Below are 72,089 nucleotides of genomic sequence, written 5' to 3' on the forward strand. Positions count from 1 at the left end.
AACTGGCCCCAATACTGAGCCCTGGGGAACACCACTCGTGAGTGGCTGTCAACTGGATTTGGCTCTGTTCACCACAACTCTTTGGGCCCAGCCCTCCAGACAGTTCTTTACTCAGAAAGAGTACGCCCATCCAAGCCATGAACTGGCAGTTTCTCAAGGAGAATGCTGTTGGAAACAGTGTCAAAGGCTTTACTAAAGTCTAGGTACAGAACATCCACAGCCTTTCCCTCATCCACTAAGCAGATCACCTGGTCAAAAAAGAAGATCGGGTTGATCAAGCAAGATCTGCCTTTCATAAACCTGTTTTGACTGGGCCTGATCATATGGTTCTCTTGTAAGTGCCGTGTGATGTTACTCAAGATCATCTGCTCCATGACCTCGCCCAGCACCGAGGTTAGACTGACAGGTCTGTAGTTCCCTGGATTGTCCTTCCGGCCCTTCTTGTAGATGGGTGTCACATTTGTCAACTTCCAGTCAACTGGGACCTCCCCGGTTAGCCAGGACTTCAGATAAATAATTGAAAGTGGCACGATGAGCATTTCTGCCAACTCCCTCAGTACCCTTGGATGGATTCCATCTGGCCCCATAGACTTGAGTGTGTCTAAGTGGTGTAGCAGGTTGCTAACCATTTCCCCTTGGATCCAAGGGAGCTTCATTCTTCTCCCGCTTACTGTCTTCTGGCTCAGGGTGCTTTGCACCTGGACCACAACTGGTTGTACTATTAAAGACCGAGGCAAAGAAGGCATTAAGTACCTCAGCCTTTCCCTCATCCTCTGTCACTATGTTTCCCGATGCGTCCACTACAGGGCGCAGATTCTCTTTAGCCCTCCTTTTGTTGCCAATGTATTTATAGAAACATTTTTTGTTCCCTTTTACAGCAGAAGCCAGGCCCAGCTCTAGTTGGGCTTTGGCCCTTCTAATGTTCCCCCTGCATAAATTCACAGCGTCCTTGTTACCTGTCCCTTCTTCCGAAGGTCAGAAATTCTCCTTTTATTCCTGAGTTCTAGATGAAGCTCTCTGTTCAGCAGGGCTGGTCTTCATCCCCATCGGCTCATCTTTCAGCACATGGGGACAGCCTGCTCTCATGCCTTTAAGACTTCCTACTTGAAGAGCTACCAGCTTTCCTGGACTCCTTTACCTTTAAGAACAACCCCCCAAGGGGCTCCTAAACAGGTCAAAGTCTGCCCTTCAGAACTCCAGGGTAGTAGTTCTGCTGATCCCCCTCCTTACTTCTCCAAGAATAGAAAACTCAATCATTTCATGGTGACTATGCCCAAGATGACCTCTGACCATCACATCACCCACAAATCCTTCTCTGTTTGCAAACAGGTGGGGTGCCTTCCCCAGTTGGCTCACTGACCAGCTGTATCAGGAATTTGGACACTCCAGGAGTCTCCTAGACTGTTTCTTCTCTGCTGTGTATTTCCATCAGACATCTGGTAAGTTGAAGTCCCCAGTGAGAACAAGGGGTAGTGATCACGAGACTTCCCCCAGCTGCCTGCAGAATATTTTGTCTGCTTCTTAATCCTGGTTCGGTGGTCTGTAAGAGACTCCCACCAGGATATCTGCCTTGTTGGTCTTCCCCCTGATTCTTACCCATAAATGCTCAACCCTATTGTCACCATCATTAAGCTCTAGACAATCAAAACACTCCCTAACATACATGGCTACCCCACCTCCTCTCCTTCCTTGCCTATCCCTTCTGAAGAGTTTATAGCCATCCAATGTAGCACTACAACTGTGGGAGTCATCCCACCATGTTTCTGTGATGGCAACTACATTGTAGTTTTTCTGCCGCATGATGACTTCCAGCTCCTCCTGTTTGTTGCCCATGCTGTGTGCATTCATATAGATGCAGTTCAGCTAGGCTACTGATCCCACCAACTTTTTGCACTGAGAAGCCCTAATTCCTTTTTGATCCTTCTCAGGCTCTTCTGTGGTTTCTAACATCAATAACCCTTGTGCCTTTGCTACCACATGGCCCTCCATCCCCTGCCTCCAATGAGAGGGCAGACAAAAGGGCCTTGCTAGCACCCCATCCCTCACACTTTGGTATGGTACCCTTGGGTTTGTCTCTGTTGTGCCCAGTTTTCTCCTTTTCCCCTGTTACGATCCATTTGGTGATGGACTTGTGATGGTTCGTTTACCTTGATCTCGAAGCACAAAATTGAGGTAACCAAAATGCCAAGGGGTTATAATTGAATCAAACAGTGTTACTTTATTATTTTGCCCGTAAAGTAGCATGCAATAGAGAGAGAGTAGAGAAAAAGGGAAAGAAAAAAAGAAAAAAAAGGGAAAAAGAGGATTTTAATTACCACCACCGAGTCCCAAAGGTGTCCCTCTGGTCTTCGGTCCCGTAGAGTCCTGCCGGTCCTGCGTCGTGATCCGGGATCCTCTGGTGGGAAGATCTTAACCATGTCCAGTCGGGAGTCATCTTTTATGCTTCTTCACCCCCCCTCATTCCCATTGTTTGAGGCCAATCTCCACCTTTGTTTCACAATCCAGGCTTAATTGCGCAGGCCCAAAAAGTCCCCGCTTTGCTTGCCAGGACCCATCTGCGCCTGCGTTGCCTCGCATTCAGGGTGACCTCAGGATCCTTGGCGAGCTTCTGGGCATGCTCTTCTTCGTTGTCCTTAGTAACAGGGAGGCGGTGGGGGGCAAGTTTGGCTGAAGCAGCAGGTGAAAATCCATCTTCTGGACAACGGCTATTGTCCCCGGGTCGGAGAGACCTGTATAACACAGTTCCTTTTAGGAGGTGGGGACAAGCTTGGCTGAGGCAGCAGGTGAAGTCCACACAGCAGCTATTGTTACCAGTAGCCCCCGAGTTGGAGAGACCTGTGCAACACAATTATTCTCCTCGGGCCTCTCTCCAAGTCATTGTCCATCTGTTCTTGATGGTGATGTTCAGACAAATCTTCAGATCGACTCTTACACCACCCCGTGACTGAACATTGTTATCAGGAGCTCGTGGCAGCAACATGATCCTCAAAGAGAGACAGAAAGTATAGAGGAAGAAAAAGGAAAGGAAAAGTGGTTTATATGCACGCAATCCGCTTTGTATGAATGGTTTTATGGATGTCTCCATTGGAGGGCACACTAAACAAATTGTGTGCATTAAGTATAGATGTCAAATGTGTCAAACGCTTTAGCATTTTGCAATTCAAAACATACAATACCGCAGAGAGAACAAAACCTATCAAAACTAATACCAAGAGAACAACAATGGGGTGACACAACTTGTTCAGGATGCCTGTAGCAGTAGGTGACCACCTGAAAAGTATGTCCCACCACTTATATTCTGTGTCTTTTTCTACTCTTCTCAACACACTGTGAATTTCTTCAGCATTGTGGTGAACAGTTATCAAGGTTTTCTGTCCATTTACTCAAACTTCTTCAAAGATCTTGATCAAGTCTTGGTGTTGCAACAATTGCTTTACCAATGTGAGATTCATCCTGATAGATGTAGGCAGTAATTCATAAATCAGTGTGTAATTAGATTGCATAAGTTGATGAGATATGACTGGTGTTAAATAAGAAAAATCACATCCAGTAATTTTAACAAAATTACAAACACAAAAATTTGAATTATTTCTAATATTTACCATCACTCTATCTACTAATATAGAGTTACAAGTAGTCCTCAAGCACACACAACCTTTGCCAATATACACTAATACTTTGAGAGGCGGAGGAACACGCAGGTCGACTCAATATGAGTGATAAAGCATAGTTTGATTTATTAGCCCAAATAGCATATACTTATACAGTTCACGATAATTATGCATACCTGTGACCTACTAATTGGCTTAAGCTCTAACAGTCACATTTGCATGGTCCTCCTACTTGCAGCTGCTAGCTATGCTTATTCTACATTCTTGTGCTGTTGAAAGCTGTTTGTGAAACTCTGCGAAGGTCTCAGTGACCTTGCTGATTTTACTGAAACAGTCAGCGGTTCTCACTGCGGCCTAGTCTTGCTACTTATGCTAAGACCTTCAGAATAGGCTCTGCTCGCACAACTGCTTCGTAGACCCACATCCCCCATTTCCAAGCCATTCTCCAACATTTCCCCCTTTTTCTTTTTGTACAAGCAGAGCCTGATTCACTATTTGCTCAAACATTCTTTTAAAGCAAGAGAGAGCACAGCTTAAACACAATAACCCTATAGCTACTATAACTAAGATAAGCAACACACTTTGTAAAAAGCTCTTAAACCACCCTTCTAACCCTAGCCAGTTTGTTAACCCCTCCAAGCCGAAAAGCCCTATATCTTCTTGAATCTTCTGGGTGTAGTCCATAAGCTGTTGAATTTCCTTATGGATTGACTTCGATTTATCTTCCAGGTCTGTGAGCATTTATAACACTGAATTAGGATCCATGGTTTACATCTGAAACAGTCCTCACAGCTTATCTCCCTCCTGTCCATCTGCATCCATTGAATCTTTGTTGTCTTTATTTAGTCATGGCTTGACCCACTTCGCGGGAATCCACTTCGATCCTTGGCCTGTAATGACACAAACATAACGTTTCCCCAGGTTATCAATTGATGTGACCTTTTCCATTGACTAGTGATTTGACCATAACTAATGTAGGTTCTTTCTGATTTAGCATGGTTTTGGGTCATACTTGCAAAGTATTTCATCACATACAATGATTTTGACAATTGGTTTTGTGGTGTTTCCCGTACTTCCCCCCACCTTTTTAAAAAAAAAAAAAAACAAGAAACAAACAAACAAAAGTTCAGAATCAGATACGTGCGTTGGACCTTGACTATGTACTCAAAATCACAAATCAAATTTAGAGGTTCCTCCTTAAAAAGCTCTAAGTAATTTAAAGCTGTACTAAGTTCTGCTAATTGGGTTGAACCTTCAATAGTTTTTACAGAATGATGCCAATCGTTATCTTCACACCAAACTACTACAGCTTTATGAGACTTTCCTGAACCATAAACAAAAACTGTGCAAGTATGTAGGATCAGACCAGATACAAGTATGGTCTGTGACCTGATGTTAGAGACTTGCAGGTTCTGCAGCAATTTACATTTATGCATGCTAAAAGTTGTGCTGTTAAGAAAACCAGCTAGTGCAATTTACAAAGACATAGATTACAAATGAAAAAAAAATCAGAATTAAATTTCACAACTGGTACATATATGACAAAAGGATCATGGCCTATTAAGACTTAAATTCATTCCCTACATTTTCTTGATCAGAGTGACAATTGGTATACAACAGTCGGTATATCAATCTGCTAGCAATCTCATCATACTGTCCCACAATAGACACAGGTTATTTCGTAGACAAATCTGCAAATCTAACTGAATGCAGTCAGCCTGTAAGGTTGTCATAAATTTATTCTTCAAAGTTTCTAACTCCATTTTGTCTGTCATATTTATTGGATATTGATGTCCCTTACTGGATCGAAGTTCTGTTTCAGAAGTGTAGTATTTGCTTTATCGAAACATTGGCTGCTAATACTAGTGGAAATACAGCATTCGAAATTTCCTTGTAGATTTCTCACTTGCACAAGCAGATCTGCACCATCCAAGCAGCTTCTTGTAGGACATGCAACTAAACAGAATTCTCAGAAAACGTTATTTGAGCTTACAATTTGCTTAACAAATCTTAACCCAAGAGAGGTATAGGAATGTGACAAAATCTAGACTCTACTCACACAACTGCTCCGTAGACCCACGTCCCCCATTTCCAAACCATTCTCCAACATAATACCATTTCTCGATTGTCAGGACGAACCTCAAAATGACAAACATTCTGCTCAGAGTCCAGACAAATGTCTTGAGAACTAATTGTATTACTTTCACAGATGAATCCTTGCTGTTCCCGCACAATACAAGATTCTAAATTGACAGTTTGCCATTTTTCATCCACTTTTCAGGCCCATACTCTGTGCTCGAAAGGATAGAGTACAGCTCTGTTGTGGTTCAATCCTAATGCAATGATAGCGTAAATTACGTATATTGAAGTATTGTGTATGGTTAACACAAAGGTCGTGGCAGTGTTTGTGATGGGGTTATAAGTGAAGTTTACCAAAGTCCACCAGGACTGCAGTTCTTTCTCAAATTCATTGGCACTGTCCCAAACAATTTTCCGAATTTCAGTAGGGAAAGCACCTTCTTCACCTTCTCTTATGATCAAGGTGTGATTGCATCCACAGTTGTGCCTGAATACAACTGATTGCCAAAGAAAGGTTATTTTGGACCACACCAAGTGCATCTATTATCAATTCATGGTCTTTTACATTTACTTTTTCCCATTTTGGTAACACTTTTTATAACAGTCACTGGTTAGTTCCCAAAGCCAATAGGGAAGACCTCAAGGGCAGTTGCAATTTTGCCAAATCACTAGTTGTAGTAGTCAATTTATTCATTAATATCTCTGAATCAATACCAGTTAGAACTTCCAATCCTGTCACCAACACACCAGTTAGGTCTCTCGGTGTTCTATTAGGAATTTGTTTCCTCAGTCAGGTTGTTCACCCTTTGAAAGAGGTCCTTAAGAAAGGAGAGTAGGCTGGCTGAATCTCAGAAACCTTATTTTGCATTAACACCTCAACACGCTTAAGAGACCATTCTGGATTGAACAACATTTGTTATTGGCCTATATTTTTGATCACATATGGTCCAATTTCAAAAATTTTCGGATCGGGTACAGCTATTGGTTGGGTGGTAGGTGTCACGACCTCTATCCTGAGTTCCCTCCAATGTTTGGTATTATTTTTACCACACATTACTTTATGAGTATATTGTATTGCAGTCAAGTTTTGTTGGAACGATAAAGGACTCAGCACTCCGATGTGAATCACGCAAAGCCGTTTATTACAGAAACAAGCCTCCTTATATATGCAACTATTTTCTGATCACGCATCCACGCTCCAATCATGCATTCGCTAATTGGATATTGTCTATGTTCACGAGCTGGAATCTCACTGCTGATAGGTCCATTGATTTACATCTTGTTGAGTCCCTGTTATTGTAGAAATGCCTCACTCCCACAGCAGGTCCTGTTTTCAGCTTTTCGAAGTGGCCTTGAGATTCCTTTGGGTCTGACTAATTCAACAATAAATCTCCATCTAACAGAAACCCCTCCACAAAGTTTAGCCAACAATTTTGGCTTTGTTTTTCACATGATAGAGTAGAGCCATGTAGTCCAATTCTATAGCTGTTTACTGGTTCAGTGAGGGATTCAGTAATCAGTCTACATTGCATGGAGAAGTTGACACCCTGGACCACCATAAAAGAGCGTGAAGCTTTATTTTTGTCATTGTGTGAAAACGCTGTCTTTGTTGTGATAGGTGACTATTGCAACAAATGTCACTGGAGGTTTGGCGACAGCATTTATTTTAAATTTGAATTTTAGGCCTAGTAGTTCTGATCGGTTGGCGTGATTGTTTCGCCAATTACACACCACCCGGATGGTCCTTGTTAAAGTGAAGTTGCACCAACAATCAGTTTCTGCATCCTTGCAGGATTTAGTAATCTCCACATTGTTGGTACTTGGGTCCAAGGTGGTATAGTTGCCGATGTACTTTTGGCGACAACACGAGATGAGAGAATTTTGTTTATTACATTTCCACTCTGCAGTGGCACAGAGTTTCGCTGAGATGTTAGGGTGAATTTTGGTTGTCGAATTTAGATCTAAAAGGTTTCCAGTAACTGTAATTGAAGAGGCTTTCTCATGGTTAGATCCTTCCACCTTTCTGCATCCTATTTTAATTTTTTCTCCATTTGTACCATTCAGGACTCTAACCCAATCCTTCCTATCCCACTTCCATTCATATGGGCAATACACTTTATCATCAGGTATTACTATAGTAGCTAAACTTGGAAAGTGGTCTTCAGGATACAGTCCTAGAGAACTAGTGTATATAACAGTAGCTTTGGACCAAGGCCATTTAGTGTATTTTTGGTTATGGGTAGGTGAGAAGATGCAGAAAAGTATTAGTAGTCTAATTATACTATTGGTCATTTTGACAAATTAAGCCTTCAGATTTGATTCTTGAATGATTCGTGATATTCTCTGTGTCCCTCGGAGTTCTCCTGCAAAAGGAAAACAAACAGGGCTTGCCTCCTCGAGGCAAAAATAATTAAAATTATGGAATTATCCAGTGGGTATTTATCTGGTGTTCCTTACCCGGGGCATGAGAGGCTACCCATGCATTTGCATTTAAAGGGGTTTTCAATGCTAGTGATACGCTTTCCACAGTAGGGAGTTCCACCAGGACTCGTTGTCCTGGGAAATGGGCTGGATCTTTGGAATCATTCGGTCCCTTTAAAGAGGGAATCAAGGAAGGGGCTTTTGGGCAGAAAGCAGTGATTTTGGGGCATCCATTTACCCCCCACCTGTCATTTACGCTTGTGATAACTTGCCACAGACGAGTATCCCAGTTACCCTCATGAGGTTTCAAAAGCCGTTTCAAGAGGCTGTCAGTTCTTTCTACAGTTCCATTAGCTGGTGGGTAATATGGGGTGTGAAAAGTCCATTTAATCCCTTCACTTTGTGCCCAATCTTGTACAACTTTGGCGATGAAATGGGAACCGTTGTCAGACTGTATTTCTTGTGACTTTGGAAAAGTTCCAAACCATTCTCACAATGCTTTCACAGTGTTTTCACCTGTAGCTTTGCCAAAAGCTTCAGCTTGGACTAATCCTGATGTTATTTCCACCCCCACCAGTACAAAATGTTTACCTCCTGATTTCTTAAAGGGGCCAATATAATACACCTGCCAGGCATCCCAGAAACCTTTACCCTCCCTTAAATGTAGAGGGTTATCTTCTAAAGGGTGCCTTTCAAGCTGTCTCCAACATTGTTCACAGACCGATATGCAGGTTTTACACATTTCTTTGGTGACGGGCCAACCTCGGGCCAGAGCTTCACCATACAAGTCCTTAGCTCTGGTGTGTTTGCATTTTACATGTAACCATTCTAACAAGCATTCCCAGTCTTCTGAAATTTGGTCCTTTTGTACAGGGGCCAGTCTTGGTAATTCATCAGCTTGGTTATTCCATTCTCCTGCAGATCCCCCATCTACCTGATGAGAAGCTACCCAGTCCACAGCAAAGTTTCCCTTTCTAGCAATAAAGATTTCTTGCCATTTTTCTTTTTGCCACACTGGAATCCTATTAATTTCCCATCCGTTCTGTTCCCAGAAAGGAAGCCACTTGGTACACCCCTTAAACACAGCATAAGAGTCAGTATAAATGTGGACAGGAGAAGTAGTTTATGCTTCATGTTGGAAAACACTCCATACTGCAATTAATTCACCTACTTGTGCACTACCCTCTCCCTCTGTTATAATGTGTTCATCGGAAGAGGTATGGAGTGCTACTGCCCTGTATTTCCACACCTTTCCTTCTCTTTTAGCAGAAGCATCAGTAAACCAAGCACTAGCTGACCAATCATGCGAAAAGGGAGGTGCGACTTGGATTACTGAGGCAGGTTTATCTTGGTCATCGTCCAAGCTCTCCATTTCTTGTATAGCCAGATTTTTTAAAGCTCCTTCAGATACCGAGAAAATGTTACAATAGTGTTCAATCTGAGCATACCACTTTCATACTGAGGCCTTCTGGGCCACCCTGTCGGGGGGAGGGGTCCCAGAAGTGACTTCTTTTATGACTTTAAATGGGCCTCTTAATACGATTGGCTGCTGTCATGCAATCTTCTCTACTTCTACCAGAGCCAGACTAACAACAAACAAACCTTTCTCCCAAGCAGTGTCTCTCTTTTTGGCATCCCTAAAACCACCGGAGAAAAATCCCACAGGTCGGGTTGGACCTTCAGGACCTCTCTGCCATATATGAACTGATAAGCCTGATAAAGCAAACCCCCATTCAACCTGAAAAGGGTCTGTAGGGTGAATAGGACCAAGGACTTGATGAGCTGTTGCTTCAAAAATTAGTAATCACATAGCTTCTTCCTGAGAAGCTGTCCATTCCCATTTGACCTCCTTTCTTAGAAAATCATAAAGAGGTCTAGCAATGATGGAAAAATTTGAGATGTGTTTCCTCCGAAAGATCAACAGCCCTAAAACATGCTGCAAACCCTTTTTTGACTCAGGCATTTTGATCTGAACTAAGGAAGCAAGGGTGTCCGGCGGGATGCAGGTCATCCTTCCTTTCCACCAGATTCCCAGAAATTTTACTTCTTGTGAGGGCTTTTGGACCTTTTCAGGGGGAATTTGCAAACCCAGATTTTCTAAATGTGAAATTATATCCTGTTGGGTTGCCCCCACTTTCATTATTTCATTTCCTCCTACAAGAATATCATCAATGTACTGATAAACAGTTATGCCTTTGGGTTTGGGTATTTTTTCTAGCTCTTGGGCTAAAGCATGATGAGCTAATGTGGGAGAATGTTTGTACCCCTGGGGAAGTTGGGTGAAAGTGTATTGTTTTCTTTCCCAGGTGAACGCAAAATAATCTCTGTCTTCTGGTCACAATGGTATCATAAAAAACATGTCTTTAACATCTGTTGTTGCCATGATTGGATGAGCTTTTTCTTGTATCATGGTTATTAGTTCAGCCAGATCGGAGACTGCGGCGATTAAAGGATCGGTGTTGGCATTCAGCCGCTGAAAATCTATTGTAAGTCGCCACGTCCCATTGGGTTTTCTAACTGGCCACACTGGAGAGTTAAAAGGAGAATGGGTATTTATTACCACTCCTTGTTCTTGCATTTCTTGTATAACCAGTTTGATACCTTCTTTGGCACCCAGGGGAAGGGGGTATTGCTTAACGTTTGTGACCTGGCTATATGGGCGTGCAGGTGCAGTTTGCAGTAGTCTGACATGTAGCTGCAGCATTCCGAAAGTCCACAACAATCCTTCTGAATCTTCCCACTGTCTGCCTTTGAGGGTATCCATACCTAGCAAACTGTTTGGAATGTCTCCAATCACCATCTCAATAATGACTGTGCTCTCATTCCCCAGCAATAACAATTTTACTCAAACAACTTTCATAACTTCTGTCGACCCTAAAGCGTTAAGGACGCAAAAACGTCACCTCAAGGGAGAAACTCCACACCTTCCAGCATCTACTTCGCTTAGAGCAGAAATCTGTGCACTGGTGTCAATCAAAAAGGTTACAGGTGCACGCTTAGGACCCACTATAGCCGTGATCAATAAATCTCCCCCTCTAGTATGTGTGAGCTGTCAGATATAAATCCATCCTCCATTCCTCCGCTCACTACTAGGGAATGGAGGTTCTAGTTTTCCTGTTTCTGGGAGAGACTTTCATCCTCGGTGGGGGAGGGAGCTGAAGGTATAACAGGTAGGACTTCTTTCACGGTCTGTGAATGTTCTTTTGGATTTTGCCACCTTGATACTAGTTTACTAAGTTTATCAAGGGGTAAGCCCTCCATTATATCTCTGGGAACTCCCTTTTTAATTCCCAAAAATCACCATTGTTGTCAGTTCTTTGGTTGTTCTCCCTTTCCTGTTTTAATGTACGGATGCTCCTTTCTTGGGGCACCGATAGCAGCAGCAGTACTGGTAGAGAGGGGCAGATTCTTGACTTCAGTATGACGGATTCCTCTCAACGGTTCTTCTAGGATTTTTACTGGGCCATATTTCCCACTATAATCTATCAGTTCTTGTGCTACTTCCCCTCATGTCCACACCTTTTGAGTATTTGGTTGGTTGGGGGAAGTCGGGGCAGGGGTGAAGGGGGAATCTATGCTAGTATTAGCTCCATCTCTCTGGTTCCCATTTCTGTTACCCTGGCTTCTAATCACACCTTCCAACCTTTCTACTGGGCTCATTAATGTGATTGTCATTTGAAGGTTAATCCCAGTAGATTTAAGTGACTCTGGAAGTCCCCTTATCAAGGGAGTCATCAGTCATCATGTCTGGATTCACTGGCAACATCATTGGGAATTCACATTTGGGAATTAATTTCTTTTTATGTATCATTTGTAAGCAGGCTGATTTGTGTACACTTTCTAACAATTGATCAGGTGTGCCAGTGATTGCCAAGGGCTTTCCCCCGTCTAAAGGGTTTAGCCCTCCAGCCCAATAAGCAGCTTGATGGGTTAGGGACCATGGGGCATGTCACCACTTGTTAAGAAAACTCCGTGCCCCCAGTAACCATTAGCTTCTTGTTCACTTAACTGAATTTGGTCTCCCCCAGTTAGGGATACATGCCACATGTATTCAGTTTCAGATTATTTAGGAAGGTGGCTGTACTCTTTCTTTAGTTTGGCCAGCTCAGTGGCAGTGTAAGGTGTTTGCTTAGTTGTAATGTGAGGGTCAGCATCCCCCTCATTTGCATGAAAATATTCTGTTTTCACTAAGGGACTCACGTGTGGATATTCGTCATAACGTTTTCCCATCTCCTCCAATTCTTTCTGAGGGTAAATTTGATTTATTTGTTGGATACTTTTCTCCTCTAACTCCTGCTGCCTCAGCACTCCTGTGTTTTTTAAACATTCTTCCTTTAGAGTAGCTTTTAATGAGTGGTTTTCTTTCCTCTCTTTTTCTAAATGTTGAAAACAATTTTCTACTTGTTGTCCTAAACTGGAGGTTGTTTTTTGCAAAACCTGCACTAGATTTTCAAGGGATTCTATAATTTTGCTTTCATTACTACATCACCTGAGGCGATCTTCAATCGCTGCTACTAGGCTAGCTCCTAGGACAGCACAGACTACAGCTTTATCTTTATTTGATCTAAACTTAGACTTAGTCTGTAAAGAAATCACTCGGTCTACTACACTCTGTAAATCAGCCCAATTACCACGAGCCCAGTCTTCTCCAGGTACGGAGGGTCGAGTCCTATACTTTGCTAAAAGTGTGTAGAACGAGTCTTGATCTTTCACTAACCAAAAATCTTGATTATCAGCTTTTTCGATCATTCTTATTATGAAGGGGCGGAACCTACTTCAGGAAGGCACAACTTAGTTACAAAAACCGCAGCAACTGGTGTGTCACCCTTCTCTTACCCAAGTGGTTGAAGGGGCCAAAAAATCTGCTATGGGAAGGTTCAACTTAGTTACACAAGATTGACCCTTCACTCTCCCTAGCAGACAATTCTCATCAACATGAGAGCAACACCCCTTTTGCACTTTGAGATCTTTTGGTTTGATTCCAAGAGACAGAGCCCTCTACACTACCTGCACTCCTCTATTTCCCAGAATCCTATCCGTGATGCCAATTTAATGGCACGGTCCATTCGGTGATGGACTCGTGATGGTTCGTTTACTTTGATCTCGAAGCGCAAAATTAAGGCAATCAAAATGCCAAGGGGTTATAATTGAATCAAACAGTGTTACTTTATCATTTTGCCTGTAAAGCAGCACGCAATAGAGTAGAGAAAAAGGGAAAGAAAAAAAAGGGAAAAGAGGATTTTAATTACCACCAATGACTCCCAAAGGCGTCCCTCTGGTCTCCGGTCCCGTAGAATCCTGCCAGTCCTGTGTTGTGATCCGGGATCCTCTGGTGGGAAGATCTTAACAATGTCCAGTCGGGAGTCATCTTTTATGCTTCTTCACTGCCCCTCATTCCCATTGTTTGAGGTCAATCTCCACCTTTGTTTCACAATCCAGGCTTAACTGCACAGGCCCAAAAAGTCCCTGCTTTACTTGCCAGGACCCATCTGTGCCTGCGTCACCTTGCGTTCAGGGGTCTCTTTCTGGTCCATTGGGTGACCTCAGGACCCTTGGCGAGCTTCTGGGCATGCTCTTCTTCATTGTCCTTAGTAACAGGGAGGAGGTGGGGGGCAAGTTTGGCTGAAGCAGCAGGTGAAAATCCATCTTCTGGACAGCAGCTATTGTCCCCGGGTTGGAGAGACCCGTATAACACAATTCCTTTTAGGAGATGGGGGCAAGTTTGGTTGAGGCAGCAGGTGAAGTCCACACAGCAGCTATTGTTACCGATAGCCCCTGGGTCAGAGACACCTGTGCAACACAATTATTGGCTCTGGAGCAATTCCCCTTGGCTTTTTTAGGGGTTCCTTGCCTGTGTAGAGACAGCGACTGCAGTCAGTCCAACCTGTTTGAGTTATACAGATTATGTTTATGTGTATGATGTGCATGACTGTTATTCTAGTGGTGGCTATTTATGTATTGTCACCGTTTACTGCAGGGTGACAATAAACCATGGCAGATGCTCTCTGTTACCCCACCACCACCACCCTCCCCACTAAGGAAAGGGAAGAGGAGGAAAAGGGAGAGACTTGCCAGTTGGAAAAAGTTAAAAATGCTTTACTAATGCTACTAATAAACAGATAAAATGATACAAAATATACAAAACCAATCTTGAATTTCCCGGGGCAGTATAGCATTGCCCGCAGCGGAGCCAGCACGGCTCCAGCAGCTGCAGGGCAGGCACCTGGAAGTCCTGGGCTAGACTCCGCAGCAAACCGGAACTGGATTCAGGGATGCAGGGTCTGGAACCAGGCCTCGGATCGCAGGCACGACAGGCAGGGTGCTCCTCAGATGCCAACCATGGTCAAAGAAGAGCGAGACCCTTGTGATCTCTCATTTTTATAGGGTGTATGACGTATATGGGATGGAATACTCGGTCAGTTTTAGTCATCTGTTCTGTTTGCCCCTCCTTGCAAATATGACCCTTTCACTTATGGAATGTGCAAAATTTATCAGTAACCTTGGCTACCATAGCAATAAGTCTAAACCTGGGACTCTTCTGCATACCATTGCTACTGTTATCAGCTCCAGAGTGGACATTGTCTGAAAAAACATGCAGCTAAATTCAGAAAAGTGCAGTTACTTAGAAAAACTTAGTTGAAAGGAAAATACACTAAAAGAGAAACTGGTCTTGTTTTTAACAAAACCAGGGCATGTATATAAAGTCAGTTGACCTTATAACTGAGATTTAAGTGTAAATAATTCAATAAAACCTTGTCTACAGAAGAATCTTGCTGAGAAGTAAATGCTGCTTGTGACCTGAATAAGGCAACCAACATATATTTTCTTCCTCTTGGCTACAAACCTAATAACTTGAACAATATGCTTAGGCTTCCTCAATTCAGAAAGACCCAGGATTTCCTTGTTCAAGATTCTGGCATCAGTTCTTTCCTATTTCATGGGTTTTTAACTGTTACAAGTGATCTTTTATCAATAACACATGATGTTGAAGTATCCACAAAAGGTCTCATCCCTTTTGTGTTAAAAATGGTAAACAAACATAGCATATCATCTGCATTTTAAATACAAGGCTGAGACTCTACATAAATCTAATGTCACTCTGTTTCCAAACGGCTGTAAATCCTCTCGATGTGACTTTCAGAGGCGGCCATGGAAAAAATTTAGACCCTCGCTATCCCTTGGCATGCACCAGACCAGTAATGTAGTTGCAAGTGCCATCAGGGATCCCTCTTGTCCTTGCCCACATACTCCTGAATTTTCCTGCCATAAGGATGTGGAGAGTTTTTGGAAGAAAGAGGACATGGGCTGTGTGCTGTGAACAAGCCAGAGTTTGATGTGGCTGTGGTGCAGGCTAGGACCTACACGGAAGGTTTTTCTGGAGACACCAAAGACAGAATGGAAGTAAACAGAAGCTGGTCTATCCTCGACCCAGGCTGCAGGAGGGGCGCTGTCATCACTGCGCATGAACAGTTCATGGACAGTGCCCTGCAGCTAATCACCATAGCGGGAGGGGAAGAGTGACTGCAGAGAGTAACCAATCGTAGCCTGCACTTGCCACATGGCCACTGGGTAAAAACTATATAAGGGTTTCAAAAACGTGCACTGGCAGACATTGATATTCAGTGTTGTTAAAGGTTCATTAAAGGGCATTGATGTTAAACTCATATTGAGCCCGATTCTTTGTCTTCGCCAGTCCGCCCGTTGCACTCAAAGAGTTCTACAAGTTTTTCATTCTCCAGCATCTGGTAGCAGAGGATGGTTGTTAGCAAAAGTAGGATCTCCGGAGTGCCATTTACTGCGGCAAGCAGCATTCATTAAACGACGGAGCCAAACCGGGTTGTAGGAGAGTGTGCTTTGTCCGGTAACAAAAGACAAGCACCAGACAAGCTGGTCACTCGCCTCGTACTTAAGACCACACTGATTTGATAATGGAACTTGAGACAGCTGTGGCACTGTTGATGCATATTCTCTCTAAGAGAGGTATCGAATCGTCACAGGAAAACTTAATCACATTGATTACATTAGTCCAGAAATTGGGACACTTTGGAGAAATTCCACTTTTGTTTTCCCCAATGGAATGGAGATTATTGGGGGACACTATGTGGGATAAGACTCTCAGAGGGGAAGAAGAGAAAGAAATTAAAGCTCTGAGAGATTTGTGGAGAACCGTGTTAGAATCATTGGAAGTAATGAAGTCAGAACAACGCACTGCCCTGGGAGCTGCGAAGGCGCTTGCCCCAGAACAAACCTGGACTGATAAAAGTTGTCAGCCAAAAGAGAAGAGGGACCTGTGGGCTACTCTGTGGGGTCTGCCTGCTGTTCGGGGTGGTCGAGGGGTCCCGGCTCAGCCAATACTCTCGCAATCCGATCTGCGGCGGGAGTTGGAAACTTTACCCTCCTCAAACAAAGAACCGGAAGTTTCCCCGTCTGAGTCTCTGGGGCAATGTGAGAAGAAAGCGGAAGTGCAACTAGGGGACTGTCCGGATGTGGGAGGCCCTGAGTGCCGCCCTCCTCCTACAGCTCCGCCTCTGCCCTATCCCGAGTCAGACACGCCCCCCTCTGAGACTATCGCGTCAGCCAGGCTGGGCCCGACCGGGCCACGGCACCAGGGGCCACCCCCCAAAAGAACCTCCAAAAATACATGTGGAGGGATCCTGTGAGCCTCCTTCTACATCATTGGGCTCATCACAAGGAGTAGAGCAGTTACTGCAAGTCATTACCAGTAAGCTTGAACAACTTGACTTGCGAATGTCAGATGTAGAGAAAAATAAGAGACAAATCGAGTATCAAAAACCAGGTTGCCTTCCGCAAACAATGCAACCAAAGGTACCCATAGAACCTACTGACCGGCCACCACCCCGATCTGGCAGATGGTCAGGGGTCATCAAAGATGCCATTCTAGAAGGTGATTGGTCTCCAGCAAAATTAGCCCTACCGGTAATTCAAAATATGAACACCCAGACAGCGGTATGGGAACCACATGAATGGAAAATTTTACAGCAAGCCAAACAAACAATCACGAACTATGGGATACATTCAGAAGCTACCAGACAAATACTGCATTGGATTTTTACTGCTGACTTATTGTGTCCCATGGACTGCCAAAATTTAATGTGCTTATTACTAACTCCAGCACAATTCCTCCTGTGGGAATCGGCCTGGTATCAACGAGCGCAGCAAGAAACAGCCAAACACACCAGTCCAAATGACCCATTAACCAATGTGGTACCCGACACCTATACGGGTCGCGGACAGTACGCTACAATAGAAGTTCAACTGCGATTTATTGCTGAAGTTCACCGGAAAGCTGCACAACTTGCCCTAGATGCTTTCTTAACTTTACCAGGACCCTTAGCTCCCTCATTCAGCGGAATACGCCAAGGCACTACAGAAAATTTCACGCATTTTATTGACTGGCTACATGAAGGAATAATGCAAAACCCAGATTTATCAGAAGAAATGAAAAATCAAATGTTTCGGTTGCTGGCTTTCGATAATGCAAATTCAAAGACTAAACAAATACTAGCAACCCTGCCACCAGGATCTTCAGTAGAAGAAATGCTGACACGAGTAGCCAGGACAGAAGAACAGTGAAATGCAGAAGTGATGCCTGTCGCTTTCGAAGGGGTCATGCAGAGATCTCTTCAACAAGTTAGCCAGCAAGTCTCATCTACAATCCAACCAGTAGTGGTAGCAGTTCAGCGACCCCACCACTAGAATGTGGAAGGGACCGGCACCTGTTATTGTTAATGGTAGAGGGTATGTGTGTCTCTCCACAGATCAAGGTCCGTTGTGGGTTCCAAGCCAAGCAGTAAAGCCGGAGTTGAAGCAAATTCAACCGAATCAACTTCCTGCAACAGAACCTTTGGAGGACACAGAGTGAGGTGTAACCTTCGCATTAATTTAGCTGTGACATGTATGTGTAATATAGTTATATAACTAGGTCTTAATGATAAAGTGTTAAGCATGTGGAAAGTTTGTATCTTTTTCATTCTCTTGAGAAGCAGTCTAGTTCCTGGGTTTTTGTTAAGAACTGCTTTTGATCCTCGACAAAATGTATGGTAATGTTAGGAAGGTCTTTAAACACCACTACCTTCTGGGCAGGTTGATCAACACCCAGCACACTGTTTGTTACATGTTGAGTAGGAGTACCATTAAATAAAAGTTCTTGGAATTTGTTTAATCAATCCATTGCAATATTAAAACAGCAATGGAGTACCTCAAGTTTACTAAGAGGAAAAATATTAGCGCATGGTTTGACAACTATGACAATTGTGATGATCGCCTTCCCGTAGGGCCAGAGCCGTAGGAAATCGAACCAACTGATTTTTTTGTTTAGAAAGTTTAACAAATTGACTTGACCTAAGGGGGTGGATTAAGGGTTTATTGCAAAGTGCATTGTTTATGTTGATTGTTGTTGTAATTGATATGTTATGTATAAGTTGTTCTTCATCACGTATCAAAGATGGGTTAGAACGCATAGATAATCAAGCCTGGCTTGTCCAAAAAGAAAAAAGGAGGAACTGTGGAGAGTTTTTGGAAGAAAGAGGACATGGGCTGTGTGCTGTGAACAAGCCAGAGTTTGATGTGGCTGTGGTGCAGGCTAGGACCTACACGGAAGGTTTTTCTGGAGACACCAAAGACAGAACGGAAGTAAACAGAAGCTGGTCTATCCTCGACCCAGGCTGCAGGAGGGGCGCTGTCGTCACTGCGCATGAACAGTTCGTGGACAGTGACCTGCAGCTAATCACCATAGCGGGGGGGGGGAAGAGTGACTGCAGAGAGTAATCAATCATAGCCTGCACTTGCCACGTGACCACTGGGTAAAGACTATATAAGGGTTTCAAAAACGTGCACTGGCAGACATTGATATTCAGTGTTGTTAAAGGTTCATTAAAGGGCATTGATGTTAAACTCATATTGAGCCCGATTCTTTGTCTTCGCCAGTCCGCCCGTCGCACTCAAAGAGTTCTACAAGTTTTTCATTCTCCAACATAAGGATAGATTGGATTTGTTGGTGGCCTGATCTCAAGGTACCTTTATAGTAGATGGATCACAGTATGTATCACAGTATGTTTGGGATTGGAAGGGACCTCAAAAGATCATCTAGTCCAATCCCCCTGCTGGAGCAGGAACGCCTACGTGAGATCACACAGGAACATGTCCAGGCGGGTTTTGAATGTCTCCAGAGTAGGAGACTCCACAACCTCCCTGGGCAGCCTGTTCCAGGGCTCTGTCACCCTCACTGAGAAGTTTTTTTCTCAAATTTAAGTGGAACCTCTTGTGTTCCAGCTTGATTCCATTATCCCTTGTCCTATCATTGTTTGCCACTGAGAAGAGCCTGGCTCCATCCTCATGGCACTCACCCTTTATATATTTATAAACATTAATGAGGTCACCCCTCAGTCTCCTCTTCTCCAAACTAAAGAGACCCAGCTCCCTCAGCCTTTCTTCATAAGGGAGGTGCTCCACTCCCTTAATCATCTTTGTTGCCCTACGCTGGACCCTCTCCAGCAGTTCCCTGTCCTTCTTGAACTGAGGGGCCCAGAACTGGACACAATATTCCAGATGGGGTCTCACCAGGGCGGAGTAGAGGGGAAGGAGAACCTCTCTCGATCTACTGACCACCCCCCTTGTAATACACCCGAGGATGCCATTGGCCTTCCTGGCCACAAGGGCACAGTGCTGGCTCATGGTCATCCTGTTGTCCACCAGGACCCCCAGGTCCCTTTCCCCTACACTGCTCTCTAATCGGTCGTTCCCCAACTTATACTGGAACCTGGGATTCTTCCTGCCCAGATGCAGGACTCTACACTTTCCCTTGTTAAATTTCATCAGGTTATTCCCCGCCCAACTCTCCAGCCTGTCCAGGTCCCGCTGGATGGCAGCACAGCCTTCTGGCGTGTCAGCCACTCCTCCCAGCTTAGTGTCATCAGCAAACTTGCTGATAGTACACTCCATTCCCTCGTCCAAATCGTTAATGAATATATTGAATAATATTGGCCCCAGTACTGACCCCTGAGGCACTCCACTAGATACTGGCCTCCAACTAGACTCCGCACCATTGACTACCACTCTCTGGCTTCTCTCCTTAAGCCAGTTTGCAACCCACCTCACTACTCTATTGTCTAGACCACACCTCCTCAACTTAGCTGTGAGGATGCTGTGGGAGACTGTGTCAAAGACTTTACTGAAGTCAAGGTAGACCACATCCACCGCTCTGCCATCATCCATCCACCTTGTTGCATTCTCATAAAAGGCTATGAGGTTGGTCAAGCATGACTTACCCTTGGTAAAGCCATGTTGACTGCCCCTAATAACCCTCTTATCCTTGATATGCCTTGAGGTGGCACCAAGATGGATGCTGGTAGCTAAGTCAGAGACATCCTATGAAAGCAATTTGTGCATGCACGAGTGTGTGTATGTGTACATAGAGCTGAGTTGGCAAAGTGACACGCTCTAGCCTGCTTCCTCAAGATACTGTACAGATACAACCTGATCCAGTCAGCTTTCAGTTCAACTTTTTGATGAGAGATATCAGACAGATCAGGCAGGTGGTGTCAAGATAACTTCTGGGTGTGCAAGAGATAGCCATGTGATCATTTTTTTTGCTATACTGAAAACATGACAGAGATGGATTTTAATGTCTATGGTAAACAAAATGGTGATCTTAGTTTAGTTCCTTATGGCTGTCACGGAGGCACCCCAAAGTCAGTTTTAGGTGGACAACAAGTTCCAAAACAGATTTTATTCTGGCTGGAAAAGTGCAGCCAATAAACTGATCAAAACAGGGTTTATACAATTAGTTAGCACTCTGACAACATAAAATACAGGTTCATATATCAGTTGAAGAGATTATTGGGGTGCAGCAAAATAAGAGTAATGAGGATCCACAGCGTGCATGCACACACTCACAAGAAACAAACCAGAGCCCTCCGACTCCAGGGTACCCACAAGAAATAATCACTCGCCTGGGTTAGGCAAGGACTCATTTAAGGATATATCCAGTAAATAACCACTCACCCAAACGAGGAGGTGAGGCACTCTCAATTCCAAGAAGTCTCTGTGCTGCCACCCGGGTCCACCCATCCCATTTCACGCCCGTAGGTGACTAAATTGTGCAGGATTTCAGCCCAGGTTAATACATGTGCAGGCAGATTTCCAGGGTTCTGCTTGTTACAGTCAATAGCCTCCTGAATTCTCTCCCTGAGGGACTGGACATGTATCTTTAAAGCGTCCGGCAGCCCTCTGATAAGCAGCCGAAGGTGGGTCAGGTTTACTGGTGCAGCCATGGCAATTCCTTGCCGCCCTCTTTCGTACATTGTCTGTATACAAGCAGCCTTTTGAACGCCCTCAACCAGCTCCAGCAAGCCTCTTATCCTAATGGTGATGGGCTCCCCACGTTCCTTGGGATCCACACCACCAGCCCAGTAAGCCACACAAGATGTTATGGGCTGATCACCATTCGGACCATCACTTGAAAACACACCAGGTCCCCAAAAGCCTGCAGCTTCCTCATTACTCAATAGTATCCGATCACACCCCGTAAGGGAAAGATATTCAGTTTCTGTTTCGCCCGGCTAACGTGAGAATTTAGATTGCAAGTCGCCAAGTTCAGGTCCCGTCCATGGGGTAGTACAAACAGCAGTACAGGAGTTTCCACCCTGTGGACCTGTACATGTCTCAGTTTTAATGAGAGGGCCTACATCCTTTGTCTCTACCTCCTCTTCATCAACACTGTTTTCAGAATCTCCCCAGATATCTCCATCCCAGTCCTCAGGTTCTGTGTCCACAATCAATTTCCGAATTTGGGCAATACTAGGGGAAATTTTGCTTGGGTTAACATGAGTTCAATCCTTTGTCCTAAAAATGCACTCACTTTCTCTCTCACCGTAACTCTGCTTTCAAACAATATATTTCCAGCTCTTTTCTAGAATCATGCCTCTCCAACTGGCTACAGCATTTGTGCTGGTCTCGGGCTTGCTTTAAGCAGGTGCACAGAACAACACCAAGAACAGCATCGACAGCAACACAAACAGAAGCACAGAAAACAGCACACGCAGCTACGGTCACTCTGGGACCACATCAGCTTGCTTCTGCCCGATGTGTGCAGGTTGCCACAGAAGGATTATTACAGCTGTAGCCCCATAATAATTTCTCCATTTCTGATATCCTGCCGACTACACCATTTTAAATGTCATGGAGGTACCCCAAAGTCAGTTTTAGGTGGACAACGAGTTCCAAAACAGACTTTATTCTGGCTGGAAAAGTGCAACCAATAAACTGACCAAAACAGGGTTTATACAATTAGTTAGCACTCTGACAACATAAAATACAGGTTCGGATATCAGTTGAGATTATTGGGGTGCAGCAAAATAAGAATAATGAGGATCCACAGCATGCATGCACACACTCACAAGAAACCAACCAGAGCCCTCCGACTCCAGGGTACCCACAAGAAATAATCACTTGCCTGGGTTAGGCAAGGACTCATTCAAGGATGTATCCAGTAAATAACCACTCACCCAAACAACGAGGTGAGGCACTCTCAATCCTGGGAAGTCTCCTTAGACGGCATCCCAGTCTAAGGAGAGGGTTCCAGTTCACAGACCCGCTACTCCAAGGCCACTCCAAAGAGGGTCTTCAGTGGGAGCCCCATTTATAGTCTGGTCAGATCTGGCTGTGGGCATTGAAACACGGTCCAGAAGCTTTGCAGCTACTCTGGGCACCTCCTCTGCTAACGACCCTGTCAACTGACTCAGGGTCCCATTAAGGTGCTAAAAGAGCCATTAACTGCCCCATTGAAGGATCCAGATCTCAGGGGGATGTGCAACTGCCACAATGGCCAAAGCTATCAATAAGAACTAGTGCTTTTGGTTGTAATTCCAGAAGTGAAATGGAGACCTAAAAGGAAGTGACACTTTGGAGATTAGACTTAAAGAACTTTGTTTGATCAGTTTGCACTTATGCTATATGTCCTGTGTATAGTGGTTATGTACTTTTTTTAGATAGAGTCAATCTGATGCAGTTAGAAAACATTAATTCAGTGTTTGAACAATGTTGTCAAAGAGTAAGGATTGCATATTTACCCTGGGCTAGTGCCAAAGATGTTGAGATTTGAAAGGTAGATGCTACAGTGCCCTGCATCTTTGTCTTACTAAGCCCTCTACCACACTAGTTTCAAAAGGAGAAGATGAAAATCTACTGGTCAGCCTGGTAGTGAAAGAAAAATATGCACTGAAGTGCAACCTGTGTTCCATCAGTTCCACTAACCTGTTCTCTGCTGATTTAGATGTGTTGCTTCCCCATACAGTGCCTTGTAAACTAACCTCCTAGGTGCAAAGGGAACTCATTAAAGGTAGCCAGTAACTAACTGACAACCAGGCATGTTTTCAGCTTGTCTCTTCTCCAGATCTTGAGGCAGTAAGCAGGAAACTATCCATTTGAGATCTACAGCTCAAAGCCTCTCAAGAATGGGCCAGGGAAGTAGGGTCCACTTTTCTCTTCCTAACCTGTTTTTTCCCAAAGTGTGTGAGCCAACGCAGGCACATTGCTAGAAGCAACCAGAGGCCATAAACGCAATTGCAAAGAGCAAATTTATTATAGTTACCTCACTTCCAGGGGATATCCAAAGCAGCACCTAAGCTCCTGGGCAGAGGCGACACAAGTAGAGATGCAGACACTGCAGAATTCAACCCTGGTAGAAGATCACGGGCCTGCTGCATTTGCCTGTATTTCAAGGTTTCAAGCAGGCACAGCCTTGCACTCTTTCTCACAACAAAGCAGGAATCTCAGGCATAATGATAAGGTGCCTTAAGAGTTTCTCACAGGCCTATGTTTTTTAACACAGAGGTTCTACCTGTCAAGCACAGAAGGTCAGTAAAACAATTAGTGTGATGTATGTGCTTTTTCTACATCCCAGGTGCAGTTGCTTGAGCGTATTTACAATGAGCCTTCTTGCCATTCTTGCACAATTCCCATACACAAAGCATACCAGACCTGCTGTTTCCATCAGTCAGGAGAATCCTCTTTTTTTTTTGAAAGTCTGCCTCTATGCAATAAAGTCAATGTCTGGGGTATTTCCCACAGAAGGAAGAAACTTGTTTTCTAACTCTTGATCTGTATCTATGTGATGCCTGAAGAGAGTTTAATGCAAAATGGCCATTAGAGTGCCCAAAATCTGGGTCTTCCTTGTCTCCCTAGAATATTCTAAATACCTGGCTGTGGAGCTAGGTTACTTCTTCCTCACTCTCTTTGTATTTTGAACTCCTTGTTGGGTAACAGCAGAGATTCAGTTGTGAAGATAAAGTGTGTCCCGCTGACAGCAAACAGAAGGAGATGCTCTTGGGACACGTATATTTGTCTCCCATCTGACTGAGGTGATAATCTTGCTTTCTTGATTCTTGGATTAATGCTTTAGCTTTACAGATGTTTTATCAAAGAATCAGGGCAGAGGACAAGTACTGCTGCTGCATTTGGAAAGAAAGCTGAAATAACTGCATTTTATCAGAGCCTGAGCCTACTTGCACATGAAATAAACTAAGAACAAAACCTACCAAATTCGGTTCTCTGGGAGACACAAGCTAGTTTTTAAATTTCACTCAGGTTCAGGTGAGAGAGGTGGAAAAACAGGACTTGGGTAGAAACACTACATCCAAAAGTAATGTGCTTTGTTCACCTAAGCTCATTACCCACTGCCCTACTCAACTCAGTGCCAAGACCCCCATTCTGTAACACGTGCTTAAAACGTGCTATGCAAAAGCTACCTACCACTTACTCAAGCAGCAAATTCATAAAAAACTGTACTTCATTGTCAATAGTTGCTGCGTGCCACTTTGTTTTTCAAAAAGACTAAGATTGTTCTTCTACACTATAGAACATGGATAATCTGTAAGTACAAAGTGTAGTTACTATCCACTGCAGGTATAATTCATCGTGCCATGCATAAAGCAAAAAAGTTGAATAATTATTGATCACACTTTATTTAAGAATCCAAATAGGCCATCTAGGAACTATATATCATAGTGTTTCATTTCTACTAAAAACTCTATACTGTGCTGGAATTTCTAGTGCTGTGTGATTCAATAGTATATGTGAAAGACAGGGCCACATAGATCTCTATCTCAGATAGCTAGACTAGGAAAGTGCTTACCCACCTCTGCTGTTCTACAAAGTCTCACACAGAGTAAAATTCAGCAGGTTTTAGTGATGGCATTGAACCAGCTTGCTCTAGTTATGTGTTGGTCTAAGTGTCAAATTATGAACGAAAACAAAAAGTTCCACATTTGTCATGGTTCTCTGGAGTTAACTACAAACAATTAGTTATGCCCCACAAGTTAATAAGTATTCTAGTAACTGTGGTTTCTGAAAAGTGGTTTCTGTAAATTCTTTGCATTCCTGTTTTTGAAAAGACTGAGTAACTTAGGATTTTGATTGTCATTTCACATTTTTGACAGTTTAAATGCTCGTCATGAGTTTACTTCCCTGAAGTAGGTACACCAAATACCATGTTTCTGCTGAGCCTGTTGTGAATCAAATTAGTAACCTTCACTTCTTAATCTTCACATGGTCCTTCAATTCTTTTTGTCACAGAGATTATTGAAGTTCAGCCATGAAATTATGTTAACAAGTATACTTTTTTCAGCTTAAAACAAAGATTTTTGGACAATGATTTATTCAGAAAGCAGCCTACTCCTCTGCCCTTTATCCAGTCTCTTTTACGCACAGCACTTATTTCTAAATGGTTTAAAACCAAAGTAACAAGAAAAAGTCCTCAGATTCTTCCTGCAGACACAGATGTAGAGATACGAAAATAAAATCTCACCACTGTACTAAGTACTGAGGTGGTCATAATGCCTCTCTGTTATCAAGTCAGTCACGTTCATATATCACAAAAATCTGCAAACTCAAAGTGTTTGTCAAAACAGTTTTATTAGTTATATCTGCCCATATTGAAGAAAAATAACATAAAATTCTATGAATCTCAGTAGAAAAATGGGTCATTTCTAAAATAACCTTGAGCAGAGAGTCCTATTTGTGTTTGGATGTAAATAAGTTTGATTCAGAAGCCCTTGCCTGGAAAACTCTTATTACTGAAAGAGAACAGAAACTGGCAAGATTTGAGTGATAATTCTGGGTTTCTGTGGATGCAACTGTAGGACAGATTTGGAAGGGAAACAATTTAGCACTGTATGTTTTTCAAAATATGAATGGCAACATGCTGAAAGCAGTCAATTTTTTTTTCTTCCTCTGCACTTGCTTCATGCAGAGTAGAGGAAAGGTGTTGCCACTGGTTAGGAATGCTGTTTTGCAGAGGAATTTTTGCTGATCTGCATGCCCTAGAGAAATCATACTTTTAAACAAAACAAGCATTGCTGAAAAATAGGTAAACTTATTTATCTGGATTCACCGCTGTTGATTTTAGCTAGGTTGGATAAAAAACCCTGCCTTTTACTTGAGGAGGTGTTTGCCATAAATACCAGATGATAAGGTTCCTATGCTACGATCATGCTTTAAAACTGAGATGTTGCTATGCAATTTTCTGTATGAAACAACATGACAACTGTGAGCCTTCACTCTTTGTTTTCACTTAGTCATTAGTAGTGTTAAAGTTAGTAGTGTTAAAAATGCTGCTTTGATACCACTGCAACTCCCAGTCTTTAGCTGAGGGTTGCTTGAGGGTTAGGCTATGATTTAAAGTGTTATGCACTGTTACTGCTTGATTCAGTTTACTCCCAGCTGGCAGAGATCAGCCTTTAGAGTGCTTTGAGGTTCTGAAGTGCTAGCAGAAATTGCTCGTATTCTTGCAAAGCAGCCTACTGAAATGAGAAGCTGCATGGCTTAAGCCTGATTCTGTGATGTTTGGCTTTTATACCTTGGTTTTGGTTCTCAGCCCTTCCATGACACAAGCAAACATGGGTATAGAGGTATCTCGTTCATTTCCGGGACATACCTAAAGTTAACTCTGTGTTTCACTGTAAATTTGCCTGAGTTCAGTTAGCCACAATGAATGATAGATTAAAAATACATATTGTCAGGAAGTAAATGCCTTGACATGTATTTGAACAGTTAGAAAAAAGTTGATACCTGAGACACCTGAGTCTTTGAAAAGAAGGGGGTTCATAGCTGTGTTGCTTTCCCATGGGCCATGAATAGTCTAGACCAGGAGTTTCAAACTCATTTTCACTGGAGGGGGGCACATCAGCCTCGTGGTTGCCTTCAAAGGGCAAAATGCAATTTTAGGACTGGATAAATGTAACTACTCCTACATTTACCCAGTCCTAAAATTACATTCGGCCCTTTGAAGGTAATGGCAAGGCTGATGTGGCCTGCGATGAAAATGAGCTTGACACCTCTGCTCTAGATGGAGTGGTGACCTCGTGGTTAAAAAAAAAAAAAAGGCAACAACAAAGAAATAGTCAATATATGTGGGAATTTCAGAAGATTCTTTCTGTTTTTCTTTTTACTTTCTACTTCCATATTCTGACTCTTTTCCTTTTCTTGACTCTTGTGTTATATCCGCAGTTACTTTCTCAGTACAAATGCAAAAGCTGATGATTTCAAAGAATAATATATTAAATTTCTAATACAAATGTGTATATAACATTTCTGACACATTTGGCTTCCTAGCATAGAAAAAATGACAAAATATACTATTTTAAACTTGAATATGGCAGACATGAGAGACCCAATCTGAAACATAGCCTGTCTTCAGGCACTCTGTCTCTGCAAGTCTGTACCAAAAATGATCTGAAGAGATTTAACTTCCATAAGTACAAAATAGCACTTAACCTCCAGGTTTTTTCCCAGTCTTTTTTTCTAGGATATCAGAAATTACTGATTCTCTTTCCCTCTGCTTTGCACCACTGAGATGTGTACAGGACCAAGTGAGAAATAAACAGTTTGTAAACTTTATAAATATTTATGACATACATGTATACTGGCTGGAGGGCTAGGCCCAAAGAGTTGTGGTGAATGGAGTCAAATCCAGTTGGCAGCCGGTCATGAGTGGTGTTCCCCAGGGCTCAGTATTTGGGCCAGTTCTGTTTAATCTCTTTATCAATGATCTGGATGAAGGGATTGAGTGCACCCTTAGTAAGTTTGCAGATGACACCAAATTGGGTGGGAGTGTTGATCTGCTGGAGGGTAGAAAGGCCATACAGAGGAATCTGGACCAGCTGTATCGTTGGGCTGAGGCCAATTGTATGAGGTATAATAAGGCCACGTGCCGGGTCCTGTACTTGGATCATAACAAGCCCAGGCAGCGCTACTGACTTAGGAAAGAGTGGCTGGAAAGCTCCCTGGCAGAGAGTGATCTGGGCGTGTTGAATGACAGCCAGCTGAATATGACCCAGCAGTGTGCCCAGGTGGCCAAAAAGGCCAACAGCATCTGTGGGGGACTACGGTGGGTCTGTGGATTCCCTGACGGAGGGCATAGGAACAGAAATTAGCCTTGAAGATACGAAGGCCTACCCGTGAGAATGATGGGAGTAAAGGAGTATCCGGAGAAGTTAAGGATGTACCCGTGAGAGAGAAGGAAGTAGAAGAGTAAAATTAGCCAATGAGATGTTACTGCTGTACCTTGTAACCAATAGTGAAGACACACATGAATTGGTAAAACTGTATAAAAATGCACTTGTGGCAATAAATGGCATCTACTACTTTCATCTTGGAAGAACTTGGTCTATGTCGTTTGTCCGTCTCAACCATGACAAGCATCCTGGTTTGTATCAGGAATAGTGTGGCCAACAGGACTAGAGAAGTGATTGTGCCACTGTACTCGGCGCTAGTGAGGCCACTGTGTACACATACACAGGTACGTTGCAAGAAGAGCCAGAAGCCACAAATACATTGCAAAGAACAAATTTTATTTTAGTTACCTCTCTACTGGGGAATCTCCAAAGTCGCACCTAAGCTCCCAGGCAGAGATGACACAAGCGAGGATGCAGGCACTGGTAAGTTCAGCCCTGCTGGAAGATCACTGGGCCTACTGAGCTCGCCTGTATTTCAAGGTTTCAAGCAGGCACAGCCTTGCACTCTTTCTCACAACAAAGCAGAAATCTCAGACTTAGTGATAAGGTGCCTAGAGTTTCTCACAGGCCTATGTTATCTAACACAGAGGTTCTACTCATCAAGCACACAAGGTCAGTAAAACAATTAGTGTGATGTATGTGCTTTTTGTACAGACAGTTGCAAGTCACTTGAGCGGATTTACATTTAAACAACCTCCTCACCAAATCTTCCACTACATTCCCATACAGCTGCACCTTGAATACTATGTTCAGTTTTGGACCCCTCATCATAAGAAGAACATTGAAATACTAGAGTGAGTGCAGAGGAGGGTGACAAAGCTGGTGAGGGGCTTGGAGCACAAGTCTTATGAGGAGCAGTTGAGGGGACTGGGGCTGTTTAGCCATGAGAAAAGTAGGCTGAGGGGAGACCTTATCACTGACTACAACTACCTGAAAGGAAGTTGTAGCATGGAGGGTGTTGGCCTCTTCTCCCAAGTAGCAAGTGATAGGACAAGAAGAAATGGCCTCAAGTTGTGCCAGGGGAGGTTTAGATTGGATATTAGGAAAAAATTCTTCACGGAAAGGGTTGTCAGGCATTGGAACAGGCTGCCCAGGGAAGTGGTAGAGTCATCATCCCTGGAGGTGTTTAAAAGGTGTTTCGACGAGGTTCTTAGGGACATGGTTTAGTGCTAGAGTTACGTTAGGTTATGGTTGGACTCAATGATCATGAGGGTCTCTTCCAACCGAAACGATTCTCTCATTCTATGATTCGAAGTCATGCAAAAGAAAGACTTTCCCTTGGTTGAGAAAGAACAGGTTAGAGATCATTTACAGAAACTGGACATCCACAAATCCATGAGCCCCGATGGGATGCACCCACAAGTGCTGAGAGAGTTGGCAAATGTTACTGCAAAGCCACTCTCCATCATCTTTGAAAGGTCTTGGAGAACAGGAGAGGTGCTGGAGGACTGGAAGAAAGCCAGTGTCACTCCAGTCTTCAAAAAAGGCAAGAAGGATGACCCAGGAAACTACAGGCTAGTCACCCTCACCTCCATCGCTGAAAAGGTGATGGAACAGCTCATTCTGGATGTCATCTCTAAGCATGTGGAGGAAAAGAAGGTTATCAGGAGTAATCGGCACGGGTTCACCAAAGGGAAATAATGTTTGACAAATCTGATAGCTTCTGTGATGGTATGACTGGCTGGGTAGATGAGGGAAGAGCAGTGAATATCGTCTACTTTGACTTCAGCAAGGCTTTTGAGACCATCTCTCACAACCTCCTCATAGGTGAGCTCAAGAAGTGTGGGCTGGATGAATGCACGGTGAGATGGATCATGAACTGGCTGTATGGGCAGGGCTCAGAAGGTTGTGATCAATGGTGCAAAGTCTGGTTGGAAACCTGCAGTTAGTGGGGTTCCCCAGGGGTCAGTGTTAGGTCCAGTCTTGTTCAACCTGTTCATCAGTGACCTGGATGAAGAGACTGAGTGCACCCTCAGCAAGTTTGCTGGTGATACCACACTGGGTGGAAGGGCTGACACACCAGAAGGCTGTGCTACCATTCAGCGAGGCCTGGACAGGCTGGAGGACTGGGCAGAGAAGAACCTAATGAAGTTTAACAAGGGCAAGTGTAGGGTCTCGCACCTGGGGAGGAATATCCCCCGGCACCAGTAAAGGTTGGGGACGGACTTGCTGTAAAGCAACACTGCAGAAAAGGACTTGGGAGTTCTGGTCGACAACAGGTTGACCATGAGTCAACAATGTGCCCTTATGGCCAAGAAGGTCAATGGTACCTGGGGTGCATTAAGAAGAGCGTGACCAGCAGGTCGAGGGTTATCCTCCTCTACTCTGCCCTGGTGAGGATGCATCTGGAGTACTACGTCCAGATCTGGGCTTCCCAGTTTAAGAAGGATAAGGAATTACTGGAGGGAGTCCAGCGATGGACTATGGAGATGATATGAGGCCTAGAGCACTTTTCTTATGAGGAGAGACTGAGAGAGCTGGGTCTGTTCAGCCTGGAGAAGAGAAGGCTGAGAGGCAATCTCATCAATATTTCTAAATATCTGAAGGGTGGATGTCAAGAGGATGGGACCAGACTACTTTCAGTGGTGCCCAACAATAGGATGAGGGGCAATGGGCACAGGCTGACGCATAGAAGGTTCCATCTGAATATGAGGAGAACCTTTTTTCCTTTGAGGGTGACAGAGCACTGGAACAGGTTGCCCAGAGAGGTTGTGGAGTCTCCTCTGGAGACATTCAAGACCTGCCTAGACACATTCCTGTGCAATCTGCTCTAGGTGTACCTGCTTTAGAAAGTGGGTTGAACTAGATGATCTCCAGAGGTCCCTTCCAACTGCAACCATTCTGTGATTCTGTGAGTTTGCATTATCTGGGCTACTGTAAGAGTTGGTCTGAAGATGGAGCAGTATTTACTTGAAACATAGTCATCAGGAACTGAGAGAACTGAGGCCCTGACAGAAAGAACGCATGGACAATGACTTGGAGAGAGCCCTGAGGAGAAGAACTGTGTTGCACAGGTCTCTCCGACCCGGAGGGCTACTGCTAACAATGGCTGCTGTATGGACTTCGCCTGCTGCCTCAGCCAAGCTAGCCCCTGCTTCCTAAAAGGGATTGTTATGTGGGTCTCTCTGACCCAGGGACAATAGCTGCCATCCAGAAGATGGATTCTCACCTGCAGCCTCAGTCACACCTGTCCGCCACCTCCTCCCTCAAACAAAGGCCAATGAAGAAGAGCATGCCCAGAACCTCACCAAGGGTCCTGAGGTCACTCAATGGACCAGAAAGAGACCCCTGAACTTGAGGCCATGCAAGCACAGATGGGTCCTGGCAAGAGAAGCGAGGACTTTTCAAGCCTGTGCAGTTTAAGCCTGGGTTGCAAAACAAAGGCGGAGTCTGGCCTTGAACGATGGGAGCGACGGGGGGTGAAGAAGCAGAAGAGATGACTCCCAAATGGACATTGTTAAGATCTTCCCACCAGAGGATCCTGAACCACAACAGAGGACCGGCAAAACTCTACAGGACCGGAGACCAGAGGGACACCTTTGGAACTCATCTGGTGGTAAACAAATCCTCATTCCCATCTTCTTATTTTTCTTTCCCTTTTTTCTTTTTTTTTCCTTTCCCTTTTTCTTACTCTCTCGCTATCGCATGCCGCTTTATGGGCAAAATAATTAAGTAACACTGTTTGATTGAATTATAACCCCTCGGCATTTTGGTTGCCATAATTTTGCATTTCAAGATCAAGGTAAACGAACCATCATGAGTCCATCACCGAATGCACCGTGACAGCTACATATAAAGATAATGGTGGCTTAATAGCAGGATAATTTCCTTGTGGAAAATAATTATGACTTTGACCCTCCTGGAGTCAGAATAAAATGCTGCAGGGGTAAGACAACTTATTATTGTTATTTCCTAAATCTTACCGTAACAGATGAAATACCTTATATGCCTTGGGTAAATTTTTCATTCAACAAATTACCATGGCACAGATTTTAGAGATACATACATATTATCCTTTCCAAGACTTCTTTAGCTTTTATGTCATTGCAATTTTTTTTTTCCACTGGATCAAGAATTTAGTAATTTTATTTGTTTGGAATTTCATTTTAGAAGTCTTTACTAAATCCATCAGAACCCAAAACTGTGTTAGAATGATTTAATACCCTTATAAAGTTCCCCTATACTTGCTAACAGTTCTAATTATCACATTAAAAGCACTGCAATGGTAGAAAAAAAATGTAACACATTAAAATCACAGAATCACAGAATCGACTGGGTTGGAAAAGACCTCAGAGATCATCAAGTCCAACCCTTGGTCCAACTTCAGTCCATTTACTAGATCATGGCACTAAGTGCCATGTCCAATCTCAGCTTAAAAACCTCCAGGGACGGTGAGTCCACCACCTCCCTGGGCAGTCCATTCCAATGCTTGATCACTCTCTCCATAAAGAATTTCTTTCTAATATCCAGCCTAAATTTCCCCTGGCAGAGTTTAAACCCATGCCCCCTTGTCCTATTGCTAACTGCCTGGGAGAAGAGACCAATCCCCACCTGGCTATAACTTCCCTTCAGGTAGTTATAGAGACTGATGAGGTCACCTCTAAGCCTCCTCTTCTCCAGACTAAACAACCCCAGCTCCCTCAGCCTCTCCCCATAGGTCTTGTGTTCAAGTCCCTTCACCAGTCTTGTTACTCTTCTCTGGACCTGCTCCAGCACTTCAATCTCTTTCCTGAGGGGAAGACATTTCCTGAGGGGCCCAGAACTGAACACAATACTCCAGGTGTGGCCTCACCAATGCAGAGTACAGGGGAAGGATCACTTCCCTTGTCCTGCTGACCATGCTCTTTTTGATACAGGACAGGATACCATTGGCCTTCTTGGCCACCTGGGCACACTGTTGGTTCATGTTGAGCTTCCTGTCAATTAGTACCCCCAGGTCCCTTTCTGCCTGACTGCTCTCCAGCCACTCTGTGCCCAGCTTGTAGCGCTGCAGGGGGTTGTTGTGGCCAAAGTGCAGGACCTGGCACTTGGCCTCGTTGAATTTCATCCCATTGGAATCGGTCCATTTTTCCAGTCTATCCAGATCCCTCTGCAGAGCCCTCCTGCCTTCCAGCAGGTCGACACTCCCTCCCAACTTTGCTGATGATGGTCTCAATCCCTTCATCTAAATCATCAATAAAGCTGTTAAACAGGACTGGACCCAACACTGACCCCTGGGGGACACCACTAGTGACTGGCCACCAGCTAGATGCAGCCCCATTCACCAGCACTCTCTGGGCCCAGCCCTCCAGCCAGTTCTTAACCCAGCAGAGAGTACACTTGTCCAAGCCATGGGCTACCAGCTTTTGCAGGAGTATATTATGGGAGACAGTGTCAAAGGCTTTGTTGAAGTCTAGATAGACCATGTCTACAGCTTTCCCCTCATCCACCAGGGGGTCACCTGATCATAAAAGGAGATCAGGTTGGTCAGACAGGACCTGCCCCTCCTAAACCCATGCTGGCTGGGTCTGATCCCTTGTCCATCCTGAAGGTGCTTTGAAAACTGGAAAACATTCTTTTTGAAAGGGGAAAGTGTGGCTGTTGAAAGAACCTTTTAAATTCCTATTTAAGAAGCTATTTAATCTCTTTTTGTTCAGTTGTTGATTGCATTATTGGAAATAACTGCTTATTTTTGTTTTAAAGGGATGGTTAAAACAGATTACTCACTTTAGCATCTCATAAGCTTACTTCAGAATATATTGTGTTGTATACCTACAATGTTAGAAGGACTTTAAAATCACTAAATAAAGTAATTAATTTTGAATAGGTTGGAATAATGATTTCCTGAGTAACTGTATGCAATCATATGCATTATGATAGTATTAAAAAACAGACTCATGTTATAGGTTACATGTGAAGTCCTCTTTGAGTGGATATCTTTTTTATATTTCTTTATATTCAGTTGCCTCATGGGTGACCTCAGGCCTGACATACCTCATAAAACCCAGTCTTTATAATGAACATAGAATTATTAATTTTTGCCTTCTGTTTTCTGTGACATTCATTGCAGTAATACAAGAGTGTTTTGTAAATGAATTAATTGCTTACTGCAACAGTTCTGTGAGGGAAATAGAGTTTATTCGGGAAGAACAGGAGTTTCAACTTCTAGAGACACACTGATTTGGTGAGTTTTGATGAAGATGCAACAGGCAAATTTTTCAAAGTGCTTGGGAAGGCTTATTTAAAATTTTCCAGTGGATTTTTCCAATTAAATTCCTTTTTAACAGTATTGATTGAAATTAAACTTTGTCTTTGGGAAAGAAAAAAAAAAAAAGACTATCCTGACATTTCTCCAGGGTATTCTGATTCAGTTTTTAATTTTGCAATTACTTTGTTTCGAGGTATCTTTTTAAAGTTGTATTTGAATTGTTTTTAAATACCTTCATGGTATTAAAGCATAGTAATAAAGCAAAGTATAGATTTTTATAGTTTAAGTAACACAAAGCAGTCAAGGAGCAGAAAGCTCCATATTTACATTTTAATTGTTGCATGGGAATTTCTGTTCTTTTCCTTCTGCATGGTTGCAGTTCTTGCCCAGCTCTAAGAGTTTTAATTAGACAGCTTTAGTGACTGCTTGCTTTCTGTCTAGCACACTTTTTCGCAGTCCACTTATCATTCAGTAAACATTTTCCAGCTTCTGTTACAGTTCCAAGACACCTATGTGATTGTCTCATTCCCCACCCAAATCCAATTAATTCCTGGATTATTGTCTTGCAGTGCATTGAATGGGGCTGAGTCTTTTTGAAAAGACCGGATATGTAAGATTTTTGGGACTGCCAAAAAGGGAAGGGTTGTGAAGCAGTGGAACAGGCTGCCCAGGGAAGTGGTTGAGTCACCATTCCTGGAGGTGTTTAAAAGATGTATATATGAGGTTCTTAGGGACATGGTTCAGTGCTAGAGTTAGGTTATGGTTGGACTCAATGTTCTTAAAAGTCTCTTCCAAACAAAGTGATTCTATGATTCTATGTTGAATACATCCTTAAAGATCACAGTAAAGCACACGCATACTGACAGAGGCAAGCTAAGGTTACCAGGGAAATCTCAACTTAGATATTTCCTAAATTTGGGATGCTTAACTATGCAACCATACTGCTCTTCTGTACAGGTTGCATTGTAGAAAACCAACACAACCTGCACCTGCCATGAAAACCTTGCTTTCTCCCTTTTCAACCTCCATCTCAATGGCTTCTTGTTGAGCTACTTTGCCCATTGTCACGCTCCACAATACAGTCTTCACTCACTTGAATTCATATGGTAACTAAAACCAGTAGGGTACTGAGTGTGGGTGGCACAGGGTTGGTAGCAGAGGGCTGCAGGGGTGGTGTCAGTGAGAGGAGGCTGCAGCTGCTCTGTGCCAAAACCAGCTGATTCCAGCCGGCTCCACACCACAAGACACAACTGAGCCCACCAGCCGTGCTGGTGGTGCCTCTGGGAAAAGGTACTTAAGAAAGGGTAGAAAATGCTATATAGGCAAAGGAGGAGGAAAAATAGAGTGAGAAACAGCAGAAGGAACACAGAGGTCAGAGGAGGAAGAAATGTGTTTTCCCCTAGTGTTTTAATGTTTGCTTCATTACTCTTTTTGTTTCCCAATACCCAAATCAGTAATTAACTATTTATATTAATTGGCAATAAATTAAATTACCCAAAGTGGGGTCTATTTTGCCCATGACAGCAATTGGCAAAGTGATCTCCTTGCCTGCATCTTGACCCACAAGCTTTTTCCTATTCTTTCTGTTTTCTTTCCTGTCCTGCTGTGAGGAAGGAAGGGGGAAGCTAGCTGCCAGCCAGGGCCAACCTACCACAAGCATGTTACCTTTTATGTGAATGAACCACTAGCAGGGAAGAAATGTACTCCTTACACAAAGGATTTGCTACAGCTGTTTGGTCTCAACCCAATTGTAAGGTTTCACACCAATTATTTGACAGAATTATTAACAGAGAGTGGGAGATTTTGGGCTTGCCTGCAGGTGCCAGTGCAGTTTACGCCCAATGGAGTCTCAATTCCCCTGTCCTTGTCTCCTATGGCCTGTAGCATTTTTGACCTAGTACTTCTCTTCTTGCCTGACATCCTGTTTTTCCTTCTTTCCAATAGTTTCTGCACATATTCATTGCACCTGCCACACTTACTTCCATGTTTTTGCTCTGACCCACTTTCTACTCTTCTCCTTCCTGTTTCTGGTGTCTCATCTCCATTCTTCCTGTGCTCCTGCTCTTCTCGCTTCACTCCAGTTTGGCTCTTCATGCCCCTTGCTATGCAGATTCAGCAGCAAAGGCAATGAAAGAACAGGAAAGACAACCTGCAACAATTTTTGGAATTTTAAAAAGCAATGTCAGTAAAAGCCTCTCTCAGGCTTTGTGACTCTCTTATACATGGGTGAATAGCAGACAAATGATGATTTATCTGTCATACACAAAGATGTTTCTAATGGTCTGTATGAACTAAGAGAGGTCTATCATCAAACTTGGCTAGATTCTCATAGAGATGGTAAAATCACATCCCTGACAGCAAGGTGATCCTTCCATCAAATTTTGGTTCTGGTTCTAAAGCATAAAAACACAAGATATTTGTATTGAATGGCTCTGAGAATTTTATAGTGAATGAACAGTGTATTTACTCTGATGTTATTCTTGGAAATGGCTGAATTGTTTTGGTTGAAAATTCCACAAATTAAAAAAAAAAGGGGAGGGAGGGGCATAATAAAATAGCCACAACAATAACAACAGAAAAAAAACCCAAACCAAAATAAAACATATGGGTGATCATAACCTCATCTAAATTCTCATCATAGAAAACTTTGGTCTGAATGGGTGAAATTGTGCATAATTATAAGCAGCCCAACATGGAAAGTGTCCACTACCACATTTTGATCTCATATGAAGAGTGGATCACACTTTCAATACATGTCCTTAACTTTGATATACTTCTTAAATTGTTTGTGTTGGCAAAGCCTAGTGTCGAGGGTTAGGATTGCGGGGTGACAATCAAACCCTGGCAGATGTATTGTTAACCTCCTCTCCCCCCCACTTTCCCCTTTTGCCCCTCCCTCTCCCCCCTTCCCACTCAGGACAGGCGATCGGGAGGGAAAGAAGGACAGAGAGAGAAGAGTTGGAAAAGTTAAAGATGTTTTACTAATGCTACTAATAAGAATAGAGAAAATAATAAAAAATATACAAAACCAATCTTGTAAGTCTCAGCAACTGCAGAGCCAGCACCCAAAGTCCTGGATTAGACTCTGTAGCCAACCGGAGCTGGATTCAGTCTCTCACTAGGCTTCAGTTCGCAGGGACGACCAGCAAGGTCCTCTCCTAATGTCAGCCATGAGGAAAAAGGGAAAAGGCAAAGGGAAAAAGGGGCCAGATCCTCGTGATCACCCACTATATATGAAGTATTCACGTGAATGGAATGTTATACACCGTTGGTCAGTCTCTCGGACATCAGTTTCTCGTTGCCCCTCTCGCGAGATGTCCATCCGTGCTTATCAATAAGTTTGCATTCCATTGCTAGGTTTAACCAAAACATGTGTCGGGTTCTCCAGGAAAATGCAGCTAATATGAAGGCTTTAGCTGACAGGCAAATTCACTAAAAGAGAAACTTGTTTTTAACAAAACCAGGACATTCCACCCCTTATAATATGACATTCACTGAATACTTAAACCTTATCAATACAATCTATCAATACAATCTAATTAATCACTACTACTATATATATATATATACATATGTACATATATACACAGGAGTAATTAATCAGTGGACCATCCTTCGAAAAGTTCATTAAGTTCATTTTGTCACAACAGTCTCCCAGGGCAGGAAAAATGGTCCAAGTGCATCTCATGACCACTGTTTGTGGGTTAAGGACACCAACTTCGAAGAAGGTGTCGGGCGCCACTCGAAGAAGCTAGCTCTAGTTTCATCACCATTGTCTTGATCTGAAAGACACTTATTAAACATTGTTAGTGCAGCAATTCACATCATACAGTTCAGCATTGCATATTTTCACCTAAAATCAAATCCCCTTGAGGTACACACCGAACTTCTCCATCCTTAAGCATCACCCACCAGGTGCTGCCAGGTCCCTGGGCAAAAACAATCCCACGAATAGGTTTGCCTTTGCCTGAGGCAGGAGTAACCCATACTGCCTTTCCTAAGATATTTTTCATGTGTACTACAGGGACTTTATCTCCTTCTACAGTCCGTAGAATTTCTGATTGGGCAGGCCCGGCTCGATTGGTTGATCCCCTAGTGTTGACCAACCAAGTGGCTTTTGCTAAATGTGAATCCCAGTTTTTAAAGGTTCCGCCACCAAATGCCTTTAGTGTAGTTTTTAACAAACCATTGTACCTTTCAATTTTCCCAGAGGCTGGTGCATGATATGGAATATGATATACCCACTCAATACCATGTTCTTTGGCCCAATTGTCTATAATACTGTTTTTGAAATGAGTACCATTGTCTGATTCAATTCTTTCTGGCGTACCGTGCCGCCAAAGGACTTGCTTCTCAAGGCCCAAGATAGTATTTCGGGCTGTAGCATGAGGTACGGCATATGTTTCCAACCATCCAGTGGTTGCTTCCACCATTGTAAGTACATAGTGCTTACCTTGACGTGTTTGTGGAAGTGTAATATAATCAATCTGCCAAGCTTCTCCATACTTATACTTTAACCATCGCCCCCCATACCATACAGGTTTTAACCGTTTTGCTTGTTTGATTTCGGCGCAAGTTTCACATTCATGAATAACCTGTGAAACAGTGTCCATAGTTAAATCCACCCCTCGATCACGAGCCCATTTGTATGTTGCATCTCTACCTTGATGCCCTGAAGCATCATGGGCCCACTGAGCTAGGAAAAGTTCACCTTTATGTTGCCAGTCCAAGTCCACCTCAGCTACTTTGATCTTAGCAGCTTGATCCGCTTGTTGGTTGTTTAGATGTTCCTCGGTGGCTCGACTTTTAGGCACATGAGCATCTACGTGACGAACTTTCACAGGCAGGCTCTCTAGCCGAGCAGCAATGTCTTGCCACAGTGTGGCAGCCCAAATGGGTTTACCTCTGCGCTGCCAGTTGCTTTTCTTCCATTGCTGTAGCCACCCCCACAAGGCATTTGCTACCATCCATGAGTCAGTATAGAGATAAAGTATTGGCCACTTCTCTCGTTCAGCAATGTCCAAAGCCAGCTGGATGGCTTTCACTTCTGCAAACTGACTGGATTCACCTTGTCCTTCAGTGGCTTCTGTAACTTGTCGTGTGGGACTCCACACAGCAGCTTTCCACCTTCGATGTTTTCCTACAAGACGACAGGATCCATCTGTGAACAGTGCATACTGCTTATCAGTCTCTGAAAGCGTATTATATGGTGGTGCTTCTTCAGCACGTTTTACTTCCTCCTCATCTGGAGACATCCCAAAGTCTTTGCTTTCTGGCCAGTCTGTAATCACTTCTAATATCCCTGGACGGTTGGGACTTCCAATTCGAGCTCGTTGTGTGATCAGTGCAATCCATTTACTCCATGTAACTTCGGTTGCATGATGTGGAGAGGGAACCGTCCCTTTGAACATCCAGCTCAGCACCGGCAGTCGAGGTGCCAGGAGGAGCTGTGCTTCAGTGCCGATCACTTCTGAAGCAGCTCGAACTCCTTCATATGCTGCTAGTATCTCCTTTTCAGTTGGAGTATAGTTGGCCTCAGATCCTTTGTATCCTCGACTCCAAAAACCTAAGGGTCGACCTCGGGTTTCTCCTAGTGCTTTCTGCCAGAGGCTCCAGGAAAGTCCATTATCTCCGGCTGCGGTGTAGAGCACATTTTTAACATCTAGTCCAGTTCGAACTGGTCCAAGGGCCACCGCATGAGTTATCTCACGCTTAATTTGTTCAAAGGCTTGTCGTTGTTCAGGGCCCCACTCAAATTGGTTCTTTTTACGAGTCACTCGATAGAGAGGGCTCACAATGTGGCTGTAGTCAGGAATATGCATTCTCCAAAAACCTACAACGCCCAAGAAAGTCTGTGTCTCCTTCTTATTAGTAGGTGGAGACATTGCTGCAATTTTGTTGATCACATCCATTGGGATCTGACGACGGCCATCTTGCCATTTTATTCCTAAAAACTGGATCTCTCGTGCAGGTCCCTTGACCTTGCTTCGTTTTATGGCAAAACCAGCATCCAAAAGAATATGAATTATTCTCTCACCTTTCTCGAAGACTTCTTTTGCTGTGTCGCCCCATACGATGATGTCATCAATATATTGCAAGTGTTCTGGAGCTTCACCTTGCTCCAGCGTGGTCTGGATCAGTCCATGGCAGATGGTAGGACTGTGTTTCCACCCCTGGGGCAAGCGATTCCATGTATACTGGATGCCCCTCCAGGTGAAAGCAAACTGCGGCCTGCACTCTGCTGCTACAGGAATAGAGAAAAATGCATTAGTAATGTCAATTGTAGCATACCACTTGGCTGCCTTTGACTCCAGTTCAAATTGCAGCTCTAGCATGTCAGGCACAGCAGCACTCAGTGGTGGTGTAACTTCATTCAGGCCACGATAGTCTACAGTTAGTCTCCACTCATCACTAGACTTACGCACTGGCCAGATTGGGCTGTTAAAAGGTGAGCGAGTCTTACTGATCACACCCTGGCTTTCCAATTGACGGATCAGCTTCTGGATAGGAATCAAAGAGTCTCGATTGGTGCGATATTGCCGGCGATGCACTGTCATGGTAGCAATTGGCACCTGCTGATCGTCAACCCTCAGCAGTCCCACAACAGAAGGGTCATCTGAAAGACCAGGCAAATCAGACAGCTGTTCAATTTTCTCAGTGTCCACAGCTGCTATACCAAATGCCCACCTATACCCTTTTGGGTCCTTAAAATACCCTCTCCTGAGGTAGTCTATACCAAGGATGCACGGAGCATCTGGACCAGTCACAATGGGATGCTTTTGCCAGTTTTTTCCAGTTAGGCTCATTTCAGCCTCTACAACAGTCAGTTCCTGGGATCCCCCAGTCACTCCAACAATATTGATGGATTGCGTTCCTTTATAATTAGAAGGAATTATTGTGCACTGAGCACCAGTGTCCACTAAAGCTTTGTACTCCTGGGGTTGTGTTGTACCAGGCCATAGTATTTGTACAGTCCAATAAACTCTGTTATCCCTTTCCTCCACCTGGTTGGAGGCAGGGCACCTCTAATTCCTGTTTTGCACAGTCTCTGGGTGTGAATTAGAGGTTCCTTCAAGAGCATCAGAATCTCTTCTGCTCCTTTTGTAAACTGGAGCAGCCACCTTCCTAGGAGTTTTTCCTTTTATCTCACGTACTCGTTCTTGAAGTTCTGAGGTAGGCCTTCCATGCCACTTATTCATATTTTCTCCCTGCTCATGTAGGAAGAACCACAGTGAACCTCTTTTTGTGGGCTGTCTCTGCCCTCTCTCCCGAGATTGGAAACGCCTTCTCCTAACAGCTGAAACATAGGTTTGTGCAGGTCGTGAACGGTACGAGTCTTCTCTGAGCTCTTTGATTTCTTGCAACAGCTTTTCAAACCGGTCATCAGATTTTTCACACAGTTTCTCCACAGCGGAGACACAAGCCCGTAGAGAACCAGCAAGGCTGTCCTCAAAGTACCGGAGCTGCTCAATCACTTCATTAATTTCTTGTATACCTCTAGCCGACCAGACCATTCCTGCCAATGACTTAGCATATGCAGGTGGTGCACTTTGTACAAATCTGCGCCACATAGATTTTGTACAATTGATTCTATCTGGGTCTGTCCCCTCTTGGCTGTTTGGTCCTAGATAGATGATCTCTCGCACAGCTAATTCTCTCAGGAACTGGATACCTCTCTCCATAGTATTCCATTTCCCTAACTTGGATATACAATCTTCCTTGTAGGGAAATCTGACTTTCATAGCTGCCAGGAGTCGGGTCCAGAGAGTAGCGGCATTAGACTCTCTTGAAATTGCCCTATCAATGGTGGAATCTTTTGACAGAGATCCCAGCTGCCTGGCTTCACCACCTTCTAATTCAATTGTTTCTGCCCCATTGTCCCAGCATCGCAGCAGCCAGGTTAAAATATTCTCGCCTTCACGACGACTAAAGTCTTTTCGCAGATCTCTCAGCTCACCTGGAGAAAAGGACCGAGTGGTGGTCACTTCATCTCCACCCTGTCCTGATGATGTCTCTTGGGTTGATGTTGGCCCTGTGCCATCACCTGCTGCACGGGTAGTCTTTCTAGTGACTTTCTTACAACCAGCAACTGATGCTGATATGAGTTCACCATCATTTGATTCATTTTCAGAGTCTGAATGACTGTCACAGTGATTGCTGTGGTTACAGCAGCAACAGTGCCCAGTGTGTGAAGACGGGGGGGCTGCCTTGTTAGCCTTTGAGGCTGGAGAGGTAACGTTATCTGCAGCGACCTTGGCAGAGGAGCTCTGCGGAGGAGCTGGAGCTTCAGCCTGTGAAGCCGCGGTTGGGGGGGCAGTGGCTGCAGCGGCAGCTTTGGCTGTTTTGCCTTTTCTCGAGCGGCTAGGAGTGCTTTTTGCTAAAGCTTCCGAAGACACACCGCAAATCTCAGGACTAAGAAGAGACGCAAACCTCCTATTGAACCTCATTTCTCTTAACAGTAACACAAACTGACACACATTCAGCAAACCAGATAACACCATCACAGTTCTATCAAAGCTCCAAGGATATTCAAAGTTCTCTAAAACATTTGCAAACTGTCCCAGCGAAATCACAAAAGTATTGTTAGTCAGCCTTTCTAAAGATTCGCTTGACCAATTAGCAAATATAGAGCCATTCTGCTCTTTAATCTCTCCTGGAGGTTTTTCAAGGTAAAGCAGAAGCGAGTAGAAATTCATTAGCGGCTGCAATATAATGAAATAAACCAGCGCCAAACCACACAGGATTATCATCACGACTAAATAATATCCGAATCAAACAGACGCGCGAGTATCACAACTCTATGAGTTGGCACCGTGCCAAGAAAATTGAAAGGTACGTCAGAGCAGTAGAAAAGCCAAAAATCTCCAAATTTACCCCTTTCTCTGGCCCCACGTTGGGCGCCAATTATCTGTCGAGGGTTAGGATTGCGGGGTGACAATCAAACCCTGGCAGATGTATTGTTAACCTCCTCTCCCCCCCACTTTCCCCTTTTGCCCCTCCCTCTCCCCCCTTCCCACTCAGGACAGGCGATCGGGAGGGAAAGAAGGACAGAGAGAGAAGAGTTGGAAAAGTTAAAGATGTTTTACTAATGCTACTAATAAGAATAGAGAAAATAATAAAAAATATACAAAACCAATCTTGTAAGTCTCAGCAACTGCAGAGCCAGCACCCAAAGTCCTGGATTAGACTCTGTAGCCAACCGGAGCTGGATTCAGTCTCTCACTAGGCTTCAGTTCGCAGGGACGACCAGCAAGGTCCTCTCCTAATGTCAGCCATGAGGAAAAAGGGAAAAGGCAAAGGGAAAAAGGGGCCAGATCCTCGTGATCACCCACTATATATGAAGTATTCACGTGAATGGAATGTTATACACCGTTGGTCAGTCTCTCGGACATCAGTTTCTCGTTGCCCCTCTCGCGAGATGTCCATCCGTGCTTATCAATAAGTTTGCATTCCATTGCTAGGTTTAACCAAAACATGTGTCGGGTTCTCCAGGAAAATGCAGCTAATATGAAGGCTTTAGCTGACAGGCAAATTCACTAAAAGAGAAACTTGTTTTTAACAAAACCAGGACACCTAGGCTGAGACAGCGATTCATACAGGCAGCTTTTCTATTAATGTGTATGACTATATCAATCTGAATATTTTTACCGTATCTCTGAGGTCTGGGAATCAGTGCATCCCCTATCATACTCATTAGTTACAACAGAGAAAAGCTATCATTGGAGCAGTATAATCTCTCTACACTTAATAAATGAAGACGTTTGCTTAAGCACTTGAACTTTATTACATTGTTGCCATAAGCAGGATAAAAAAATGAAATGTCACATGCAAAGACAATTTGGAACATAAAAAACCAATATTTAGAAAGAGTTGCTTAGAAAAGAGAGTAAGACATTGAGAAGGTGCAAATTTGTTCTGCTGAATTATGAAATTAACTATAGAAAATTGCGTTTATATATAAAAATCTTATATTATTTCAGAATACTTTTAAAATTCTTGTTATTAATCTCATTTTGAAGCTCTTGTTCATTTTTGCCTGGGAGAAAAAACTTGTTTCCTTAATGCATTTGACAGCCTGTGTGTATTTCCAGAATCTAGAATGATCTCCTTGGCTAGGAAGCCATCTAGCACTTGCCCTTAATCTTTTCCACAATTCATATTGGCCAAATGAGCAACAATTTCTAATAGTTTCACATCTAGTTGCCTCAAATTAGCTCCCTACACAAAATTAACCTGGTTTCAGATTTCTAAGTGGCCTTTAAGCATCCTTTGTAGGTGTTTAGGAATCTGACTTTAAGTATATCCTTTTTAAAGTATTGATCGTTACTTTCAATCTGAAACATAAAAATGAAATGTTTGAATTGTAAACATGCAGTATTTGGATAAGTTGAGAGTTTCCTACATCCCTGTTAAGTGGAGTTTTTCTTTTAAACTGGCAGTTACCAATATAAATAGCACTGAAATTTTGGCAGTAAGTGAATCTAATATCTATTTGTCAACTTCAGCTCCCAAAACTATACTTTAAAATACTTATTTTTAGAACTAACTGTCCTAATATGAAACTGCCAAGCAGGCAAATACAACAAAGACTAAAAGCTGAAAAATATATGCTTCAGGTAATATTTTCAGCAAACTATGCTAATGATCACAGCATAGTACTAGATTTTGATCTAGAATCTACTGAGTTAGTACTTACTGTTATCTCATGCCATGCATAAAGCCTGGGCAAAGATACACAAGATCTGGAGACCAAGCATCCCTCTTGACAGGAACAAGTTTCCAGTGGAGATAAGGTAAATGGAGAATTCAATTATTTTTAGATAACCATCCTCTCACAGAAGTGTTTATATCATAGTGAGAATGATGGTTACAACAAGTAATTTCCTTCCTGCTCTGTCTCCCCATGGAAATATATAACTCAGTTTTGAATATGGTAGGACACAGATATAATCAACCAAAAATAAGAATAATAGAATAAAGAAAACGAAATCCCTGTGTCATATAGTTTAATTTGAAAATGGGAAGTAGGCCACAAAGGACGTCATTTTTGCTATTAAGATCTTAGGGAGAAAAAAAAAAGTAAAGCAATACTTTGAAAAAAACAAACAAACAAAACAACAAAAAGCCAACAGCAACAAAAAAACCCTACCTGCTTTCTAATTCTGTTAGACCGAACAAGTAAAAATTAGCTTTTAAATATTTTACTTTATGTATAAAGTATATACACCAAAAGTTGAATACATCTTCTTAAGCATGTAATATCTTCCTAGCTTTAGAGTCATGACATTTTGAGTTTGAAAGAAGATTACCCTAGTTATTAATGGGAAAGAGAACAGAACAGACTGAAACTCAGAATATTCATCCTATGTACATGTACAATGAGGACTTAGTTTTTACTATTTCTATGAGCAAGAATGCTTGAACAAACAAAACCATAGTGTGTACATACCATGGCACCATTTTTAGGGCTCCCACACAATGGTTGATTTCTCAGAGAAAATCACAGCTTTTCCCCAAACACTCTGCCGGTTCTATTTAGGAATTGTGAGGTCTGGGATGAGGGCAGGCAGAGCTTACAAAAACCTTGGGGGCTGACTAAAGATGTTTTGGCCTCAGTTATTGCCATGGATCTTTGGAGAGTTTGACAAATCAGGGCAATCACTGAATCTTATATTTGTTCCCCACTTTCCTGTTGTTTTTCAGAGAGGCTCTGGCTAAACATTTGCTGAGGATAAGTTCTCTCCACAAACTTCACAGCCTATACAAACACTGTCAGCTAAGGCCTTGACATTTAAGGAAGGGATGCTGTGTAGCCAACTGACGACATCTAAACCTGCCCTGGGAATTCTACCACACCCCGGAGCCTGGAAAAAAATGTAGCATTTCTCAGGTTGCAGGTGTAAATTTGGTTTATTTTATCAAGCTAAAGCTTAAAACATAGAATCATAGACTCATTTCAGTTGGAAAAGACCCTCAGGATTATCAAGTCCAACCATAACCTAACTTTAGCACTAAACCATGTCCCTAAGAACCTCATCTAAATGCGTTTTAAACACCTCCAGAGATGGTGATTCCACCACTTCCCTGGGCAGACTTTTCCGATGCCTGACAATCCTTTCCATGAAGACTTTTTTCCTAATGTCCAATCTAAACCTCCCCTGGCACAACTTGAGGCCATTTCCTTTTGTTCTATCACTTACTACTTGGGAGAAGAGGCCAACACCCTCCATGCTACAACCTCCTTTCAGGTAGTTGTACAGAGTGATAAGGTCTTACCTCAGCCTACTTTTCTCATGGCTGAACAGCCCCAGTCCCCTCAACTGCTCCTCATAAGACTTGTGCTCCAGGCCCCTCACCAGCTTCGTTGCCCTCCTCTTCACTCTCTCTAGTACTTCAATGACCTTCTTATGATGAGGGGCCCAAAACTGAACACAGTATTCAAGGTGCGGTCTCACAAGTGCCGAGTACAGGGGACAATCACTTCTCTAGTCCTGCTGGCCACACTATTCCTGATAAAAGCCAGGATGCTGTTGGCCTTTTTGGCCACCTGGGCACACTGCTGGGTCATATTCAGCTGACTGTCATTCAACACGCCCAGATCACTCTCTGCCAGGTAGCTTTCCAGCCACTCTTCTCTGAGCCTGTAGTGTTGCCTGGGCTTGTTATGACCCAAGTGCAGGACCCGGCATTTGGTCTTGTTAAACTTCATACAGTTGGCCTCAGTCCAACGATCCAGCTGGTCCAGAACCCTCTGTATGGCCATCCTACCCTCCAGCAGATCAACACTCCCACCCAATTTGGTGTCATCTGCAAACTTACTCAATACCTTCATCCAGATCATTGATAAAGAGATTAAACAGAACTGGCCCCAGTACTGAGCCCTGGGAGACACCACTCATGACCGGCTGCCAACTGGATTTGGCTCCATTGACCACAACTCTTTGGGCCTGGCCCTCCAGCCAGTTCTTTATTCATTGCAGAATATACCCATCCAGGCCACGAGCTGCCAACTTCTCCAGGAGAATGCTGTGGGATACAGTGTCAAAGGCCTTACAGAAGTCTGAGTACACAACATTCACAGCCTTTCCCTCATCTACTAGTTGGGTCACCTTGTCATAGAAGGAGATCAGGTTGGTCAAACAGGACCTGCCTTTCATAAACCCATGTTGACTGGACCTGATAATACGGTTCTCTTGAATGTGCCATGTGATATCACTCAGTATCATCTGCTCCATGACCTCACCCAGCACTGAGGTAAGACTGACAGGTCTGTAGTTCCCCAGATCGTCCTTCCGGCCCTTCTTGTAGATGGGTGTCACGTTTGCCAACTTCCAGTCAACCAGGACTTCCCCAGTTAGCTAAGATTGCTGACCGAAAATGGAAAGTGGTTTAGTGATCACCTCCACCAGCTCCCTCAGACCCTTTGGATGGATCCCATCTGACCCAATAGACTTGTGCATGTCCAAGTGGTGTAGCAGGTTTCTAACCATTTCCCCTTGGATTAATGGGGCTTCATTCTGCTCCCCATCCCTTTCTTCTGTCTCAGGGGGCTGGGTACCTGGAGCACAACTGTTCTGACTATTAAAGACTGAGGCAAAGAAGGCATTTAATACCTTAGCCTTTCCCTCATCTTCTGTCACTATATTTCCCTCTGCATCCATCAGGGGATGGAGATTCTCCTTAACCCTCCTCTTGTTGCTAATATATTTATAGAAACATTTCTTATTGCCTTTCACAGCAGTAGCCAGGTTCAGCTCTAGTTCATCTTTGGCCCTCCTATTTTTCTCCCTGCACAACCTCACAGAATTCTTGTATTCCTCTTGAGTGGCCTGCCCCTCCTTCCAAAGGTTATAAATTCTCTTTTTATTCCTATGTTCCAGACACAGCTCTCTATTCAGCCAGGCCGGCCTTCTTCCTTGCTGGCTTGCCTTCCGGCACATGGGGATGGTCTGCTCCTGAACCTCTAAGATTACCTTCTTGAAGAGAGACCAGCCTTCCTGGACTCCTTTGTCCTTCAGGACTGCCTCCCAAGGGACTCTGCCAACCAGCCTTCTGAAGAGGTCAAAGTCTGCCCTTCAGAAGTCCAAAGTGGCAGTTCTGCTGACCACCCTCCTAACTTCTCCAAGGATAGTGAACTCAATCATTTCATGATCACTATACCCAAGGCAATCTCCAACTGACACATTTCCCATGAGTCCTTTTCTGTTAACAAAAAACAGATCCATTGGGGTTCCATCCCTGGTAGGCTCACTAACCAGCTGTGTCAGGAAGTTGTCTTCCATGCACTGAAGGAACCTCCTAGACTGCTTCCTCTCTGCTGCGTTGTATTTCCAGCAGACATCTGGTAGGTTGAAGTCCCCCATAAGAACAAGGGCTAGTGATCAGGAGACTTCTCCCAGCTGCCTGCAAAATATTTCATCTGCCTCTTCATCCTGGTTGGGTGGTCTGTAACAGACCCCAACCAGGATGTCCGCCTTGTTGCCCTTCCCCTTGATTCTCACCCATAGACACTCAACCCTATAATTACCCTCTTCAAATTCCACACAGTCAAAACCTTTCCTAACACACATGGCTACCCCATCTCTTCTCCTTCCTTGCCTATCCCTTCTGAAGAGTTTATAGCCATCCACTGCAGTGCTCCAGTTATGAGAGTCATCGCACCATGTTTCACAGTTTTTCTGCCTCACAAGGGCTTCCAGTTCCTCCTGCTTGTTGCCCATGCTGCGTGCATTTGTATAGATGCACTTCAGCTGAGCCATTGATTCCAGACCAAAGGGCCCCGTTAGCACTACCCTCAGATGCCAGCCTGTCACCCTTGGATGTGTCTCTGCCACACCTGGTTTCCTCCCCCTTCAAAGCTAGTTTGAAGCCCTCTCAATAGTTCCTGCTAACTCCTGCTCCAGGATCTTTTTCCCTTTTGAGACAGGTCCATCCCATTTGTTGCTAGCAGATCAGGTGCTATGTAAGCCGGCCCATGATTTGGAAACTCTGAACACAGTGAGCGGAATACACCACAGGATGCAGCCATGGAGGTCTAGATTATATTTAGCAGTCCATAGCTGACTATGTGTCACGGTTTGATTGCAGGGGGAAAATAAACTGTGGCAGATGCTTTGTTAACCCCCTCTTCTTCCCCCCAGCCCCCTTAGCCCTCCCTCCCCACTAAATACAGGCGACTGGAAGGCAAAGAAGGACAGAGAGAGAGAGAGTTGGAAAAAATTAAAAGTGTTTTACTAATGCTGCTTAATAAAACAGATAAAATAATACAAAATATACAAAACTGATCTTGAAAATCCTGGCAAAGAACTGCTCCGGCAGCAGCAGCAGGCACCCGGAAGTCCTGGGCTGGTCTCTGCAGCAAACTGGAACTGGATTCAGTCTGTCACTAGGCCTCAGTTCACAGGGACAACTCGCAGGGTCCTTCCCAAATGCCGGCCATAATCAAAGAGCGAAAAAAGGGACGAGATCCTTGTGATCTCCCACTTTTATATAAAGTATCACGTGAATGGGATGGAATATTTAATTGGTCAGTTTTAGTCACCTGTTCAGTTCCCTCCTTCTTGCCCCTCTCACTTACGGGACGTGCATCCTTATTAGTGACCTTGCATTCCATTGCTATGTCTACCAAAACATGTATCCTACTTTAGAAAAGTTCAGTTACTAAGAAGACTTTAGCTGAAAGGAAAATTCACTAAAAGAGAAACTTGTCTTGTTTTTAAAAAAAACAGGACACTATGCCTTCCAGCAAGATCATGACACTGGCTACATAAACACAGCACAGGAAGGGTCTCAAGAGCTCTTCTCCCTGCTGAGGCGATTAGGGACAACGCATACTGGGATGCAGACAGAGATGCATGTACAGTCAGAGATCTTGTTCAGGAAGGAGCGCAGAGCCGGGTCAAGCAGAGAGCTGAGCCAGGCTGAGACCCTCTCTTTATTAGCCACTGACAATTAATAGGATTTACAGATAGGGGCCTGGACTAAGATGTTACATGTTTTTCCAGTAATTGTTATTAAAAACACACCACACTCATGTTATCTTTGTTTCAGTTATGTTCCCACTCATTCACAGACCAGGCCCAAGGACATTCACACATCACATACACTTGGGGGCGGTTATCCGGCCTGAGATACCATTCTTGCAAGTCTGGGCTATAACTTTTTATAATTATGAGAAACTCACTTCAAAATAATCTGTCCAAGGCCCTTTATATATTATTATGTTAGTATTATGCCTTTGACCATCCAGATGGTCATGTTAGTGTTGCTCTTCCTTTATCATACAGGTGGCTGGAACCACACATCTTGCTTTCTCACATTTTACTTTCCAACATTTCCCCCTTTTTGGTTTAAAAATCAGGTTCTCAATGAGCACAGTAAGGACCCGGCTTTGTTCTTCTTTGCATTCTGTATCATTCTCCAGATTATTTGAAGGACTACAAGAAAAAACATCACACAAGCATATCCAGTTCCCACAGAAACCCATATATGCAGATTGAGAGCTGAAAATGAAGTTTTAGGATCTAATCACTTTATGCTATTAGATAATGTTAGCCATTTTGTCTTACAGTCCTAATTCTTACAAACTGTGTAATTATTTTGCAGGGTACTGGCTAAATCCTAAATCAGGCCTTGCACATTAGCTAAGACTGTTATTTTACTTCATATCACTCATAAACACCATAATTCAATTTCAGTGGTGTTGAGGGTTAGATTGCGGGGTGACAATAAAACCCTGGCAGATGTATTTTTAGCCTCCTCTCCCCCCCACTTCCCCATTTTGCCCCTCCCTCTCCCCCCTTCCCAGTAAGGACAGGTGATCGGGAGGGAAAGAAGGACAGAGAGAAGAGAGTTGGAAAAATTAAAAAGGTTTTACTAACGCTACTAATAAGAATAGAGAAAATAATACAAAATATACAAAAGCAATCTTGAAAGTCTCAGCAACTGCAGAGCCAGCATCCGAAGTCCTGGATTGGACTCTGCAGCCAACCGGAGCTGGATTCAGTCTCTCACTAGGCCTCAGTTCGCAGGGACAACTAGCAAGGTCCTCTCCTAATGTCGGTCATAAGCAGAAGGGAAAAGGAAAAGAGGGACAAGATCCTCCTGATCTCCCACTTTATATGACGTATTCACGTGAATGGAATGTTATACATAGTTGGTCAGTTTCTTGGTCACCGGTTTCTCGTTGCCCCTCTCACGAGATGTTCATCCGTGCTTATCAATAAGTTTGCATTCCATTGCTAGGTTTACCAAAACATGTATCTGGTTCTCCAGGAAAATGCAGCTAATATGAAGGCTTTAGCTGCCAGGCAAAATTCACTAAAAGAGAAACTTGTTTTTTAACAATACCAGGACAAATGGTATTAGACATATTTAGCACTCCGATAACAGAAAATACACATTCAGATATCAGCTAAGGAGATTATTTAAATACAATATCATAAGAATAATGAGGATCCACAACGTGCATGTAGTCACTCACAAGAAACAAAACTAGAAGCCTTTTACTTCAGGGTACTCACAAGAAATAGTCACTCACTCAAATAAAGAAGTGAGGTGTCATTAATCCCAGGAAGTTTCCTTAGATGGTGTTCCTGTCTAAGGAAAGCACTCCAGTTTACAGACCAGCAGCTCTGAGAAGACCACTCAAAGGGGGTCTTCGGCGTTTCATTGTTTGGCCAGATGTGGCTGTGGGCATTACAACATAATCCAGAAGCTTCTCAGCTAGTCTGGGCACCTCCTTTGTTAAGGACCCTGTCAACTGACTGAAGGTCCCACCCCTCCTGACCCACCAGTTGGTAGAGGTGAATCTGATTGACAACACCTTGGTACCATTCTAGGTGTATATATGTGGGGACAGGCACAGTGGGGCACAGAAGGTACTAAAGAGCCATCAATCTCCTCATTGAAAGCTCCAGATTTCAGGGGAATGTGTACTGCCTCACAATCCAGCCTGTGACCACAGTCATCTGACAAACTACTCTGGAGTGGTGGTGCAGTCACCCCTTGTCTCCAAAGTCAAAAGGGGGCATTCTGTTGGTGAGTTCGAATGCCCACTGTGGATCATCATACCTAATGTGTCATTTATGTGTCATTTTCCTGTTATACATTATCATTACAAATCAACCTACAATAGAACAGAATAATACAAATTACAGCAATTACAGTTATTAACAAATATTGGAGAAAGTTGGTTAGCCATACTAATAAGGAAAACAAATGCATTGAAATTTTTTTCACCAGTTAGTCCCTAGTCCAAATAATGTAAATCTGTATCATTCTGATATGCTAGTGACTCTTCCTTTGGTCTCTTCTGTTTCTTTGTTGCCCTCTGCTGCAGGGACAGATGCTGCATCTTTGGTACTGAGTCCTGCATCATGTTTGTCCAACTCATAGAAAGGTTTAACATAGTTCGCAGGAAACCACTTTGGTCCTGTTGGAAGAAGAACACAAGCATACCCCCTCCCCCAGGTGATTAGTTCTACAGGCCCTTGCCACTGACTGTTGTGCAGGGGATCCCGGTATAAAACCTTTGGTCTCTGAGACAGTGAATCTGGAACACGGAAATGTTTTTCCACTGCTGTGATAGAGGAGGGAGGCACTGTACAAATCAAAAAATTTAAAGCATATATTGCATTGTCTAATTGTTCCTGAGGCATCATATTCCCCCTTTTTGGTTTTAATAACATCTGTTTCAGTGTGGAATGTACTCGTTCAATGACAGTCTGTCCAGTGGGAGAATGTGAAATACCTGTGACATGCGAAATACCCCATTGCTGTAAAAAATATTGCGTGGATCTAGCAGTGTATCCAGGACCGTTGTCAGTTTTAATCTGTTGTGGCACTCCCAGCATAGCAAAATAGTGGGTCCAGTGACACTGAACATCTCTGCTTTACTCACTTGTATGCGCAGATGCACAAAGCATACCTGAAACATATACATATTTCAAACGGCCAAAGGATGAAACGTGTAACATCAGACTGCCAAATGTCATTAGCTGAGAGTCCGTGAGGGATAACTCCAAGGGAGGGCGAGCTTGTAATCACGCCTTGACATTCCGGGCAAGAGCGCACTATGTCTCTCACTTGCTCGAGAGTGAGACCAAACATCTTTTTTAAGGCAGCAGCATTCTGATGGAAGAAAGCATGTGAAACCCTGGCAGACTGGAAACAGCCTGTAGCTACAGTATAAGAATCTGCAACTGTGGAGGGGTTTCTGTTAGACGGAGATTGATTACTGAACTAGCCAGGCCTAAAGGAATTTCAAGGTCAACTTGGAAAGCTGAAAACAGGACCTGCTGTGGGAGAGAATCAGTTCTACAATAACAAGGCCTCAACATGACGTAAATCAATGGACCTATCAGCAGTGAGACTTCGGTGCGTGGACAGCTCGTGAACATAGATGCTTGGAGCGTGGACGCGCGATCAGAGAATAGTTGCATATATAAGGAGGCTTGTTTCTGTAACAAATGGCTTTGCGTGATTCACATTGAATCGGAATGCTGAGTCCGTTATCACTCCAACCAATGGTGACCCTGACATGATACTCTGAACGGCGTATCAGTACGATTGGGGAAAAGCCTGGAGTGGCCCAGCTGGAGGCGGATCAGCTGGACTGAGAACCGGGTGGAGGCGTATGGACGTTCCGCAGACAATTTTGTCGAAGAAATCACCGGAAAAGGTGAGCAGCTGGGGCAGGAGGAGGGAAGAGTGAAGCTCCTCCTGATATTTTCTCTGTGAGAGAACTTAAATATGAAGAAAGTAACATACGTAGACTGTTAGTTTGGTGTAGAACTAACGGCTACCTGGCAGAAACCAAGAAGGCTTTTAAACTTGAACTTTGGGACGATATAGGGCAGAAATTATGGGATATGGTCAGCAATGGAGATAAAGAAGCTAAATCATTAGTAACTACATGGAAGCTTATAATTACCACCTTAAAAGATCTTAAGCCTGAATGCTCTGTTGCTGCTGGAATTTTTGTAGCGTTCCAGCCTGATAAGAATCCTGAAAATCGCTGTAAAGTTTACCCAGTTTGTGTCTTTGATACCTTCCCTACTCCAGCCCCTGCTGTGCCTTCAGCACCCCCGAGGGTTCAGCAGTCCGGGGCAGGGGGAGGAAAAATGCCGAGCGGGTGTCCTGCTACACTATTACCCAACTCTGATGAGAATAGCAAGGATTGGAGTCACACAACTTGCCTAAAGAACCTGTGAAAGCTGAGAATGCTAAACTCATAAACAAGTGTACTATCAGTCCTTTTACCAATTTGTATCCGCCTTTACCAGCTTTTAACCCTCCAGCTTCCATGAGAGAGCAGAAGGAGTCGCCGGATAAGAACTGGGCAAAAGAACTGCGTGAAGGATTAGATCAGCTAACAGTGAGTGAATCCAGTAGTCGGCAATGTGATGATGCTGTTCACGACGGGAAAGGGGATGCACCTGGGGACTCAGGTTATACTAATAATTATGATGCTAGAAACTATTGGCGAGAATGTGCACTGTTCTGAACGCCCCTGTTACTAATGTTTCTCCAGCACCATTCTAGTCCACATTATCTGATGACTTGGATGAGAATGGGGGTTTGCAGCATTTTCTTCAAAAGTTAACAGGAAAAGGAGTATGTGTACATGTTGCCCTGTGATCAGATAAAAACCATGAAAGACTCAAGCAAAATTAGACCTATGCAATGTAACAGCTATAGATCATTTAGGTCAGAAAGATGGGGATCCGTTGAAAGCGGCGGGTATCCCCCAGCTCTTGGAAGAGACACTAATTGGCGCACCGCAATTACAGGTGTGATTAGTTTCTGAAATCCTGAGGCAGTCAGCAGACCTTGCTTATTAAGCTATGATAAAGATGCCTGAAACCAACAAAGCAGCCAAATCATTTCCAACTATTAATCAGGGTCCCAATGAGAATTACATGCAATTTATTGACCATCTTCAAGAGACCATCAATAAGCAGGTTGAAAACTTAGAAGTTAAGGAAGCACTGGTGTTGAAATTAGCAGTAGAGAATGCTAATGTTTGCTATCAGCATGTTATTTGCGAGTTTTACAGTACATATTATGTGCTCCTGTGTATTGCCTCTCTGAAAATCAAGCAGCTTGTCAGGAATGTGAGTTAATTGTTTTACTAGTTGTTTTTAAGTGCGCCACAAAACCTTCTCCCCGCTTTTCCCACTCATGCTGCAAGCAGCCCTCTGCTTCCCCCCTCACTCCTCTTCTCAAGGTTTTTACTTGCAAGATGGGATCAGGAATGATCGTTTTCAGTTGTGTTCCTAAGAAATCAGTATTGGGAGGTGTTTTAAAACATAGGAAAGCACTCTGACAATAAATCATTAAATCTTTTCAGACAGTTTTACAGGCAGGGCGATTTGAACTTCAACAAGCTGAGAGAGACTTAACTGATAACACACAGGTCAGAAAACTTGTTAAAGTCTGCAAGATGCTTTCCTTATTAACCTGTTTTCTTTGTGGGTATCTGTTTAAGCATGTTGCAATTTTAGTAGGTCTTTGTTATATTGTACTATAAGTTCACAGTCTGTTAAATCATGAGAATCCATGGACTCAAAAAGTGCGTTTTGTGATAATACAGAAGATCGTGAGTCATTTAGTTCATTACTGCGTGAATGTGATGGTAAAATTTTGAGTGTAGTAGCTGTTATTTCTCTTTCTAGCACGCTAGCTTTATTTCGGTATCCAGACTTGCGCAACTCTGTGATAGGCTCTGTCTCATCTCAATGTGCTGGATTTGGCTCTTTTGTATGCACACCAAGTAAAGAATCCTGATTTTGGGATAACAGTTGTAGCGCACCAGATGAGACACTAATAAAAGCCTTGCCCGATCCAGCTTGCTGCGGCAGCGGGGGTGCAGGTGCCGATGGGGCTCCAGCGCGCACTGACCTGTTTTGTCAGGGAGACCCAGTGGTGCCTCCACCTGGCTGAGCAGTAAGCAGTTCAAAGGTGCAATGCAAAAATTGAGAGATTGTCTTAAATTAGTGTAACTGTGATCCACCTGCATATTTGAACTTGGTATTTGGTTTTCATATCTGAGCTCAGTATTTTAATTTGCATATTTGTATTTGGTACCAAACAAATTTTGTTTGGGGAGATAATTACAAAATGGGAACCCGTTCCACTGCTAAAATGTCACTGCTGAAATTCCAAATTGCTCCCCCTTAGGATGCATCCTTGCGCATTAGAGTAATTGCTTATATTGTCATCTAGTAATTTTGAGACCAGAAAATAATTTAAAATGTTAAACTCTGCTTTGCACTGAAAAAAAAAAAAAAAGAAACAAACAAACACCTAAATGCTATGAGGGATGTGAACTTGGTATTTTATGAAGTTGTATTTAAAAGTTGCTGGAATGTGAACTGATTTGGATCTAGGAAAATGGAATAATGGATTGATGTTTAATATACTGTATTTGACATCTGTAAATTGTGGAAGGTAAATGGGGCTGAGGAATGTAACAACTGTTGAGCTAATTGGAATGGTATATAAAACTCAGCTCATTGTAACCGAGGAGTTTGCCAGAGCCTCCCACTTCGTACCAGCAGTTACGCCAGCTGCGTGGCCTTGGCTATATCTGAACTGCAGCAAGAAGAGAAAGAAGAAAAAAAAAATGGAAAAACCTGGTTGCCCGCTGCTAAGTGGAGAAAGGGGGGCTTTATTCCCCCTGCTCTGTCTTTTTTTTTCCTGGAGTATTGTCATCCATCCTTGTTGTGGCACTGTGTTGCTTTCTCAGCTTTGAATCAGGGGTTGCTGGTGATGTTTCTTTTTCCTTCTGTCTTGTTCCTAGGTTTTGGCACATCTGGGGAAAGAGCTCATAATTTTACCTCCTTGCTGAAGTCAGTCTTTTCATACTGGTCAGCTTTTGGAGGTCAGAGTGCTCAATGCTTCTCTGGGTCAGACTGGTACTGATTTGGGTGTGGAGTGCAGCCAGGTTGGTTTAATGTGGAGTTCGAACCGATCTGTTTTCATGCTGGGCTGGATGTCTTGTCATCCCAGATGGGGGCGAGAGGGAGGTTTTATTCTCCCTCCAAGCAATGCTATTGCTAGAGAACTGTAATACTGCATCAAGGAGTCTGAGGGATGAAATTTAAAGGCATTGCCAGTGGGTCCATAGTTCTAATGAAGCTGGGAAATTAAACAAATTTTTTTTTTTTTTAATACACTTATTCTGTGGTAACTGGTTGTAAGAGACTTCTTAGTAAATTCACCATGCTAGTTTTTGAGATCATGGAAGAGAATGAAAGAGAGGCTGTTTTTTGAAATCAATAGAATGCCAAATTTGGAACAAAGTTTTAATACATGAATTCTTGTATTTGCCATAAAGCTCTATACCTCTCTTGGGTCAGGATTTGTTAAGTAAATTGTAAGCTCAAATAACGTTTTCTGAGAACTCTGTTTAGTTGCATGTCCCACAAGAAGCTGCTTGTATGGCGCAGATCTGCTTGCTGCAAGTGAGAAATCTCCAAGGAAATTTCAAATGCTGTATTTCCACTAGTATTAACAGCCAATGTTTCGATAAAGCAAATACTACACTGATAGATCTGAAACAGGACTTCGATCCGGTAAGGGAAAACAATATCCAATAAAGATGACAGCCAAAATGGAGTTAGAAACTTTGAGGAATAAATTTATGAAAACCTTACAGGCTGACTGCATTCGATTGGACTTGCAGATTTGTCTATTTATAGCTACAACATAGAAACAACCTGTGGCTAGTATGAGACAGTATGATGAGATTGCTAACAGGCTGATATATCAATTGTCACTCTGATCAAGAAAATGCAGGGAATGAATTTAAGTCTTAATAGGCCATGATCCTTTTGTCATATATGTACCAGTTGTGAAATATAATTATGATTTTTTTTTTATTTGTAATCTATGTCTTTGTAAATTGCACTAGCTGATTTTCTTAACAGCACGGCTTTTGGCATGCATAAATGTAAATTTTTGCAGAACCTGCAAGTCTTTAACATCAGGTCATAGGCCATATTTGTATTTGGTCTGATCCTACATACTTGCACAGTTTTTGTTGATGGTTCTGGGAAGTCTCATAAAGCTGTAGTAGTTTGGTGTGAAGATAACGATTGGCATCATTCTGTAAAAACTATTGAAGGTTCAACCCAATTAGCAGAACTTGGCACAGCTTTACATTACTTAGAGCTTTTTAAGGAGGAACCTCTAAATTTGATTTGTGATTTTGAGTACGTAGTCAAGATGCAATGCACGTATGTGATTCCAAACTTTCTTTCTTTGTTGGTTTTAAAAAAAAGGGGGGGAAAGTAGGGGAAACACCACAAAACCAGTTGTCAAAACCATTGTATGTGATGAAATACTTTGCAAGTATGACCCAAAACCGTGCTAAATCAGAAAGAACCTACATTAGTTATGGTCAAATCACTAGTCAGTGGAAAAAGCCACATCAATTGATAACCTGGGGAAAAGGTTATGTTTGTGTCATTACAGGCCAAGAACTGAAGTGGATTCCCACGAAATGGGTCAAGCCATGGCTGAACAAAGACAACAAAGATTCAGTGGATGCAGCTGGACAGGAGGGAGATAAGTTGTGAGGACTGTTTCAGATGTAAACCATGGATCCTAATTCAGTGTTATAGATGCTCACAGACCTGGTGGTCTAGAAGCCTATTAGCAAGCAGGTGCTGTACCTTCTGTGGAGAATGGCAATTTGAACAATCAGCAGGAGAGCCAAAAGGGTGATATTATACTTAAATAGTCAATGCAAAAATGAGGTAAAATTATGAGACATTCCTACAAAATCCACAAAACACGCAGTTACAAATATTCTACTTTTAACATTAGGATTAGGGACAGTCAGCATGGCTTTACCAAGGGTAAGTCATGCTTGACCAACCTCATAGCCTTTTATGAGAATGTAACAAGGTGGATGGATGATGGCAGAGCGGTGGATGTGGTCTACCTTGACTTCAGTAAAGCCTTTGACACAGTCCCTCACAGCATCCTCACAGCTAAATTGAGGAGGTGTGGTCTAGACAATAGAGTAGTGAGGTGGGTTGGAAACCGGCTTAAAGAGAGAAGCCAGAGAGTGGTGGTCAATGGTGCGGAGTCCAGTTGGAGGCCAGTATCTAGTGGAGTGCCTCAGGGGTCAGTACTGGGGCCAATATTATTCAATATATTCATTAATTATTTAGACGAGGGAATTGAGTGTACTATCAGCAAGTTTGCTGATGACACTAAACTGGGAGGAGTGGCTGACACGCCAAAAGGCTGTGCTGCCATCCAGCGGGACCTGGACAGGCTGGAGAGTTGGGCGGGGGATAACCTGATGGAATTTAACAAGGGAAAGTGTAGAGTCCTGCATCTGGGCAGGAACAATCCCAAGTTCCAGTATAGGTTGGGGAATGACCTATTAGAGAGCAGTGTAGGGGAAAGGGACCTGGGGGTCCTGGTGGACAACAGGATGACCATGAGCCAGCACTGTGCCCTTGTGGCCAGGAAGGCTAATGGCATCCTTGGGTGTATTACAAGGGGGGTGGTCAGTAGATCGAGAGAGGTCCTCCTTCCCCTCTACTCCACCCTGTTGAGACCCCATCTGGAATATTGTGTCCAGTTCTGGGCCCCTCAGTTCAAGAAGGACAGGGAACTGCTGGAGAGGGTCCAGCGTAGGGCTACAAAGATGATTAAGGGAGTGGAGCACCTCCCTTATGAAGAAAGGCTGAGGGAGTTGGGTCTCTTTAGTTTGGAGAAGAGGAGACTGAGGGGTGACCTTATTAATGTTTATAAATATATAAAGGGTGAGTGCCACGAGGATGGAGCCAGGCTCTTCTCAGTGGCAAACAATGATAGGACAAGGGGCAATGGGATCAAGCTGGAACACAAGCGGTTCCACTTAAATTTGAGAAAGAACTTCTTCTCAGTGAGGGTAACAGAGCACTGGAACAGGCTGCCCAGGGAGGTTGTGGAGTCTCCTTCCCTGGAGACATTCAAAGCCCGCCTGGAGACATTCCTGTGCGACCTCACCTAGGCGTTCCTGCTCCAGCAGGGCGATTGGACTAGATGATCTTTTGAGGTCCCTTCCAATCCCAAACATACTGTGATACTGTGATACTGTGATACTGTGATTATGGTTGTGTTGTATTAACTTGTTTGATTGTTCTGAATCTATTAATAAGTGGTTTAGGCAAACTAGAACAGTACATTAATAAGATTGCCATGGTAAAGTTAAGGTTTGACATTGTCCTGGTTTTGTTAAAAAACAAGTTTCTCTTTTAGTGAATTTTTGCCTGTCAGCTAAAGCCTTCACGTTAGCTGCATTTTCCTGGAGAACCCAACACATGTTTTGGTTAAACCTAGCAATGGAATGCAAACTTATTGATAAGCACGGATGGACATCTCGCGAGAGGGACAACGAGAAACTGATGTCCGAGAGACTGACCAACGGTGTATAACATTCCATTCACGTGAATACTTCATATAAAAGTGGGAGATCACGAGGATCTCGTCCCTTTTTGCCTTTTTCCCTTTTTTTTCCTCATGGCTGACATTAGGAGAGGACCTTGCTGGTCATCCCTGCGAACTGACGCCTAGTGAGAGACTGAATCCAGCTCCGGTTGGCTACAGAGTCTAATCCAGGACTTTGGGTGCTGGCTCTGCAGTTGCTGAGACTTTCAAGATTGGTTTTGTATATTTTGTATTATTTTCTCTATTCTTATCAGTAGCGTTAGTAAAACATCTTTAACTTTTCCAACTCTCTTCTCTCTGTCCTTCTTTCCCTCCCGATCGCCTGTCCTGAGTGGGAAGGGGGGAGAGGGAGGGGCAAAAGGGGGAAGTGGGGGGGAGAGGAGGTTAACAATACATCTGCCAGGGTTTGATTGTCACCCCGCAATCTTAACCCTCGACAGATAATTGGCGCCCAACGTGGGGCAAGAGAAAGGGGTAAATTTGGAGATTTTTGGCTTTTCTACTGCTCTGACATACCTTTCAATTTTCTTGGCACGGTGCCAACTCATAGAGTTGTGATACTCGCGCGTCTGTTTGCTTCAGATATTATTTAGTGGTATTAAGGCAAAGTGAATTACATTGATTTAAAGATGTTATGGCAAAAGTTGTATCAGTTATTTTCTACATTGTGCTCGCTGATCCCATATCTGTGTTGGTGTTTCTTTCTGAATCGAAGTATTCATTATATAACAACAAGAAACTGGACAGCGGTCATGATGATTCTGTGTGGTTTGGCATTGGTTTATTTCATTATACTGCAGCTGCTAATGAATTTCTACTCGATTTTGCTTTACCTTGAAAAACCTCCAGGAGAGATTAAAGAGCAGAATGGCTCTATATTTGCTAATTGGTCAAGCGAATCTTTAGAAAGGCTGACTAACAATACTTTTGTGATTTCACTAGGACAGTTTGCAAATGTTTTAGAGAACTTTGAATATCCTTGGAGCTTTGATAGAACTGTGATGGTGTTATCTGGTTTGCTGAATGTGTGTCAGTTTGTGTTACTGTTAAGAGAAATGAGGTTCAATAGGAGGTTTGCGTCTCTTCTTAGTCCTGAGATTTGCAGTGCGTCTTCGGAAGCTTTAGCAAAAAGCACTCCTAGCCGCTCGAGAAAAGGCAAAACAGCCAAAGCTGCTGCTGCAGCCACTGCCCCCCCAGCCGCGGCTTCACAGGCTGAAGATACAGCTCCTCCGCAGAGCTCCTCTGCCAAGGTCGCTGCAGATAACGTTACTTCTCCAGCCTCAAAGGCTAACAAGGCAGCCCCCACGTCTTGACACACTGGGCACTGTTGCTGCTGTAACCACAGCAAACACTGTGACAGTCATTCAGACTCTGAAAATGAATCAAATGATGGTGAACCCATATCAGCATCAGTTGCTGGTTGTAAGAAAGTCACTAGAAAGACTACCCGTGCAGCAGGTGATGGCACAGGGCCAACATCAACCCAAGAGGCATCATCATCAGGACAGGGTGGAGATGAAGTGACCACCACTCGGTCCTTTTCTCCAGGTGAGCTGAGAGATCTGCGAAAAGACTTTAGTCGTCGTGAAGGCGAGAATATTTTAACCTGGCTGCTGCGATGCTGGGACAATGGGGCAGAAACAATTGAATTAGAAGGTGGTGAAGCCAGGCAGCTGGGATCTCTGTCAAAAGATTCCACCATTGATAGGGCAATTTCAAGAGAGTCTAATGCCGCTACTCTCTGGACCCGACTCCTGGCAGCTATGAAAGTCAGATTTCCCTACAAGGAAGATTGTATATCCAAGTTAGGGAAATGGAATACTATGGAGAGAGGTATCCAGTTCCTGAGAGAATTAGCTGTGTGAGAGATCATCTATCTAGGACCAAACAGCCAAGAGGGGACAGACCCAGATAGAATCAATTGTACAAAATCTATGTGGCGCAGATTTGTACAAAGTGCACCACCTGCATATGCTAAGTCATTGGCAGGAATGGTCTGGTCAGCTAGAGGTATACAAGAAATTAATGAAGTGATTGAGCAGCTCCGGTACTTTGAGGACAGCCTTGCTGGTTCTCTACGGGCTTGTGTATCCGCTGTGGAGAAACTGTGTGAAAAATCTGATGACCGGTTTGAAAAGCTGTTGCAAGAAATCAAAGAGCTCAGAGAAGACTCGTACCGTTCACGACCTGCACAAACCTATGTTTCAGCTGTTAGGAGAAGGTGTTTCCAATCTCGAGAGAGAGGGCAGAGACAGCCCACAAAAAGAGGTTCACTGTGGTTCTTCCTACATGAGCAGGGAGAAAACATGAATAAGTGGCATGGAAGGCCTACCTCAGAACTTCAGGAACGAGTACGTGAGATAAAAGGAAAAACTCCTAGGAAGGTGGCTGCTCCAGTTTACAAAAGGAGCAGAAGAGATTCTGATGCTCTTGAAGGAACCTCTAATTCACACCCAGAGACTGTGCAAAACAGGAATTAGAGGTGCCCTGCCTCCAACCAGGTGGAGGAAAGGGATAACAGAGTTTATTGGACTGTACAAATACTATGGCCTGGTACAACACAACCCCAGGAGTACAAAGCTTTAGTGGACACTGGTGCTCAGTGCACAATAATTCCTTCTAATTATAAAGGGACGCAATCCATCAATATTGTTGGAGTGACTGGGGGATCCCAGGAGCTGACTGTTGTAGAGGCTGAAATGAGCCTAACTGGAAAAAACTGGCAAAAGCATCCCATTGTGACTGGTCCAGATGCTCCGTGCATCCTTGGTATAGACTACCTCAGGAGAGGGTATTTTAAGGACCCAAAAGGGTATAGGTGGGCATTTGGTATAGCAGCTGTGGACACTGAGAAAATTGAACAGCTGTCTGATTTGCCTGGTCTTTCAGATGACCCTTCTGTTGTAGGACTGCTGATGGTTGACGATCAGCAGGTGCCAATTGCTACCACGACGGTGCATCGCCGGCAATATCGCACCAATCGAGACTCTTTGATTCCTATCCAGAAGCTGATCCGTCAATTGGAAAGCCAGGGTGTGATCAGTAAGACTCGCTCACCTTTTAACAGCCCAATCTGGCCAGTGCGTAAGTCTAGTGACGAGTGGAGACTAACTGTAGACTGTCGTGGCCTGAATGAAGTTACACCACCACTGAGTGCTGCTGTGCCTGACATGCTAGAACTGCAATTTGAACTGGAGTCAAAGGCAGCCAAGTGGTATGCTACAATTGACATTGCTAATGCATTTTTCTCTATTCCTGTAGCAGCAGAGTGCAGGGCGCAGTTTGCTTTCACCTGGAGGGGCATCCAGTATACATGGAATCGCTTGCCCCAGGGGTGGAAACACAGTCCTATCATCTACCATGGACTGATCCAGACCACGCTGGAGCAAGGTGAAGCTCCAGAACACTTGCAATATATTGATGACATCATCGTATGGGGCGACACAGCGAAAGAAGTCTTCGAGAAAGGTGAGAGAATAATTCATATTCTTTTGGATGCTGGTTTTGCCATAAAACGGAGCAAGGTCAAGGGACCTGCACGAGAGATCCAGTTTTTAGGAATAAAATGGCAAGATGGCCGTCGTCAGATCCCAATGGATGTGATCAACAAAATTGCAGCAATGTCTCCACCTACTCATAAAAAGGAGACACAGACTTTCTTGGGCGTTGTAGGTTTTTGGAGAATGCATATTCCTGACTACAGCCACATTGTGAGTGACTCGTAAAAAGAAGCAATTCGAGTGGGGCCCTGAACAACGACAAGCCTTTGAACAAATTAAGCGTGAGATAACTCATGCGGTGGCCCTTGGACCAGTCCGAACTGGACTAGATGTTAAAAATGTGCTCTACACCGCAGCCGGAGATAATGGACTTACCTGTAGCCTCTGGCAGAAAGCACCAGGAGAAACCCGAGGTCGACCCTTAGGTTTTTGGAGTCGAGGATACAAAGGATCTGAGGCCAACTATACTCCAACTGAAAAGGAGATACTAGCAGCATATGAAGGAGTTTGAGCTGCTTCAGAAGTGATCGGCACTGAAGCACAGCTCCTCCTGGCACCTCGACTGCCGGTGCTGAGCTGGATGTTCAAAGGGACGGTTCCCTCTCCACATCATGCAACCGAAGTTACGTGGAGTAAATGGATTGCACTGATCACGCAACGAGCTCGAATTGGAAGTCCCAACCGTCCAGGGATATTAGAAGTTATTACAGACTGGCCAGAAAGTAAAGACTTTGGGATGTCTCCAGATGAGGAGGAAGTAAAACGTGCTGAAGAAGCACCACCGTATAATACGCTTTCAGAGACTGATAAGCAGTATGCACTGTTCACAGATGGATCCTGTCGTCTTGTAGGAAAACATCGAAGGTGGAAAGCTGCTGTGTGGAGTCCCACACGACAAGTTACAGAAGCCACTGAAGGACAAGGTGAATCCAGTCAGTTTGCAGAAGTGAAAGCCATCCAGCTGGCTTTGGACATTGCTGAACGAGAGAAGTGGCCAATACTTTATACTGACTCACGGATGGTAGCAAATGCCTTGTGGGGGTGGCTACAGCAATGGAAGAAAAGCAACTGGCAGCGCAGAGGTAAACCCATTTGGGCTGCCACACTGTGGCAAGACATTGCTGCTCAGCTAGAGAGCCTGCCTGTGAAAGTTCAGCATGTAGATGCTCATGTACCTAAACGTCGAGCCACCGAGGAACATCTAAACAACCAACAAGTGGATCAAGCTGCTAAGATTAAAGTAGCTGAGGTGGACTTGGACTGGCAACATAAAGGTGAACTTTTCCTAGCTCGGGGGGCCCATGATGCTTCAGGGCATCAAGGTAGAGATGCAACATACAAATGGGCTCGTGATCGAGGGGTGGATTTAACTATGGACACTATTTCACAGGTTATTCATGAATGTGAAACTTGCGTCGAAATCAAACAAGCGAAACGGTTAAAGCCTGTATGGTATGGGGGGCGATGGTTAAAGTATAAGTATGGAGAAGCTTGGCAGATTGATTATATTACACTTCCACAAACACGTCAAGGTAAGCGTTATGTACTTACAATGGTGGAAGCAACCACTGGATGGTTGGAAACATATGCCGTACCTCATGCTACAGCCCGACATATAGCTTATAAGTTTTGGAATAAGTGGGTATTTGTTTGATCTTAATTACATTATATGTAATTGTAATTATGTTGTTAATCACGTGTTCTATGTTGCAGTATATTTCAAAGACGATTCAGCATGCTGTTTAAGGGGTCTGACTAATTCAAGAACAAAAAGGGGGAATTGTGGAGTGGTTTTGTTAGATGGAGATATGTTGTTGAATTAGTCAGGTCCAAAGGAATCTCAAGGCCACTTCGAGAAGCTGAGAACAGAATCTGCTGTGAGAAAGAGGGGCGTTTCTTCATTAACAGGGCCTCAGCATGGCGTGAGTCGTCGGACCTATCATCGGTGGGGTTCCAGCGTGTGGACTGCCCATGATACTCATTTAGCGAATCCATGCTTGGAGCGTGGATGCGTGATTAGAGAATAGTTGCGTATATAAGGAGGCTTGTTTCTGTAATAAATGGCTTTGCGTGATTCACATTGAATCAGAATGCTGAGTCCTTTATCGCTCCAACACCAAAAGAATTTTGTTTGGGGGAGATAATTAAAAAATGGGAAACGGTTCCATTGCTAAAATACCACCTTTCTCCCCCTTAGGATGCATCCTTATACATTAGAGTAATTGCTCTTATTGTTATCTAATAATTTTGAGATGAGAAAATAACTGAAGTTGTTAAACTCTGATTCGCATTGAATTTATGTGTTTGTTGGAGGTATGGGAACTAAAACTAAATGCAATGATAGATGTGAATTTGGAAGAGGTTGTATTTAAAAGTTGCTAGAATATGAACTGATTTGGATTTAGGAAAATGGAATAATGGATTGATGTTTAATATGCTGGTTTTTGACATATGTAAATTTTTAAAGGTAAATGGAGCTAAGGAATGTAACTATTGCTGAGCTACTTGGAATTGCGTAAGAAGTGTATTATGGTTGTAATGAAATGGTAAAACAAAAAAGCAAAATATCCCAGGCCTGTATTTGAACATAAATGTCAGGCCTGTGTCAAGCTGCAAGATAAACTCAGCTCATTGTAACTGAGGAGTTTGCCAAAGCCTCCTACTTCATACCAGTGATTATGCTAGCTGCATGGCCTTCGCCATATCTAAACCGTAGCAAGAAGAGAAAGGAAAAAAAAAAAGGAAAAACCTGGCTGCCCGCTTTCAGGGCTGTGAAAGGGAGGTTTTCTGTCCCCCCCACTGCAGTGATGTTGTAATACTGAATAGAGCAGTCTGGAGGGTGAAGTTTAAAGGCATCCTTAGCAGATCCACAGTTCTAATGAAACTGGGAAATTAAACTAAAAAAAAAATATTTTTTTTTTTTTAACAGACTTATTCTGTGGTAACTTGTTGTGAAAGACTTCTTAGTAAATTCACTGTGATAGTCTTTGAGATCATGGGAGAGAATGAAAGAAAGGCCATTTTTTGAGACAAATGGAATGTCAAATTTGGAACAAAGTTTTACCATATGAATTCTTGTACTTGACAGAAAGCCCTATACCTCTCTTGGGTCAAGGTTTGTTAAGTAATTGTAACCTCAAATAACGTTTTCTGAGAATTCTGTTTAGTTGCATGTCCTACAAGAAGCTGCTTGGATGGTGCAGATCTGCTTGCTTCAAGTGAGAAAGCTCCAAGGAAATTTTGAATGCTGTATTTCCACTAGTATTAACAGCCAATGTTTCGATAAATCAAACACTACACTGATAGAACTGAAACAGGACTTCGATCCAGTAAGGGAAAACAATATCCAATAAATATGACAGCCAAAATGGAGTTAGAAACTTCGATGAATAAATTTATGACAGCCTTACAAGCTAACTACATTCGATTGGACTTGCGATTTGTCTATTTATAGCTACAACATAGAAACAACTTGTGGCTATTGTGGGACAGTATAATGAGAATGCAAACAGACAGATATACTTGGAATGGATTTTTTTGCCCAATTCTTTTCGTAAAACTATTACTGCGCCCCTGGAATTGATTGTTACTCTGATCAAAAAAGGCAGAGAACGGATTCAGGCTTTAGTAGGTCGCGATCTGTCTGTCATATAAGTACCTTTTGTGAAAGCAGATTTTGATTTTTTTATTCACAATCTCTGTCCTTGCAAATTGCACTAGCTGATTTTCTTAACAGCATAGCTTTTGGCATGCCTAAATGTAAATTGCTTCAAAATCTGCATGTCTTTGATATCAGACCATAGACCGTACTTGTATTCGGTCTTATTCAAAATGCTCACACAGTTTTTGTTGATGGTTGTTGATGAACCAAATTTAGAGGTTCCTCCCTAAAAAACTCTAAGGCATGCAAAACTGTGCCAAGTTCCACTAATTGGGTTGAACCTTCAACAATTTTAACAAAATGATGCCAATTGTTATCTTCACACCAGACCACTACAGCTTTATGAGACTTTCCTGAACCATCAATAAAAACTGTGCAAGTATGTAGGATCAGACCAAATACAAGTATGGCCTATGACCTGATGTTAAAGACTTGCAGGTTCTGCAGAAATTTACATTTATGCGTGCCAAAAGTTGTGCTATTAAGAAAATCAGCTAGTGCAAATTACAAGGATATAGATTGCAGATAAAAAAATATCAGAATTAATTTGACAAATGGTACATATATGACAAAAGGATCATGGCCTATTAAGACTTAAATTCATTCCCTGCATTTTCTTGATCAGAGTAACAGTTGGTATATCAGTCTAGTAGCATTCTCATCATACTGTCCAACCATAGCCACAGGTTATTTCTATGTTGTAGCTTTCCTGGTTGATCTGTTTTTGCTGGTTTCCACATCTTTACAAGCAGCTGTAAATTGGGGAGGGGCAAACCATCCATCAGTTCTCGGGGAATACCTTTATCCAGACCTAATTTCCAACACTGATGCCTTTAACCTACCCCTGTAAAATTCTTAGATCGGGGGCAAGGGAATTTTGCCTCTACTTCAGTTCGGCACACTGCTACTTGAGACTTAACGTCTTTACCGACGAACCCCATACGCTGGCCATAATTAATCAACTCCCGTGCAATCTCTCCCCAAGAGAGACCCGGTCCAGCCTGAGGCCCCCCTGCTGTGGTGGCTCTCAGACGATCTTGGATTTGTATGGCATAGACTTTTAACGAGTCAGGTAACCCTCTAATTAAGGGGGTCATCCTGTCAGGGTCAGCAAACAGCAACATTGGAGAGGGCTGGTGAGGAACCAAATGCCTATCATGCATCAGCTGAAGACAAGCTGCTTTCTGAATGCTCTCAGTAAGCTGGCTTACCCCAGAGGTAGGAATAGCAAGTGGGTCTCCCCTCTCCAAAGGGTCTAAACCACCGGCCCAATACACAGCTCTCTGGGTCAGGGACCAAGGCTCCCTGTCATCTTCTACTGTTAGAAATACGCCAGGACCCCAATATCCTCGAGATTCTTCCTCAGAAAGCCTTATTCTGCCACCACCAGTCAGAGAAACTCTCCACACGTATTCCGTCTCAGTCTCCGTAGCCAGCCTGCTATATTTTTCCTGTAACTTTACTAGCTCAGTGACTGTATACGGTATTTCTTTAGTGACAATGGTGGGCTCGGCTTCCCCACCGTCATGTACAATTTCAGTTTTAACAAGTGGCCGAAGCTTGGGAGTAGGATCGCATTTTGACACAACCTCCAATTCTCTCCACGGGTAAAGAGGAGCTACATCCCTTGCTGTAAGAGAAGTTTCTTTTACTGGGTTGGAAAACCCCGGATCACTTTCCAAATCTTCATAATTAGCCAATTTCAAGCTTATCTGCCTTTCTCTTGAAAAGGCATCTCGTTAATTGTTCTGCAAATTTTCTATGATTCGTTTGTTATCAGCCAACTCTTTTTCTGCTTGTTGCCACTTAGAACACTCTACTGCCAATTCTGTCTGCAATGACTTAATCACCGCCTGGTCAGTTTCTTTATCTTTCTGACCAGCTATCAATGCTGCACCTAATACAGCACACACAATTGCTTTACCTTTTCCGAGCTTAAACCTATTTTCTTTTGCCAAGTTCCTTATTCGCTGAGTTACAATATCTGGACACGACCAGAATCCAGAGGCCCACTTAAGACCCTCAGGACTCGGGCAAGCCTTATAATCTTTTAGTAAATTCAACAACAGGGAACAATCCAGGTATGGGTTCTTATCACACTTCTGACACCAAATAAGGGTACCAACGGTATGCAGAAGAGGCCCAGGTTTAGATTTATTGCTATAGCAGCTAAGGTTAGTGATAAAATTTTGCATGTCCTGTGAGAGGGGAATGGCAGGGGTGATATTATTGTGGGTGTCTATTACAGGCCACCAGATCAGGGTGAGGAAGTTGATGAGGCATTCTACAGGCAGCTGAGAACAGCCTCACAATTAGAGGTCCTGGTTGTTGCAGGGGATTTTAACTACCCTGATGTTTGCTGGAAGGACTACTCGGCCAGCCAGCCACAGTCCAGGAGGTTCCTCCAGTGCATCGATGATAATTTCCTGATGCAAATGGTGGATGAGCCAACTAGGAGAGGAGTGCTACTGGACCTCATCCTCACTAACAAGGAGGGTTTGGTTGAAGCAGTAAAGGTTGAGGGCTGCCTTGGCTGCAGCAACCATGAGATGGTGGAGTTCAGGATCTCATGTGGCAGGAACAGAATAGCAAGCAGAATTGCAACCCTGGACTTCAGCAGGGCAAACTTTGGCCTTTTCAAACAATTGCTAGGAGAAATCCCATGGGCAAGGCTGCTTGAAGGTAAAGGGGCCCAAGATAGTCGGTTAGCATTCAGGAACTGCTTCTACCAAACTCAAGATCAGAGCATCCTGACAGGTAGGAAGTCAAGGAAGGGAGCCAGGAGACATGCTTGGTTAAACAGGGAATTGCTGGGCAAACTGAAGTGGAAGAGAAGAGTTTACAGATCATGGAAGGAGGGGCTGGCCACTTGGGAAGAATATAAGGCTGTTGTCAGAGGATGTAGGGAAGCAACAAGAAATGCTAAGGCCTCCTTAGAATTAAACCTTACAAGAGCAGTCAAGGACAACAGAAAGAGCTTCTTCAAATACATGGGAGATAAAACTAACACCAAAGGCAATGTAGGCCCACTGATGAATGAGGTGGGTGCCCTGGTGACAGAAGATACAGAGAAGGCAGAGTTACTGAATGCCTTCTTTGTTTCTGTTTACACTGCTGGAGGCTGTCCTGCGGAGCCCCGTACCCCTGAGGCCCCAGAGGAAGTCAGGACAATGGAGGAGTCTGCCTTAGTTGTTGAGGACTCGGTTAGGGAGCAGTTAAGCAATCTGGACATTCATAAATCCATGGGTCCAGATGGGGTGCACCCACGGGTGCTGAGGGAGGTGGCTGAGGTCATTGCTAGGTCACTCTCAATCATCATTGCCAAGTCTTGGGAAATGGGAGAGGTGTCTGAGGACTGGAGGAAAGCCTCACCTCCATCTCTGGGAAAGTGATGGAACGACTTATCCTTGGTGCCATCTCAAGGCATATCAAGAATAAGAGAGTCATTAGGGCCAGTCAACATGGCTTCACCAAGGGAAAGTCATACTTGACCAACCTGATAGACTTTTATGAGGACATAACGAGGTGGCTAGATGATGGCAAAGCAGTGGATGTGGTCTGTCTTGATTTCAGCAAAATATTTGACACAGTCTCCCACAGCATCCTCGCTGCTAAACTGAGGAAGTGTGGACTGGATGATCAAGT

Source organism: Patagioenas fasciata, chromosome W (genome assembly GCF_037038585.1).
Source record: "Patagioenas fasciata isolate bPatFas1 chromosome W, bPatFas1.hap1, whole genome shotgun sequence".
In the NCBI taxonomy this organism is placed as follows: domain Eukaryota; kingdom Metazoa; phylum Chordata; class Aves; order Columbiformes; family Columbidae; genus Patagioenas; species Patagioenas fasciata.